Source organism: Engraulis encrasicolus, chromosome 14 (genome assembly GCF_034702125.1).
Source record: "Engraulis encrasicolus isolate BLACKSEA-1 chromosome 14, IST_EnEncr_1.0, whole genome shotgun sequence".
NCBI lineage: Eukaryota > Metazoa > Chordata > Actinopteri > Clupeiformes > Engraulidae > Engraulis > Engraulis encrasicolus.
This window is the reverse complement of record NC_085870.1, coordinates 31598720-31670250: the sequence shown is the minus strand read 5'-3', so window position 1 is coordinate 31670250 and position 71531 is coordinate 31598720. Positions and strand designations below refer to the sequence as shown.

The 71531-nt window shown below is 42.2% G+C and overlaps 4 protein-coding genes across 6 annotated transcripts; 2 read left to right on the top strand and 2 right to left on the bottom strand.

The window, feature by feature from the left end:
• The first annotated feature begins 29204 nt into the window (after positions 1-29204).
• tcta (T cell leukemia translocation altered) lies at positions 29205-31228 on the top strand. The gene is made up of 3 exons (XM_063216468.1): positions 29205-29596; positions 29935-29989; positions 30462-31228. Exons 1-3 carry the CDS (start codon positions 29386-29388, stop codon positions 30502-30504), a joined length of 309 nt encoding a protein of 102 aa, XP_063072538.1. The 5' UTR covers positions 29205-29385; the 3' UTR covers positions 30505-31228.
• A 766-nt stretch (positions 31229-31994) lies between these two features.
• glyctk (glycerate kinase) lies at positions 31995-46998 on the bottom strand. 3 transcript variants are annotated; one of them, XM_063215426.1, is made up of 5 exons: positions 46977-46998; positions 45677-46085; positions 34921-35072; positions 33685-33860; positions 31995-33400 (listed from the first exon to the last, which is right to left on the bottom strand). In XM_063215426.1, the coding sequence occupies exons 2-5, from the start codon at positions 46024-46026 to the stop codon at positions 32468-32470; spliced, it is 1611 nt and encodes a 536-aa protein (XP_063071496.1). In that variant the 5' UTR covers positions 46027-46085; positions 46977-46998; the 3' UTR covers positions 31995-32467. The 3 variants fall into 3 exon arrangements, with proteins under 3 accessions (XP_063071496.1, XP_063071495.1, XP_063071494.1); XM_063215425.1 differs by lacking the exon at positions 46977-46998 and adding an exon at positions 46832-46956; XM_063215424.1 differs by lacking the exon at positions 46977-46998 and adding an exon at positions 46458-46560.
• Positions 46999-47127: 129 nt separating this feature from the next.
• LOC134463254 (heat shock protein beta-7-like) lies at positions 47128-48900 on the top strand. The gene is made up of 3 exons (XM_063216467.1): positions 47128-47986; positions 48311-48427; positions 48541-48900. The coding sequence occupies exons 1-3, from the start codon at positions 47951-47953 to the stop codon at positions 48682-48684; spliced, it is 297 nt and encodes a 98-aa protein (XP_063072537.1). The 5' UTR covers positions 47128-47950; the 3' UTR covers positions 48685-48900.
• Positions 48901-50589: 1689 nt separating this feature from the next.
• On the bottom strand, positions 50590-53512 carry cplane2 (ciliogenesis and planar polarity effector 2). The gene is made up of 5 exons (XM_063216466.1): positions 53179-53512; positions 52738-52890; positions 52480-52604; positions 51730-51866; positions 50590-51464 (listed from the first exon to the last, which is right to left on the bottom strand). The coding sequence occupies exons 1-5, from the start codon at positions 53321-53323 to the stop codon at positions 51260-51262; spliced, it is 765 nt and encodes a 254-aa protein (XP_063072536.1). The 5' UTR covers positions 53324-53512; the 3' UTR covers positions 50590-51259.
• Between the last annotated feature and the right edge of the window lie 18019 nt (positions 53513-71531).

Here is a 71531-nt window from a genome sequence, read left to right as displayed (position 1 = left end):
ATGACATTTATCAATTGACTTCCAGTAGTAAGGTCAACCTACAAGAAGAGAAATAAAGTAGCATTAACAAATGAACACAGCTGTTAAGACAATTTTGTGTGCGTGTGTGTGTCATGCAGCATATGGACAACTTGAATTAGGCTTCTGTATTTTATGATCATTCATTTCATACTGTTATAGATTAAACTCATAGGCCTATTCCTCTATTTTGCATTCAAGTTAAATCATAATTGGCAAACACTTGCTGCTCAGGTGTTTCTAACTGATGGTGTTTACTCTACTAGTAGAGGTATAAATATTATGAGCAATGCTATGCTTTAGCCAGCTGGGCTACCTGGACTGCGTATGGTGCCTTCACGGTACAGCCGTCCTCTCTCCTCCTGACTTTACAGCAGTTGTGACAAAAACAACACACATTAGTGATTCTGACAATGAGAACATACAATCTAACACTGATTCTTGAGAAAGTGGCTAAAACAGGTTGTAATGTTGACAGAAAAAAACAAAGTGAATTACAAAATTATATGGTATATCCTCGTAGACTAAGATCTTGGCTTTTCAGAAATGCACAAGGCCAATCTCCCCATTATGTATTTTTTTCAGAAATCAGGCTTTTCTCCGATCATACCTTGTTTTTTGTCAACACCGTCAGACACAATTAAAAGTTATTAAAATTGTATTGATTTGGTTGCATATGTATCTGTAGTTTTTAACTGATTATGTGTATTTTTTGGTTCACACATATGCCTTTAAATGTTGAAAATTCACTTTTGTTCTATTTTAATACTGTTTCATGTGTTCTAATTTTAAAATATGTACCGTCATACGATGCTTACTTAACGCCTAAATACAACAAACATTTTTTTGTAATTTCACAAATATTCGTGTAGGCTTAAATTGGCTATTACTTTGATATTTCAACAACTCCTAAGGAAAATGTTGTAAGCACATTCCTTTAAAATGTCCAAAACTCCTTCTTACGGTGGTGACTTAAGAACTGACAGTGGTGACAGTAATCTGAGTGGTGAAAGTGGCCTAATTAGTACCTGCATTTAGCAAAATAAATAGCCCTCTCAAGTCAATGGCATCTTGCATAAACACTTTATTTTTGTGTGTGCACAGTATGAGCATGTGTTTTTACTTCATTAGTTAGATTATCTAGGAAGTAAGCCACTGATTGTTGAAAATGTGGTAAAAACAGCTTTTAAGTTGTTCAAATCCAAAATATAGAGGTGTATTATCATAGATGTAGGTCTTGGCTGTGCAGTGAATGCATTGGCCAAGCTCCCCATGTTTAACATTTTTCATAAAATGGGCTCTTTCTTGTTTTGTCAACAGCGGCAGACAGAATTAGAAGTAAAAACACATGTTTACTGTATTAAAGTGAATTACTTTAACAATTCAACATAACTGTAGATACTTATTGTATGCATATTCTTAAAACAAACGTAAAACATGTGTTTTTTGGTGAACTCCATCAGATGTCACCACTGTCAGGTTTTCTGACAAAAAAACCTCCAAATGCACCTCAGTGGTGGCTAGAGTATCATTTTGGATCACAATTATTACTAACATGCCTAGTAATGTTTCATTAACCAGCACAATTTAGTAAAATATGGAACAACATGATGAGCAGAACAAAATCTGACGGTGGTGACATCTGACGGTGTGAGACAAAAAAGCACTCTTTTAAATATTATGCATTGTTTGTTCACATTAGCCATTTCATTTTTGCTCTGTTTCTTGGGTGCTTCATACCTTTTCTGAAAAAAATTATATTTATTAACATTAATGTAATACAATACTATTAAAACCCCCGACGGTGTTGACAGTTTATGGTTGGGACAGTACCAGTGTCCAAACAAATTAACAAATTGAGGACAAAATAATAAACTTACAGGAGCTTTAGTGATGGTGAAGTAGGCAGTAGAGCTAAAGGTTTGAAAAGGGGTCCTCAGTAATGAAAATTACCTTGTGCATACCTGATTTTATTGTCTTTTAGAAAAAATCTGACGGTGGTGACCAATATGCTGGACACATTTTGAGCAATCAGTAAATAATAGTAAATATTGTTTTACATCCACTATGTGCACATCTGTAGAACCACTTTAATATGGTCTTCCACATCATGGTGATATTGTTCAATTCTGTTAGTGATTTTTGTATTTTAAGTCAATTGAAATGATGATGCCAGTCCTTGGGACAGGCGTTTTACAGGGTGTGGACAGGTTTATAGCCATGAAAAGTAATAAAATTACACTTAAATATTTCAAACAACTGTGTATTCGTGTGACAGACCCCTTGGCCATTACCTGGGTTCATTTTGTTTGTGAAAATTTAGTTGATTTTCAACAGAATTAATATTTTACTGCAGGGACATGTTTTTGCCAAACTTTCAAGAATCAGTGCTAACTGACTTTGCTTTTAGGTAGCACCATAACTACAATGGTGATGCTGCGCTAGCAGGCTAGCAAACGAAATGGATAGTTCTCCTTAACTTTGATTTCGTGGATATACCCCTCCATAAAATTGCTGTAACCCCTCTTCTGAACTTTTTGAGGGATAGCGTTGCCTTCACTCGCACTCAATAAAACCAGCTGTTATAGGTGGGAGGAGACGGAGATTTTCCGTCCATGCCATTTCTCGTTCATAAATACAATCAGCTGACAGACAGTTGTTTACAGTTGCCATAGAGAACGTTGGTAACCCACCCAAGCACCGTTTAGAACGCAAGATGGCGCTCAGGTGAAAAAGGCGATTAGCAGCACCTGTTCTGATTCTCTGTATGGCAGGTAATGTGTGTACCCCCAAGCCTTTTGATTGTGCCATGAGTACCCCCTAAGTCAAGTTCTATATCGCTTTCTCCATCCCAATGTAACTAAGCTCCATATATTTGTTAAAATTTAATTTTTTCAAGTACCCCCTGCAGTATGCTCGTGTACCCCTAGTGGTACACGTACCCCTGGTTGGGAAACACTGCTCTAAGGCAGAGGGCAGAATCACAACAGTTTCTAGTTTTTAGCTTGCCGTTGTTAAAAATGTAAAAAGAATTGGCACATGTCCTTTTCACAGATTGGAGTCATACCCGTGATTTTTCTAACAGTTTATAGCAGGGCTATTCAAATGGCGGCCCTGGGGCCAGATGCGGCCCTTGGACAGCAAGGTTCTGGCCCCCCACAAGCCCCTTCAAATACGGAATCGTTTTTTGGAATTTAGAGATAAAAGTATGGTCTCCGTTATCATGCTGAAATGGGACACAGGACGTTAAAATGCAGGAAATTACATCTAAGAAATGCAACATTTTCTGGGGGAGGACCCCCAGACCGTCCACTTCAATGAAGTCTCCCATATTTTTTTCGACATACGTATTCGGCCCTTTTACTGGGAGGAATTTGAAAAAATGTCCCTCATTGAAATATAATTGAATACCCCTGGTTTATAGGTTAAGCGGTTCAGTCACAAATGGACCTTTTGTGGCAGATGCGCTGAGCTCTTCAGAGAAGCACTTGAAAAATGAATACGAAACAGCCATTTTTATACACCTGCCATTTAAAATGTAATGGGAGTTGGGACATGATCTTTTCACCATTTGAAGTCATCTTCCAGAGCTCACTAACAACGCTTCAACTAAACTTCTAGGTGAAAGTGTTGATGTTTTATGAACAAAAAAGCTTCCTAAACTCTGATCCCTAGAGTAGCGGAACCTTCATTCATGAGCATTCTACCATTGTTTTCTATGGGGACCCAAACTTGCACAAAATCGCAGAAAACGAAAAAACGACAAGAGACACGGACACGCTATAGCAGAACAAATGATCTCCAAGTCGAGCCGGTCATTTTAGTGTTCGAATGGTGTCTCTATCTCGAAAGGCCTAGGAGGAGATCCATTTTCTATTTTTACTGACCTGCACAAGAGAAGCAAGCAAGCATAAACTGTACTTAGAGATTACTATAAGCATGGCAAGCCCGCTTAATAAATCACTTTTGGCTTTTCCACCAGCTTGCTGGAGTGGTATAAATACCACCAGCAAAAAAGATTAATATTGTATATCATAGTTCCCCCATCAAAATAGTCTGTTTGTTTGACTTCCTAAAATAAAATAGTTGTATAATGCAATTTACACTCTCGGAGCATACATAATTGCATCATTGCTGGTAATATTATTAGCTTGTTGTACAGTTAAAGGGACAAATTGCCACTATATTTGTCTGCAATCAATCCATTTCCAAAGTATATATCTGTACGAGAGCAAGTTGGATCTCATAGCTTTGTGATTGTACAGCCTCTAAAGTGCACTTAATAAAAGTAGCCACAAATACAATTTCACATTTGCCTGTTCCGCTGTCTTGCTGGAGTGGTTTAAATATAACAATTAATAAAGGTAAATATTATATTTCATAGTTTATGCGGAAATATACTTCTGTATGATGGCAAGTTTGATCTCATAGCTTTGTGATTTTGCAGCCTCAAAGAGCACTTAATAAAAGTCGCCAAAAATACAATTTCACCTAAACCACCTACGGACTGTTACGCCAACTTGTTTGAGTGGATTAGTGATCAGGTTTACTCTTAAATAATTAATTTATTTCATATCTCTACCATGGAAATTGTCACTCCAAACAATTACTCCAACTCAAATAGTACGGCAATGGAGACCATTTTTAAAGCAAGTCAACAACAAAAGCAGCCTCATCAAGTTCCTTGTGCAGGAATGGCCAGGGCCGTATTACCGACTGGGCGAGTGGGGCTGGCGCCCCGGGGCCCATGGATCCAGGGGGCCCAGGGGGGCCCAACAACAATCCAGATACCGATGTCGATGCTGATTGCGATAGAGCCCTCTATTCTAGGAACTTCTTTAGTTGTACTTCTTTAGTCTATAAGGGTTAACTGAAATGGGCTGGGGGGAGTGACAGCAGTCAGAGGGCCCTCGGCCACAGGACATAGGAACCAGAGGGCCCCTGGGCCATGTCGTACAGCAACCAGAGGGCCCCTAGGCCACGGAGGACGGCAATCAGAGGACCCCTGGGCCACGGGGGATGGCAAAGGGCCCCTGAACCACGGGATATGGCAACCAAAGGGCCCCTGGGCCACGGGGGACGGCAATCAGAGGGCCCCTGGGCCACGAGGGACAGCTATCAAAGGGCCCCTGAGCCACGGGCAACCATAGAGAATTGATTCTGATCTTATGAAACAAATTGATGCAGAAAGGCAATACTGGCGGGACGTTTTGAGAAGAGTTGTTGCTGTAATTCAGTTTTTGGGAGAGAGGGGCCTTGCGTTCAGGGGAGATGACGAGCAGTTTGACCTCACAATGGTTATTTCTTAGGCATTATCGAACTGTTGGCCAAATTTGACCCTTTTCTAGCCGACCATCTCCAAAGGTTTGGAGGCAAGGGCAAAGGCTCTGTGTCCTATCTCTCATCCACAATCTGTGGGGAATTTATCCACTTAATGGGAGAAAGAACAAAGGAAGCGATTATCAGTGAGATAAAAGAGGCCAAATACTTTTCTGTTATCGTTGACTCCACTCCCGATCTTGCACATGTGGACCAACTCACTTTTATTTTCAGATTTGTTGAAGCTGGGGGAGACGTTGTTGAGCGGTTTCTGGGTTTTGAGCCTATTGAGAATCATAGCGGGAGCAATTTGGCTGAGTGTGTTGTTGCAATGGTGGAGAACCTGGGCCTAGACATAAGTAACTGTCGTGGCCAGTCTTACGACAATGCAAGTAATATGTCAGGAAAGTACAATGGAGTTCAAGCTCATCTGAAACGCATAAACCCATTGATTTGTTATGTCCCCTGTGCTGCGCATTCATTGAATTTAGTTGGTGTCAATGCTGTTGACAGTAGCCCAGAAGCTGGGCGTTTCTTTGACTTCCTGCAATCTTTGTACACATTTTGTGCCTCTTCAACACACAGGTGGGGAAAGGTTTTCAGAAATACAAATGTGAAACTCACACTGAAGTCCTTGTCAGGCACTCGCTGGAGTGCAAGAGCTGAATCAACAAATGCTCTGTGGAAATATTATGCACAACTGAGAGATTCACTGAACAATATTTCCAAAGATCCACAGGAGAAACGTGACATTAGAAGTGAGGCCTCTGCACTTTGTGGCAAGCTGGACACCCTAGAGATAGCAGTCATGGCATACTTTTGGGATACAATACTGCAGCGGTTCCAAGCCACAAGCCTGCAGTTACAGAAGCCTAACATCAAAATACGGCAGCACAGCTTCTCAGTTCTCTTCGTGATTTTGTGGCAACACAGAGAGACAATGTTGCCCATTTTGAAAGATCAGCCTTAGGTGTTACTGATTCAGGTCTCCCAAGACTACAGACATGATCTCCAGCGCACAAAGAAGCGCAAACATATGGCTGATGAAAGTGCAGAGCCAGATGTTAAATTAGGTGGAAAAGAAAAGTTTGGTATGGGCTCGGAGCGGGGGGGGGGGGGGGGTGGGTGCTTGCAATCTCCTTGCCCCGGGGCTCAGACCCACCTTAATCCGGGCCTGGGAATGGCAGAAGACAAAGTACACAGACAAGCTACAAGGAAAATAACTCCTTGTTACTCATCTTCAAAACTGCTGGAAGATTAGAGGTGGACATTGTGAAGAAGTACCAGATCTGGTGAGCCAACATGAGGAAGCAGATGGACGATTACTAATCCATGCAGCTCATGCTGCAGAATCAGGGTACTCTGCAGTAGTAATATGTTCAGAGGACACTGATGTTTTTGTCATGTGTTTGGCCTTTCACAAAGAAATTAGTGTCCGATTATATCAAAAATGTGGAACAAAGACCTGCACTCACCTCATTGACATAGGCAAAATATGTTCTGGACTTGGCTCTGAAATTTGCAAGGCTTTCATTGGACTTCACACATACACTGGATGTGATTCTGTGAGTGCTTTTGCGGGAAAAGGGAAGGTACAAGCACTAGAGATCATTAAGAAAAACAGACCAATGTGAGAAGCTTTGACGCAAATGGGAGACAACTGGATTTCAACTGAGTGACAAAGCAGCTTAGAGGAACTTGTTTGCCTGCTATATGCATCGAAGCCAGCCACCACCAATGTCAATGAGCTGATATACACACTTTTCTGCTCAAACAAAGGTGATGTTGAATCACATCAACTGCAAAGACTCACTTGCAAAACATTTACAAAGAGCAAATTTCCAAGCAGCAATATGGAAAAGATGCCTCCAAACACATCCTCAGACTAGTCCAGTTGGTAAAGGTTGGAAGCTTGAAGATGGTAGACTGGTGATTGATTGGATGGATGGACTTCCTGCTCCTCAAGTCGTGCTGGATTTGTGGTCTTGCAAATGTAGCCGATCTTGCAAATTGCCATCTTGTGAGTGTCTGATGCAGGGGTGGGCAATTATTTCGGTCCGAGGGCCGCATTGGATTTTAAAAAATCGAACGCGTGTATCCTCGCCCTGACGGAAACTTGGTTGGGGGGAAATGACACAGACGGCGACCTGGCAATCGATGGCTTTGGGTTGCCATTACGCACGGACCGAGATGCCACTACTACCGGCAAGACGCGTGGAGGCGGTGTCTGTCTGTACATAAATGAAAACTGGTGCAAAACAACACTAGTGAGAGAACAGCTGTGTACAAAAGACGTTGAACTACTCTCCGTCTCCATGCGCCCCTTCTACCTGCCCCGGGAATTTCCCCAGATATTCGTGACTGTTGTGTACATCCACCCGAAAGCCAATGAAAGCTCCGCGTTGGACCAAATCCAGCAGTCCGTGAACAAACTGCAGGCTCTCTCCCCCGACGCCCCCAACCTGATTTTGGGAGACTTCAACCACTGCGCGTTGGAAAAGGTTCTGAAGTGTTTTTATAAATATGTACGCTGCACTACAAGAAAAGACAAGATATTGGACCAATGTTATGGTTCTATCAAAGGTGCTTATGACTCTATTCCTCTCCCACCCCTTGGCTCTGCCGATCACAACGCTGTGCACCTCATCCCATCTTATCGCACATGCCTGCAGAGGGGGAAGGTGATCACCAAGACTGTGAAAGTGTGGACAGAAGAGGCCAAACTGACACTACAAGGGTGTCTGGACTGCACTGTGTGGGAGGAGTTTACGCAGTCTTGTCAAAACATAAACGAGCTCACCGATGTAGTCAGCTCATGGGTGACCTACTGTGAGGACACTGTTATCCCCACCAAAGTCATCAAAACTTACCCCAATAATAAGCCCTGGGTCACCAAACACCTTAAAACACTCTTAAATAGGAAAAAGAAGGCATTTAAACTAAATAACACAGTAGAACTACACAACATCCAAAAAGACATCAAACGTGAAATTAGAAGAGCTAAGCAGGAATACAAATGTAACCGGTGGTTATCCTGAACCTTTATTCTGACGGGGTAACGACGCTCCCCTTTCCTTCCGGTGTGTAGCATATATCATTGCGGTGGTAACTAGCTAGCAAAGACGCTATGTTTTTGATGCTGCAGAGTGTAGCGTGGGTGCACCGCTCTCTCTGTCCCTCCGTTTGTGGTTGAGCCATCATACAGGAAAGGTAGGCATCCTTCTCGGTTGGTTTATTGCTCTTTTTGGTGCATTGTAATGTACTTAGTTGTTGGTTACTGACACCATTTAACTTAATCGTAGCCCTGTCCATCGGCGGCTGGCGTGGGGTCGGCTGCTGTTCTGGGATGGTGTGCCGAGCTGGGGAAACTCAAGTGTCGCTGGTGGCGTGTCTCCACTTTGTGTCCTTTGTGGTTGACTGCTTGCGTGCCGCTTCGAGAGAACCAGAGGTAATGCCGGCATTTTCTGTAAGAGTTTCGACGCTTAGCACTTGACTTGTGTAGGGAGTTGTGCATTTCCACAATACACAACTCCTGTTTAATCGATTTATAAATGCCGTGCCTAATGGTAACTTTCTCGTTAAATGTACATAGGAGGAGTTGGTGCCTTCGACTACACTGATGTAGTGTCACTAGAGAAGGGGGGCATCACTGTTCTTTTCCCAACCTTTTTTTGTTTTGTCCTATTGTGTGAGTGATTCATCCCGTGCAACCTTTTCACTTTGTAACGTCCGAGACGAAGGGGCTCGTGTAAGTTTCACTCTAACATCCAAGACGAAGGGGCTTGTGTAAGTTTCACTCTAACATCCGAGACGAAGGGGCTCGTGTAAGTGTCTACTTAGTAACCGCCAAGACGGAGCTTGTGTATATGATTGGGGTATGAACACTGAAGTATTACTGGGAGACGTATCTTAATTCTCAGACTCCTTTTGGAACCTATACTTACTGTAGGGGGAGACCAAAGACGTGTGTCTAACAGGCTTGTGTGTGTGTGTGGTGGCCATTACCAATTTTGCCCTTTTGGCAGTTTGTTTTCTTTTGTATAATTTGATTTACTAACTTTGTTTGCCGTGCAATTTGTTATTTGGTCTACCCCTCGTGCAATTGCCAATTGCCATAAGCACTTTTGCATAACTAGCACATTTGCACATTTCTGTATCTTGAGATGACGTGCCTATAGATACTGTAAAAGTTCATATTCTATATTTTTATATTTGACTGAGCCCGTGAGGCATACTTTATGTACAGAGACTCATTACGATAAGAGAGAAGAGATTCATTACGAAAAGAAAGAAAATAAAAAGAACTCTGAATTGTATGACAGTTGTATCTCTTGTTATTCACTAACCTGTTGCGGGGAAAGTCAAATCAAGTGTTTGATGGTTGGGTTCTCTCACCCTAACAAATGAGAGTGGCGTAGTCACTAAACATCTTAAAAATATTACAAATATTACGGTAAAGAGATAACGCAGGCCACACAAACACAAAGTAGAGATGCAACTGAGCACCAATAGCCTCTGCTCAGCATGGGACTCTGTAAAGACAATGGTTGGGCTAAACGATGAAACTCCTAAGAAACTGGCTCTGGTGGTCTACCCAACAGACTCCACCCTTGCACAGGAGTTAAACACATTTTATTCACGGTTTGATAGTAAATACGATTTTAGAAACGAAATTTTAGACCTTAAACAGGATCTGCTATCTACCACCCAGCCAGCAGCCTGTTTCTCCCTACCCAGTGTGGTTAAGACTTTTAAATAGAGATGGACCGGATCCTGATTTTTAGGATCCTGCCGGATACCGGATCCACTGCTTAAGATCCTGCCGCAACCGGAACCGGATACCGGATCCTACGAAAGGGTTGAAACACACAGCCTACTCGCACACGTGGGGCCTTTTTATTACGTTGGCTCAAACTATTTTTTAGACTCATTGGCTCACTGCCACACTGCCAGCACCGACTGCTGCCAAAGGGCTTTCACTCCATGCAGCAATTGGGGTTGTGAAAGACTGACTGTAAAACCTAGGCTAGATATGCACCAGATCCTGATTTTTAGGTAACTGCCGGATACTGGATCCACTGCTTAAGATCCTGCCGGATCCGGATCCAGTGAAAAACCTTATCCTGCCGGAACCGGAACCGGATCTTGGATCCTGTGAATCTCTACTTTTAAATACTGCAAAGTCAAAACAAGCCCAGGACCAGACAATATTTCTGGTCGTCTGCTCTCCTGTTGTGCAGAGCAACTTGGCCCTATTTTTATACACATTTTTAATTTGTCTCTTAACCGCCAGACTGTCCCTAACCTATGGAAACAATCTGTGATAGTTCCCATAGTTAAAAACAAGCACCCCAAGACCCTAAATGACTTCAGGCCCATAGTACTTACCTCTCTCCTTATGAAGTCATTTGAAAGATTGGTTAAAAAGAATATAATTTTAAAGACAAACCACCTGCTTGACCCCCTTCAGTTCCCATGTAGAGCCATAACCCTCTTGAACCTCATTCTTAAACAACTTGAGGGCTCATGTTTGTGGATTTTTCATCGGCCTTTAACACTATCCAGCCCCATCTTCTTGTGCTGAAGCTAACCCACCGCTTTCAACTGGACCCCTGCATCTCTGGCTGGGTTCTTGATTTCCTTACCAACCGTTCTCAGCGAGTGAGGGTAAATGGTCATCTTTCTGGATTATCCTTCACATCAACAGGCACCCCTCAAGGCTGCGTTTTATCCCCTCTACTGTACATCATGTACACTAATGACTGTCGCTCCAACATTGACAGTCGCCACATCCTCAAGTTTGCGGATGATACTGTTATCATAAGCCTGCTGGAGGAAAAAGAAACCACTCATGGCCCCATTATAGATTATTTTGTATATTGGTGCCAGGAAGCAATGTTGGAATTAAATGTGGCAAAAACCAAGGATATGTGCATTGATTTTAGACACAAGGCCTGCACACCCTCCTTAACCAACATAAATGGACAGGACATTATTCCATGACAAATTGTCTTTTAACAGTATTGTAACACGGACATGTTGTGCAAGAAAGGGCAGCAACGTTTATATTGTCTCAGGAAGCTGGCAAGGTTTCAAGTTGATAAGTCCCTAATGACTGTTTTATAGATCATTCATAGAATCCATACCCACCTTTTCTGCCATCTGCTGGTATTCCCTTGTCAATGTGAAAAACAAAAATGCCATAGCTAAGATTTTTAATATAAGCAGTAAGATGGCTGGTGTGCAACAAAAAATCTTGACTGTTTTGTATGAAGAGCAGGCAACCAGGAAGGCTGAAGCCATTTTGGACAACTACACCCATCCCCTGCAGAGTGAATTTCAGCTTTTACCCTCTGGTTCAGGGACGTGCACAGGAATCTCAAAGGGCAGTTGCTCTAACCTGAAGAAAGGGCAAACCCCCACACCCCCCCCCCCCAAAAAAAAACCCATCAACAATGAGCGGCCTTCAGAATTTTTAGGAAACTGCACCATGGGTATTATTATTTTTAGTAGTAGTAGTAGAAGTAGTATATTATTGTTATAATTATTAATATTATTTTATTGTATCTTGAATATGCGTACCATATGATATAACATGCTAGTTTTTAAACATGTAGGCCTACCTATTAATCATATCAGAGATGATCAGCCTTATGCCCACCTGCCATAAATGTCTCCTGATCCACATTTCCTCATGTGTGGTATGTGGCTGCCCCTAAATTAAATGAAATTATAAGAAAAAGCCTTGATAGTTTTTCAACCTGTATCAGTCACAGAGATGATCAGTCTTATGCCTACCTGCCCTATGTGCAGAGGTCTGTGGCTCTGAGTCATCCTCATCTTAAATGAAATGAAATGATGAGTAAATTAATAGGCTAAATATGAGGATGCTTAATCAATTAACCCACTGTCATCTTTATAATCCTTGTAGCAGCCAAAGTAGACTTTAAGTTATAATAAATAGAAATAGTTTAAAAATGGTTAAAAAGATAATTTAATTTGATTTTGAAATTTCATTAATAGGCATATTCCATGATTAAAATTATGAATATTATATAGGAAAGCTAAAACAATAAGAATTCACAGGTTTAGGTCATTTGTTGGGTCTTTTGTAGCCTATATTAAAAATGTGTACTGTCGCTTTAAGAATTGACGAGTCGGCTTTCATTTCAGATCGCAAAGAACCGTGGCGTGGGAGCGACCAGTTCTTATCTGTTGCTCTGAAGCTCCGAGCTTCTCGCAGACTTTATAACCTTTTATTTTCATTACAGATATTTTAGTTAGTTCATGCACATTTTGTAGGCCTATGTCTTGAGAAGAACAGTAAACTTCAGTTATCATGTGGAGTGGATTTATTTCAATTACATGGACATTGACAGTGGAAACAGTATCTTTGGGTCGGAGAATATATCAGCGTAAGAAAAAGCACTTTCCTAGCGGTCTCACCAAGATCAAACCTCTACAATCCTGAAAAAGATTCTCTGCCTCACATGCACCTGTTCATTTTTCTAGCAGCCAACTCTGCAGAGATGTGCTTCCTTTAGCTAGCCTACCCCCTTAAGTTCTCTCTTGCTTGATAAAACGACATGTCATCTGCATGTTTCTTAGTTGGGTTAGCCTTCCACAAAACAACCTGAGCCATGTAAACGGTGACTGCAAGCTAGCTGGTTGTCGTTTTTCCCCACTATCTGAACGTGGCACACCGGCTGTCAGATTATGGTCACTAAACGTCCTAAACTCGAGATCGGCTTTAAGAGACATTAATTGTGATCAAGTAGTTTAATACTGTGTGTAGTCTGCTATGTTTCCAGCTCACCTCAGACCGTCAGGGCAGTCGCTCTACTCCCACGACATCTTCGACATATTTTGCGTCTCTGCCCTGGTCGCATGCTCCCCCCTCCCTCCCATGTAGAGCTGCGCGTGCCCCCCGCAACGCACATGCTGCCCCTCCCTTTGCCTATCTCTCGAGGTGCAGGTGAATCTGAATTTGAAAACTTAATTTAGGAAGCTTCAATCAAAAATACGAATTGCAAAGCAAATCAGTTGAAACATGAAATCTTAGCCTTTTTTTCCGAGGCATATCTACAGCTGGCTGTCGTTTTTTTTTTTTTGCTACCTATCCGTGGCGCTGGCTGGCTGTCAGATGTATGATAACTAAAAGTTCTAAACTCAACATTGTATTAGAGAGGTTGATTGTGAGCATATTTTGTACCCTAATATGTAGACTGTGTGTAGGGCTCTAGCCGACACCCAGGCATCTTCAAAATCTTTCGTGTCTCTTATAGGCGCTCAAGCGCCTGTCGCGTGCCTTCTCCCTCCCCACCGGAGTTGTTGCGTAGGCGTTCTACCTCACATCGCTCGTGCCCATTCTCGACGGGTCTTATGAATTTGTATGACTGACTTAAGTCGTTATTGTACAAAACTTCAATCAAAATTATGAATTATAAAGAAATCAAATGATATTGAAATATGAAATTATAATTGCCATATTATTTTCCCCTCCCTTGGAAGGGCAATATCAGCCAATGTGGGCAAAAGGGCCGTTGCTCGGGCACCGTGGGCAACTATGCTGTGCACGTGCCTGCTCTGGTTCCCGTTTTAAATATCCACCAGCCCGGACTAACAGATACAAGAACTCTTTTATACCCTCTGCCATCCAGCTGCTTAATTCCACTAAGAAGCACAGATAGCCTTAGGTCAGGTGTGTATTTATATGTGTATTTATCTTTTAGGCAGGTCTTTTAGGTTTTGTGGCGCTATTCCGACATGTCGCTATTCCGACGTTAATGTCTTGTCGGAATACCGACACGTTTTCCACCGTCCGCCGCTATTCCTACATGCCGCTATTCCGACATCCCTAACCCTAACCCCTAAAAAGTGTTGGAATAGCGGCATGTCGGAATAGCAATTGCCCCCCGGTCTTTTATACTGTGAATCTCACTCCTCCATAGCACTTCTATCCTTTTAAATCTTACTCTGTGCAACTCCTAAGATAAAATGTGTTTATTCATGCACTATTTATTATTTTTAATCCCTTATCCTTTACCTATTATGTGTTCTTAAAATGTATTATGGAAATGTATGTGTGTGTGTGTGTGTCTGTGTGCTACTACTGCTGCAAAACAATTGCCCAACTGGGACAAATAAAATCTACTTGAACTTGAACAAATTTTAAATGAATCTCTGGCACCGCATCTCACTTGCTTTGCTGAATCTGACCAGCGCACTGCGCGAGAGGCGCGGCGCCGATGAGCAGAGAAGATTAGAATCGCCAAGTCAATGGAGTTCCAACCAAGAACCGCTTGCCGAATGAACAGAGAGAAATGCGTGTCGTTCTTTCAGAAAAATATTTTCAAACTCGTGCACCAACTCGTAGGCTATGCTTCAAAAACATGGCATTTACATTGCGCCACTATGAAGAAAAGTTTTGAAACGCATCACACAAGCAGCCAGATAGGATAATAACTAACAGCCAAATCGTGTGTCAGTTGACTGACACTAAACTGGATGAAGGAGAATCTCCGCCAGCAAACAAACGTTTCTTAAACCGTGGGGTTTGAGGCGAGAGTCAATTACAGTGTTTTCGCATATTAGGATAGTTGGGAACTTGGGAATTGCTACCTAGCTTTCATTAGGTATGAGTCTCATCTGCGCACCATCTCCGCTTCCCTTTCCCGTGCGCGCGCGTGTGTGACTTGGTTAGGGAGAAAGATGGAAAGTCTTCCAATAGTGACAATAGTAGCTATTATGGCTAATAAACAGCCCCATTATTTCGTTTGGCCAATCCAATAACTTCAGGAGTCACTGTGAAGGTGCCTGTGACCTTCTTCCACTATTGGCTAAATTACTCGAATGAGCACTGCATTCCAAGGGAATAACAATTTGGACATTATAGGCTAGGCCTACAGTAGCCTATTCTATTTCGACAATTTAGGCATCGCCTAAAGGCTATAGCCTACTATAACATTCGGCATCATTTCAAAGGTCCTGACCGACCGCAACCGACCCGAATATCATTAAAAATATTATTTCATAACCCGTGCCTGCGGTCGACCGCGGTTAACTGCAAGCGCCGGCTGACTTCGGGTCAGCCCGCGCATCACTGATGGAGACCTAGCACTTGCTAGCTAACTAGCAGACTAGCTAGTTTAACAAATCCCAGACGGGCTGTTTACAAATTTACTCCGATATCACATAAAAACACATTATGAAACTCGCATAGAATGTCCATTAACATATCAAGATTAGAAATTCATCCATAATAGTGCAAAACCGAGTCAAATAGCACATGCGTAACATAAATCGCGTCGTCAGAGATTTATCCAGTCTCTCTGACTTCATCTCCGCTTCCAGGGAAACAAAACGCCATCTTTAGACAAGTAACCCCACACTTAAAGTAGGCTACCTTCAAATTGGTAGAAGCTGGAACATACCGTTTTCACTCATGGAAAGCTGAGGTTCTCAGATTTTAAAATAATATGTCTTGAGGTCTAATTCAAAATATTCTGTATTTGGTCGAAAAAAAATATTTTTGAATGCAAATTTGCGCGCTCCTGTGATGGGGGGTGCTGACGTAACTGCAACCCAAGAATTGTGTTTTAAACTAGAGATCAAAGAAGTAGAATAATTTCTTCTTTGAAACAAGGTTAAATGATCACATACAGTATCCACACACTCACTCTGCTCAAACACCACACACTGCTCACACACCATCCACAGTTTGAGTTCTCTTGTGATTACAACTGTAATTTTTTTTAAACAAGCCAGATCAACGTTTTAGGCCCCGCCCCCATAAAATAACGCAATTAACTTGATATCAAGTCTTTGGCACTGTGCCATACATTCTGAAAAGGCGCGTTTTCAAGTTCATGGCATTCAATGAGATAAGCACCACGAGCATGGACAGCTACCCACAAGTGTCGGAATGGTGATATTAAAATGTCGGAATGGTGGTACAAAACTGGCAGAATGGCGTCATGTCTGAATGACGGTATGTCGGAATGACGATTGCCCACCACACTGGTCATAGCAAATTACCTACATGGCAATGTTCACAATGCAAAAAGGCAGTGCTAGCTACTTTTTAGAGATCAGAGCTAACAAGCTCAATCGTGGGAAACATATCTGATGATGGCTCAGAGTTGCAATTATGAAGAAAAACAATGATTTTGTCACTAATAAGATGAATTGGTAAAAGTCACCAGATTCACCAAAATGTTGCTGAAGTCGCCATATTAGTTTTTTGTCGCCAGAAACGTCCTAAAGTTGCTAAATCTGCAACAATGCGGACAAAAAGAACTGTGCGATGGGACTCTTTTCTGAGATGCGGTTCTTTTGGTTCTCCGATCGGCTCCGTATTTCTCCCTTAGCTTCTGGTCTGCTCCTGTTGTGTTTCTGCTCCTAGACTACTGTCTGTAACCCCTGCCTATGCCTATTAGGCAGGGGTTACATTGGCCAATTATTTGCTGATTTCACACAAACAAATTCCCGTACCGGCAAGTGAAAATTAATCATCAGCTACTTGGAAATTGCAGAGCATATGCGCAACAAGAGGGAGGGGGACAGACATTGAGGCACCAGACGACCGAATCGGAGCCGGTTCCCGTTGTTCACTTCAAAGAGACAGCTCTTAGAACGGGCTCGTTCATGACCGACGCATCGTTCGCGACCGACACAGCACTAATAGACTACAATCATGTAACTAATTCAAGTCATTTGTTAAGTGTCTTCCTTCATCTTGTATTTAGTCTTGTCCAACTTCGCCAGCATTTATTGGCCCTATCCCAACTGTTTTGAGATTTGTTGCGTGTGTGAAGTGTTATATGAGTAAATGTTTTCCTTAAAGGGACACTGTGCAGGGAATGGTCAAAAAAAGGTACTGCAACTATGGTGCTCATTGAAACTGGGCTGCCTATTGCCAAATTTGATGTTTACATGAAAGTTTACTAAGTAATAAACAAATATTTTCAAGTATGGTCCAAGCACAGTCATTTTTGCAGCTAAAAATGGCTATTTTTGGACATTCAAAATGGCGGACGATGGAGAAGATCCCCCTTTTCATGTATGAAAAGTGCAATTTTTCCAGTCATAATGAATACTTAGAATTTGATGCTGGTGGTAAGTATTCATGAAAAAGGTAACATTAGTGAATGGGCAGCATGAATTCTGGAAATAAACAACTAAAAATCTCACTCAGTGTTCCTTTAAAACCACAATTGTCTTTGCACAATACTCTGTCTTATTAATGGATTGAATGTTTTAAAAATGACAGCATTTTGTTTTTATTCACAAAATAACAAGTGTCCCAACTTTTTTGAAATCCGGTTTGTAAATTAAAGACACAGTTAAAGACACAGCATCTCTATTTAATTTATCAGAGTTGCAAATTCTATGGGAGAATACATAGGTTCCGGCTGTTTGTACACAGTTGAATGCGTACGCAGCCAGGTGGCTAGGTGTTTATCATCAGCAGTCCCATTGGAGCCCTGCACAGTGTATGACAAGAGCCTGTTGTCTCGTCGGCTTGCGGTTTTATGCACTTACTCGCACACTGTATTGTCGGTGACACCCAAAGAAGAACATACTATTATGTCGCTCGGAATTCTTTGCCATGTTCCCTAAAAAATGCTATATTGTGTTGCGAAGCGTTAGCCACTGCTGACAAGGCGGGGTTTATTTCGCGATCGGAGGCAGCCTCGATTGTTTGGAAACTGCCGTCACTCAAGCGTGTCCTCACGTGTGATTGGAGTGAAACGATATAACTTAATTTACAAAGCATATGAATCAATTCCAGAGGTGGAAAGAGTACTAAAATATTGTACTCAAGTACAAGTACTGTTACTCTGTTGAAGTACTCAAGTACGAGTAAATTTACCAGTCAAAAAATCTACTTAAGTAAAAAGTAAATAATTTGAAATGTACTTTGAGTAAAAGTAAAAAGTTACTTTTTTAACAATCAGCGTCTTCTGCCTCTAGATGTGCAAATGGTGCACTGGGTTAGAGGAAGAACAGCTATGTTGATCTCCTCTGAGTTAAGTGAATCTCCATCGTCAGCCTCCATGTCAGCCATCAGCGTTTGAGTGAGAGGTCACACGCGCCAACTCTACAAAGCAGCTTTTAACCACTCACCACACTGGTCCAATGCAACTTCCAATGTTAAACACCTAGCCACTTAGCATTTTGGGATCCCTGGCTGCTCGCGCATTCTGTATCAAAGCACACAAACCAATGTATATGTGAGAATTTTTTTCAACGCACGTTTGAGACTTTGACAATTGTCGGAAGAACTTTGCAGGCCACCCTGCTGTTATTAAAAGCAACGCCAGTCAGCATCACCTCACTGACTTTGTGTTATTCCTTTAGCCTACAACTGTCATGTTCCAAGTTTTGCCCCTTCTGCATTATCTTTCCTTATTGTCATGAAGAGGAAGTGAGGTGCAGTGAATCACAGACACAAGTTTTTTTTCTAATGAGGTTTCGGCACTTTGGCATGCCGACTGGCACCTCATGAACATCTCATTTCAGGTCGCCAGCCCCTCTTTAGGCTATTTGTTGTGCGTGCAGGTGACAAATAGGCCTATTCCCGTTTGTCAAGTAAACCATAGGTCTACACAAATTATGAGTGGCGTACTAGCGCACGATCACCTCAGTTACACAAGGCGGAACCAAATTCAGTGTTGCCAGATTCTGCGGTTTCCCGACCAATTGGGCTGCTTTGGATGGCCGTGTGTCCGAATAAATGGATTTTGGAGAAAAAAACGCCCAATTTTTGGCGATAGAAATAAATAGAATTGGGCGGGATTTAGTGCTTCCAGGCGGGTTTTGAGAATTTTTTGGGCTGGAAATCATCAGCCTCATCTGAAAATGTTATTCTAGAGAAAATGTGAAGCATGAGAAATGAAAAATGTGAGCATGTAATGGAAATAGGTATACATGAGAGATGGACAAAATGGTGTGTTTAAAAGCTCCTTATATGGCATGGAGGTGCCGTGTCAAATAATGTGATGATGTCAGGGATGTTCTTTGTCATTGATTCATTTGAAAATTGAACAATAGGTGGCACAGAAAAGATAGTGTATCCACAACCCTTATAACAGGAGGGTCAAAACATGAAGTATCGTACTTCAGATTTGCATTTCTATGGAATGCAGATGACTCAAATAAATCATAAGTGGTTGAGGACAGTTTCTTTGAAAGACTGAAAGCAAACTGGAAAAAAAAGAAGCCAAAAACGGTTTCCCGAAAGGACTCGGGTGCACTGCATACACCACAAACTTCCTGTCTTTCTGCAAGTACAGGTCTAAGGTAGACTTCTGAGAGACGAGAATAACTGAATGTCCTGACGGCTTACAGCAAAGTTTTTTTTCTTCGCAGAGTTAATCAGCTAGATGTAGGCCTAGTTATTTCAAGCACTTGTTATTCAAGTAAGTTATTTCAAGAGCACAGCCGCAACAAAAAAGGCACAATTTAACTTGACGCTGGTGTCCACCATATGACATAACAGTGTCATAACAGTGTAATAATGCAATGTTAATGTCATAAACATTTTCGTTTATGGTAAAGACAGCCCTAACCAGGAAAACTTTTCATGACCATAAAACATTTATCACATTGACATTATGTTTATGACCAGTCCACGGCTGTGTCATTACAATGTTTTAACACTATTATGACACAGTTATGCCATATGTATGACGCCAGCGTGAAGTATAAAGTGTGACTAAAAATAGTGTATGTGAAGAGAATATCACAATTGATGTATACAAACATTGAAATACTCATTTCAATACCAAGGGTGGCATTGTTAGGCTTCTGATGAGGTCAAGCGGGCATTTGTTCAAAAAAGGTTCAGAACCACTGACTTAGTATGACCTAGCACTTCCATAGAATACAATCTATAAGCACTCAGTGCAAATATATGACCTATAGGGCCGTCCCGTTAATTAAAAGTGTATTGCATGTTCCCTGTATAGGACATGACTATGGTATGACTATGACATGACTACTGTAAAATACCAGTATAGTTATTCACATAAAGTGTTGGCTCACATATAGAAAATGAACTATTCACCTGCCTCTCTTAATATGACTACTTAATTATTTTGAACCTCACATGGGTAGTTGCTTCTACTACTCACAACCAGGCATTTGCAGGGTAAAGCCAGATCATGTCTGTACATTGCACCATTAAGATTTAATATAATAACATGGAGAGAATGACAAAAAAGAGCTTCCTTGCTATGAACTGGTGGAAGCATAACCTTGGTTACCCCGATTTCATTTCGGGTAAATGGAAAAGTGTTGTGAGTTGGCTCCACTTTCAGGTAGCAGCTATTGCTCACTTCAGTCCCAGTTGCACTACCTCATGCTCGAGTCTTCTCTTCCAGGAAGTGATCTTGTCTGAGAGCAGCACAAACCTTTGAGAAATGAAGAGTATGCAGGGCAATTCTCAGATAAAAGCAGAAAGTTATAGAATGCGCAACTAACTGAGAATAGATTGAACTGGAGGTAGGCCCTACTGTTTAGGAAGGAGGGTCAGCAATGGCCTGTAAATGGTGAGTAGGTGTTATGTAGTCTTGACTGTGGCTCAAAATCAGTCTCATAAAATGTTTAGCAAAATTGCTGCTCATCAATTCCTAATGAGTACATTTATTTCTACAACATGTAAAAGTAGCAAGACAGAGGTTATGATTTACTTTATAATCATCAGTATCCAAAGTGATAAAACAATCCTAACTTACAGTATAGTTCTAAATATAGGCTACTGCATATCCAAGCACTAGATCTCCCCAAATTAATACAATGAGAAACAATATTCACATTTCATGGTTTCAATCTGCGTTCAACACTGACAACCAATGACAATAATACTGTATATGTCATCACTCCAGTGAAAGAATATCACATTCATCAGGGGAAATGATGAAACAGATATAAGAGTTTAAGTCAACAACAGTGTCATCTTTTTCTGTTAATTCTGACAGTTCTTTTGTTCTGAGGTGGTAATATGCTTAAAGACAAAGAAGAGAGAGACAGAGACAGAGAACGTTGTGTCGTGGTTGTTTCCGGAGGGAGGGGAAAACCCCTTTATTAAACCATTGTTGAGAAATGCTCCTCTCTCTCTCTCTCTCTCTCTCTCTCTCTCTCTCTCTCTCTCTCTCTCTCTCTCTCTCCTTTCAGCTGCTCAATGCTGCACCCACACATGGGACACAATGAAGGCGTATTTTTGTGTTCAAGATAAGTCCATGATCTTTATCATAGAGCGCTTGTATTCAAATATGTGCAGATAACATCAATAGGATCATACAGAACATGACAATCAAAATATAAAGTATATCTTATTTACTGCAATCATAGATACATACTTGTATTATAGTTTTTACCCTCTTTATAAAAGAGACGATTGTACAATTATATGTATCTGTTTAACCCCTTAAGACGCGGCTTTATACATTTGTTGTTACCAGTATGGTAATGACCAAGTTGTGGTGCATTACCAAAGGGCCTGTGTTGTGTCATAGTATTGTAGTGCTATGGTAGTTACATTTCAGTGACTATTACAGCGTGCTACTGGAGGTACGGCGCGCATTAAGGGGTTAAGAGGCTTTTGAACATTCAAAAAAAATGTATATTGTCACAGTCTAAAATACCAGATCAAACAATAAAATCATCTCAGGGTTTTGTCAAAAAGGGAAAGGGTTATTGCAGTATTCACATGCAGTCAGCATAAAAAGTCAATGAATGAAATTGTGTGACGAGGAAAGAAAAAAAGTGAAACTGAGACCACAGCTGTGAAATGATACTTGGTGGTCTCCCATGCGAAATAATACAATGCAAGATCAGAAAACAAACAAATTCAGTGGGTGGAAGGGCTTTTGCCATTTGTTTTGTATCTTCTTTTGGTCGTGTGACACACACAAAGTATGAAAAGAGATGCATATTTGGCTTGGTCACAAAATGTGGTAGTGGAGGAATCCCGTTGTCAAGAGATTCTATATAGTAATACGACCAATTGAAATGAATGGAAAAGAAGCAATGTCCATTAACCCATTTAAGCCTGAAGCTGCCATACGCGGCATTGACCGAGGAGCCTGAAGTGACTTTTCAGTGAGATTTCAGTTCTTTTATTAAAAGTATGGGCATGTTTGAGCTGAATGAAGCCATCCTAATGCATGATGAGGATCCCTTTTAAATGCAAATATTTCACGTTTTTATGTGTTTTGGAGGCTGAGACAATTAGGTTCTTAAAGGCTGATGTTACCTTTTCTCAAAATAGGCTTAGGCATTCAGCAGGCGGCTTTTTGCAGGTGGCTTAAATGGGTTAAATAGGCTATAGAATCTAATGGCATTAGGTTGAAATATTCACCACATCCTTTCGGGCAATATGCCACTTACTGTCCAAAAAAGAACTAACTAAATAGTTACTGGGATCATACTGTACATATTGTGCTGTTTCTGCTACTACACATCCTCAAGAGTCTGCGAGTCCGACTCGGTGGAGCTGACCAGAGAAGAGCTGCTCTTGTCACCGCTCTCCTCCACTGGTTTCCTACACAGGGAGTCTGAGAGGAAGAGAGATGGAGCCAAAAGAGGGATTAGTGAGGGGACTACGCAGGAAAAGCGTCAGATGCAGAAACTAAATGCTTGAACTACTGCTCCCATTGTAGGTGCATGTCAATGTGATCAATTATAGTCACAATGCCAGTCTAAATTTCCCCATATCGTCACATTTACTCAAATGTTTTAGCAGTTGAGCAGACAGTAGAAGATGGAAGATCAGGAAGGGTAAGACTCCCAAGACTGCCAAGATCCACGTACATTGACAAATAGATAAAATGGGGGAACACAGCAGATACTGTTTGAGCATGTATACATACCTTTTTGGACTATCTGCTTCTTAAATCGTTTTAGGCACAAGTCAAAAGACAGCTTGAAAATCAAGACTAAACAGGCTATCAGCACGAGCGAAAATGCAGTGCCGAGACCAGCCAGACCTGCCAGACCTGCAAATAAAAGCATGAATGGATTAATTTTCAATGCTGCCGAAGTCAAAATCATGCACTTGGGGTACTGAGGCATGTTCACTCACCACTGTGTGGATTAGGTGCTGAGGACTTTGGTGGGGCAGTTTCTGGGCAGTTTCTGATGGGGGACTGGGTAGGGCTCGATTTGGTAGTGATGGAATGGTTTAATGAAGCAGCTGTTACGGTGGTAGCGACGGGTATGCGCTGGGTATTCAGATCCATAAGAGCAGGTGGAGCGGCATTGCAAATGACATCAGATGTGGCGTTCCCTTTCCTCCTCACACCAAGTAACTCACAACTGGTTGGGAAACGATAAGAAATAGTTGTCAGTCAAATAAATCTTTATCCTCTTTAAACAATTCGGGGGAAAAAAGATAAAAAGTCAACATACTCTGTCCATTTGTGACACGGTGATGTTCCATCTTCGTCCTTGTTGAAGTAGCCATCCTGACATTTCACACATTTTATCTCCGTCGGGACTTTTGAGGAAATTGCAAAATAGAAATGTTTCTCAATTAGATTACTGGTAGTGCCTCTCATTTAGCATTACAATCAACACAAGTAAATTGGAAATCAACCATGGGAGTTTGGTTCAAAAATGTTGCTATAAATGAAACATGTCTTTGTTTTTCCCTAATCATCAGATATACGTACACAGAGCTCCAACATGTTATCTACCTCAACAAGACATCATTGACTTACCTGTTGCATCGACTCCATATCCAATGCCACAGTCACATCTACTTTCCCGTGTATTACGAGGAGTGAATCCTTCAAGGCACTGGCATTTTATATTTTGGTGCCTTTCACACGGAGATACTTCTTTGGAACCTAAAATTTTACAGGATTGATTTTAATTATGGAAAGTCAGATGGAAGGAATTACATAGAATGCAACATTTTCTCAGAAGAACCATAGCTGGGTCTTCTCCATTTCCTCTGCCTATCATCACATTCATTACACAAACCTAAAGTATGTCAATGAATATCATGACTAAATTAAATATTTGCAAAAAAAAAAATGTTGCCTAATATACAAGGGCCTTACCTTCAAAGCATTGATTGCAAACTGTACAATGTCCTGGTCCTTCATCAGTTTTGTATTCTCCATCTGGACAGGGTTGACATCCATTTGAGAGTGTGCGATACTGGCCTGGACATACATTTTCAACTCAGCATCATTCCATCTGTTTGAATTCAATTGCTGTTCTACCAAAGCTAATGAAACATGGTGACACTTAAGAATAGGATTCACACTTAAGCCATTAATACATGCCTAATTACGGCCTGTGTACAAGTGACTTATAAGACGTGCAAAATCAAGGGCCTAATAGGGTCCTCATTATGATTTTATCAATAATAAATATCGTATTGGTAACAAAAAAGAAATGTGTTAATAAATGCCTAATAAATTATTGATTTTGCTTAACACGTGTCCTATACGTCACTTACAATGTACAGTGGATTTACAATGCATGTATTTAGCATGTATAACTAACATGTGAACATTATTCATAAGTGTTACCTAAAACTTAAACTTAAAAAGTTTATCCAATATTCATACTTCACCTGCACCACATTTAGATATTACAGAGTGTGTGTTCATCATTAATATCCATAAGAGCAGACAGAGAAACCGGGGTCCCCCACTCCACGTCATTGCAGCAAACACTGAGAACACTCTGATGAGACAGAGGAAGTCGTGTCTGTCATGAAGCTTTTCTGTCATGTAGCTTTCCCACCTACTGTACCTGTCATGGAAACATTTTTTCCTTCAATAACTTATTTTTCTGGCTGAAAACGTTGATTGTATCATGGGATTTCTGTAGATTTGTACTGGTACAAATAACCCTTAACTTATTATTACCCTTATTCGCATCATTAATGTAATACCACAACTGAAGTATGTTTAGTAATAGAAAACAACAGTACTTAAACCATTATCACACACATTAATAAATGTGTTAGAATTATGCAGAACCGATGTGTAAAAAGGACATTTGTGAACATAGATTAAGCCTGACCGGAATGTTAACAATTAAAAAAAAAAGGATCTGCAGAATCCTTCTATGGTATACCGTAACACCTTTTTTAAGGTCTACATGAAAAGAACCCTAAATCCCTTTACAAAACACTACTGTATGGTATAACTTGATCCCCTGAACGACACACATCACTTCAAACTAAACTCATCAAAGGGATTTCTACAGCACAAGAGGTTCTACAAACTTGAAGGGATGAGTTGACATACTGAAATACTATGAATCACTCCCATGCCAGACAGACTAAACAATTAGTCAATACACATATTAAACCAAAAAAATATACTAGAGCGACCATGAAGTAGATGAATTTGTGAGCCAGTTTCATAATTTAGCGCAACGTTTAAAGAGCTATTTTGCCGAACTTCCCTGAAAAAACCTTGACATGTACATGACATTTTGTCAATAGACTTTAGATTGAGGCTTGAGGCTTGAGGCTTAGTTATTCTTGTTTGGTAACAATAATAGGGGTTTGGCTCAAAGACATGAATTAGCTTATTTCATTGTCTCAAAGGAAATAATGATACCCACTGTATGTCCATCAGTAGCCTACAATATGAGTATATTTTAGGATGTAAATAGATGTAAATGTACAGAGTCGACCCCTGACAACTTGTGGATGTGTTCTCAGTTTGACCTTGCAGGTCATCTAAAGGTCATCAACAGTTCTATGCATGGGTGTCGTGTCAAAATGAGCTTCCAAATACATTGAGCATCATGGCAAATGTGTGCAATGCAGCACATGAACGAGACCTATTTCTTCTTCTCCAACAGAATTAGTTGATAGATGGCTTTTCCTCCAACAATATGGCTGCAAGTGTTTGCACATCTTCAGTGCTGTATTAATATGTATGAGCTGTCATGGCTCCAACAGTATCAACAAAGACCTGCACCGCCTGCACTAGGAACTATGCGTTGGCGAATTGAGAAAGATGCTCTTTTGCCATTTCCCACTTCCCTTCCTTTTGTGCCTCAAACTATTATCATTCAATGTTGTTGCATGCCGTTGTACCACAGCGTAAAAGGTTATTGTTTGGTGGAAAGAACTGCAACTTCAAAAAACTGCAGTGCACTGTCGCATGTCGTTGCCAGATGTCTGATGATGTTTTCTGAAAGGAAGCAGAGGAAGCGCACCTGTAACATATTGTCATGGTGGCCCCTTACAGGAAAAAGTGAAATGCATATGGACCGGCAGCTCATTTTTGGTTTGTCTTGTTTGGTCCTGTCTATTTGTTTCGTGTAGTTACATGCATGTCTAGGCTAATGGAACTAGCAGAGTTTGGCGGAAGAATGTTAGCATACAAGATACAAGATATTTTATTTGTCATGTGTATATATATGAAACATATATATACAATGAAAAGCTTCCCTGCTCTGGGAGTCCCAAAAAAGCATCAGTTCATATTCCATTTTGGACGATGAAATAAAATATTTGAAAGAAAGAAAAAACAACCATAACAAAAACAAACCCACAATTCATTTCATTCATTCAAGTTTCATGTTTCACCTTGAAGGTATCAGAGGTCAAAGGTCATGGCCCTATTTTTTGTTGTGAGGAAAAATGAATTCAACATCCCAATATTTACAAATGGGGGCCTTCCCCAGACCATGTTATTACAGTGTTTTACTGTTATTACTTAGTTCAGCCTACGAAGCTCAGAAAGGGTTCTGCTGGGACACTGAAAGGAACAGGCCACCTCATTTTAGGAAATTGCTCATATGTAGTTAAGCCCTGGTGTTTCCATTGCCTAGTTTATAGGTATAGCCATTGTAAGTGTAGCAATGGAAGTCTGGACCAAACAAAACATCATCAAATGTACTTGTAAAACTCTTTAAAATCCATGTAAAATTCACCATAGTGCGAAACGGCTATAATTCCGTCCAGTGATCAATTAAGTGCTTAATGCTAATGGTCTATCCACTTCCAGTGATTAAGCTATTCTAGCACTTACTAAAGTACTGAACACACTGAGAAGAAAAATCCAAAACAGGGTGGACTGTTCCTTTAAGCCCCAAAGTTCAATGACCTCTTAAGATCACTAGAGGTCAGGAAAAAGTTTGACGTATTGCAGACATGGGGTGCATCCCAATATGTGACCTTGCCTCCTCCACTTGTGCTTGTCTCCTCGTCCCGCCTCCTGGCCCCTCCTCCGTGAAGAAAACGATAAAGTTTCCCAGCTGTCAGCCTCGCCACAACAACTTTTGAGGGACTGTTTTTCATTCACCATCCCAATTGCAAATGAGAAAAAGACTTTACAATTGAGCTTTTGCAAGATATTGAAATATAATGCTGTTGTCAGTGATGTCATCATGACGAGAAGCAAGTGGAGGAGGCAAGTGGAGGAGGCAAGGTCTCATATTAAAATGCACTCATGGGGTAGCCTAGTAAACTAGCCCGACTCCTTAAACTGGCAGACCAATCACAATGCAGGAGATTAGTTTTGATTTGTTTTGAATCTTTGGATGCAAAGCATAGGCCTATGGGGTTTTGAGGGAGAGACGACAAAGCATTGGCGAAGAGGCACAGACACATTTTGAAAAACAACGGGTTGTTCCAATCAACAATCTTCCGATGTCTCATTGATCGGGGCCAGACTAAATATTCACATTTAATCTCACATTTAGTCTGGTTTGCCAGGCTAGACATGGGGATATTTCCAATATGCGGACTCCCATCCTTGGTCTGTGCTTGTCAAAGACAATATAGGGGAGTAACGTTGTGCTTGTGGATTCGGGTTTATGACACCCCGCCTCTGGATAAAACAATAAAGTTTCTCCACTGTCAGCTTAGCCACAATATTTTTTGAGGGACTATTCTCCATTCACTATCCTGATTGCAAATGAGAAAATTACATTAGAATTGCGCTTTTGCGAGATATTGAAATACACTTCTGTCGTCAGGGACATCATCACAAGGCCACAAGCAGGCAAGTGAAGGAGCAGGAGTCCGCGGCCGAATTCCAATAAGCGGACTCTCGTCCCTTGCTCACTGCTTGTTACCTCGTGATGACATCACTGACGACAGAAAATGAATTGTTAACTAATGTCAAACGCATAAAGATCTCGACCCATACCGCCTAAACAAGACTGGTTGCCAAATTACAATAAATACCGGTAGGCCTACATAAATATGCACAATTGAGCTCGGCAATTCGTGGCCACGTGACGATATGCGTGCGATACAGTTGCTCCCATTAGTATGCCGAGCTGTGCATAAACCAGTGGTGGGGAACCCTTTTCATTCGAGGGGCCACAAATTCCTCCAAGGGCCATAAAAGTCCTCTGAGGGCCGTAGGCCTATAACACACACACCAGGATTTCCCCCTGCACTTTCGGCCTATCTATTTAAGGCAGCTAGCCACCTTTAAAACAGGCCCCTTCTCTAGGTCCCCTGAATATAGGCTAACATATATTGCAAATGTAATTTATAAGAATTCTTTACAAAATCATAGGCCTATTTCATGTGAACCTGCATAACATCAAAATTATATCGGGGGGCGCATAAAACGGCCACAAGGCAAGGGCCAGAAACGGCCCTCGAGACAGGTTCCCCACCCCTGTAACCAAGCATAGAAGAAAAAGCAGCTGCTGGCCAAACTAGAAACAATTCAGAAAATAATGCATACAATTTAGAAATGCGTAATATTGTCTGTTTTATTATTATTATTATTATTATTATGTGTGTAACGCAGTGTGGATAATTTTGACGGTCTTAAGTAGCATTCACCTCGAACTCGAGTAAATCTTGAAAGTAGTTTTGGTGAAATATTAGCGAATCTGTTTACGAGAAATACAGACATCTACACGCTCGTTGTTGACATGAAGGAAGGAGACAGCAGCTAGCTAATCACTCAGCTGCAAAGGAGAGCAGCAGCAATGGTGAAACATGTTATGTTGTCAGTTGCGTTTGTTTGACACCTTCAGCCCAGCGATTTCAAGTTCAACCTAGTAGTGTTTACTGTCATAAGGAAATCATCTTTTAGAATGGACGAGCCTTGGGATTTTGAGTTTTTATCTCGAATAGTCGAGGGGTTCGTGTCGTTTCTGTCGGAGTTTGTGGATGACTGGATGGCAAATGATATGAGGGTGGCAGTGTTTAAAATATTGTTCAGTTGGCTCATTTTAAGTCTCATCGCTATCCATTTCGCTTGGAAGGTGTATGGAAATACTGTTAACGACATGTATTATCGACAAGGTAAGAACAGCAAATCCAACCCACTGTAGCAAGCTAACGCTAGTTAGCTAAATTGTAGCCTATGTCACTGTCAGAGACAGGGTAAAGCTTGTGGCCCACTACTAGTGATACTAAATACATCGATATGGCAGATTTTTACCTGGAGCGCATCTTGATCACATGGATTTGTCTAATATCAAACAATACGTTAAAGAAACGTGAAATTGTTTTGCAAAACTGTCTGTGGTGGTTACAGATGAACAAATGTGTCTTCCTATGTCTTGTTTTGAATTTGGGCACGGTGACAAGGTGTTCATTCTGTGCGTTTTAATTAACCAGTAGGTTTTTGACCTCCTTAGGCACGGGTGGGCAGAATGGGGGCACACCTGACACTGCACCTCGTTTAAGTGGATGGTAAGTGACGCGTCATGCTTCTGTCTGACATGTACTGCAACTGTACGTGTGCTGCTAAACAAACAGTGGGGAACCTAGGTCTCGAGGGCCATTTACGGCTTTTCCGGCCCCGATATAATTTTAATGTTTGGCAGTTTCACATGAAATGTGACATGACAAACCTTAAGCCATCAGCAGGGGTGTCTGTCAATCCACACATCTCCACAGAAAGTAACCATTCTGTGATGTGTTCACTGCCTTTCCATCTGTAATGTGAATTCTCTTATCAACTGATGAATGTACCTCTGGTCTTTTTGTGCTTTTTACCAGCTGGAAAGTGGTTTGCCTTTCACACAAGGCAGGGGTTTAACTTTCTCAGTCAAGTCAGGATTGACATTTCTCAATGTCATACCGTTACTACACTTTGTAAATGCTGTGCAAGGCTATTTATAGATGACTTTTTGCTTGCCATGTCATGTGTGTGTCGGTTTAGGGAGAGCGCATCAGGAGACGCTTTCAAGAGTCATAGGGAGTAAGGGAGGCCCAGCCAGCACTTTCCTGACCCGGACCTGAGTGTGCATCATCCTGCCTGTCTTTGAGGAGGATGCAACTTTGCCTGGCTACAGGTGGATCCGGACAGCAGCAGGTTGCAGAAGAACTGGCTTCTAAACGAGCTGTGCAATTTACACTAGACTCTCAGCTTCAATACTGCTCACTGTGGACATGAGTTGGGGGGCGGGCAGTGTGAAAGATGTTCAAGCTAGTGTCTCCGAGCCTGAATGGGAAAGCAGGGTTGGGCAGATTTCCTCATGCCTCTTTTTTCTTGGAAACATGAGCCCAAGAGTTCCAGATGTTATTGTGGTGCGGTCGGTTGCAATGAGGAAGCCGAGTTACAGAGGAGGAGGACCAGTGAAACGGACAATGAAGCTGCCAGGTCATGCCCATCCCTGTCATGTCTACAGTAACTTTAAAATTTTTACAGAAATGAAAAGAAAAATTAATGAATAGGTATGGCACAGGGATCCTTTTATTTGAAGGGTACCTGCATCTTTTAAAAAATATTTTATATTAGGCTAATGAAGAACACTGCCGAGGTGATTTTATTAAACACAAACATGGTGGATCAACCAACCCAAATATTATATTTGACTTGGTTAGATCATTGGAAGACGAGCTGTAACTGATTAGTGAGTTTAGATGTAATGGTATGCTTGCCTTGGTGCAGTCTGCTGGAAAGACAAATAAAGCATTTTGTTTTAAGTTGGTCTTCATGTGTAGTGTGTGGCATGAGCCATAATGCATGTCCAGTACCAGTACGCAGTCTTAACATGAAAGAACTGTAATTTCTGGCCTATAGGCAACTCTCACTCAAATTAAGAAGAAAAAAATGAATTGTATTGTCAATTGTCCCTCAATGGTGGAATAAGCTACCAGTTGGTACAAGAGCAGGGGCATCCCTCTCAACCTTCAAGAAGCTAGTGAAGACTCATCTCTTCTGAGTTTTCCTGCCTTACAAAACTACCTCTCCTCATCAATAACCCCCCCCTGTGCACTTTCTTTGTACTGCTTACACACTCAGTGGGTCCTCCACAATTTACATATTGCTGCACTTTGTTCTACATTGATTACAGGTATATACTGTTGTACTCTGTATTCACCCCTCACCCTGTACTTGCTTGGATGCCCTCTTTGTAAGTCAGTTTGGATAAAAATGTCTACTAAATGTAATGTATAGGCCGCCGCTCTGTATAAACCGCAGGTATCCTATGAGGTTTTCACTTTGTGCTTGTCGCACATAATATTCTATACATCAGCCACATCGTGGTGCGAGCCGCAAGATTTAAACTTCAAAGCATGGGGGGGGAAAGTAAGGGCTTATAGGCCGGAAAATAAGGGTATATAACAAGGCCAAGTAGAGCAGGCAATGTTTTAAATATTATCACAATGTGGTCATGGAATATTTTTATTTCTTTGGTCTTTGGTAAAACGCACCATGTTCAACAAGATACAGGACTCCAGGACCAGATAAAGTAAAACTGCATTTTAATCAATTATTTGCTTAGCAAAGTGGTTAATTAAATACATAAAAATGGGATTAGTAATTCAAGTTTGGCAATGCAAGTATCAGGGTTATTTCAACCGTTGTATTTCAATCTAAGACGTCTTGACATTGTAAGTAAAGGAACATTGGCAGTTCGTCTTCCCTGACTTATAGTGTAAACAAAAGCATGACTGATCAGAAAAGTGGACATTGAGGTGGTAATTAGTTGAAATCATTATAAATTCAATATCAGTTTAAAAAGAGCAATTTGAAATATTTATGTTTGCTGAATTGTGGACTATCTCTCCAGAGCAGGTGCAACAGTGAGTAACTCCTCTGGTGATTTTACACTGCTGTTGGACAGAGTACTGATCAAGCTCCACAGTGTTTTGGTCCACAAGTGGTTCGTCTATGTGCAGACGCGTGTACGTGCATGTGCTTGTGTGAATCAGTCTGCCTCAGTCCGTGAGTGCGGGTGGTGGGGGCAGAAGCATGATGTGCACGTCCATGACGTTGGTGCCGGTGAGCCCTGGCATCAATATCCGCTGGCCCTGTCGCAGCTGGGAGAAGAAGGTGAAGGAGTCGTTATTGACCAGGAAGTCGTCGGTCTCCAGGCCCTGCCCTCGCGCCTCCTCCGCCAATGCGCCGTCCGTCACCGCGCCCGCCGCCTCAGTGGGCCCGTCCTGCCCATCCGTGCCCCCGCTGAGAAACACGGGCCCCTTGTCTCCCCCGACATTGGTGCCAAGTCCGTCCCCGAGCTCCAGCCCCACGCGCAGGGCCAGCTCCTGGTTGCGGCCTCCGCGGCCCTTCCCGGTCAGCTGCACGGTTGGCTCTCCCCCGGCCAGCAGGCAGGTGGCGCCCCAGGTCTCGTCTCGGCTGTCCTCCAGGACCTTCATGGTGCGCATCAGGTCCCAGCTCTCGATGCCCACCTCCGGGCCTAGCTGGAGCAACTTGTCGGCCAGCTGGGACAGATGCTTGGCTTGGCTGGAGGTGGCGGGGAGTGGGCCCGAGGCGTAGCGCGCCAACAGTCCATAGAGTCGAGCCACCGACCTCACGTCCCCGGACACGGACGGGGAGAGCACCAGCGGCCGCAAGCCCAGCTCTCGTGCACGTCGGCCCGCACACTCCAGCGCAATACTGTTGGAGCCTATGATGGCGTTCGTGATTCGGGAGTTGTCACCAGAAGAGCTGTCGGCACTCAATTTGGCCGTCTTATGGCCTGCATTTTCTAGGACCTCGGTCACAGATGCGGGCAGCGAGGAGGCGGGCAGGCCATAGTGGTTAAGTATCGCCCACACCTGCTCGGGCCAGATCTCGCACTCTACCGTCGGGCCACTCGCAATCAGATCCAGAGGGTCCCCAATCACGTCAGACAAAATCAGGGCCACTACCTGTAAAAAACAGAAATGATAAATATGTTTCAAAAATAAAGAATATTTCAATTAGTTTGTATATAAATAAGTTGAATGACTTGAAATATAGGACTGAAAGACTGTCTTTGAACATTTGTTAGTATGCACAGGTTCTATGTGCTTTTTTGTTGTTTTTATTTATTTTCAAAATATTTCATATAGAAAACGCCTTCAGTCTGTAGATTGAGTCAAAAAAAAAAATCTAACAATGGTCCTACAAATCACAGTCTTCCTGTCCTTCCCACATTATTTGTGCTGTTTACCTGTGCGTTCTTTGCACAGGCTGCAAGGCCTCCTCCTTTGAGCAGGGAGAGCGAGCGTCTGACAGTGTTGAGCTCCTGGATGGTGGCCCCGGCGGCGGCCAGACTGCGAGTCACGTCCTGCTTCTCCTGTAGAGAGATGGGCGGCACTGGGGCCGGAAGCAAGGCAGAGCCCCCACCTGCACACATGGCATGGAAACGTCTGTACAGGGAGGGGCGTGCAAATCACACTGGCTCTGCAGTAATTGTTAGTTCCCTCAACCACACATGGAGTATGTCCCCTGCACAACCCAAGCAGGTAATGCTTTTGTGTGGTCGAATATGACAACATTTGCTTTGGGCACCCCTCGATAGTCCGAGCTTTCCAGATTGTTAGGTCAGTGGAGAATTATTGAGGCTATTGTCTTCCTGTTCTCTTTGAGAGAACTGACAAGCGTTAATTGGCCATTTTCATTCTTGGTTCCACCCGTTTTTGCAACTGAAGTTGTACAGACATACAGCAACTCCCATGTAAATCCTATTCATGTTGCTGTGATCTTGATTATTTTGTCATAATTATTGTGAAATAACCTTTCTTGTTGAACTTTGCTAGACTTGGCGTTTGATCAACCATATTGTCATGAAATTCCCTGTTTATACTGAAAAGATCAGAACACAGTCTAAACCTACTTCAAGCTGGAATAATTATCTAAATTCCAATTCTTGGTTTTTGAGGTCAATGAGGGCCAGGATTGCAGTCATGCATAGACCAGGGGTGTCAAACTCATTTTGGTCCGGGGGCCGCATACAACCCATGTGGACCTCAAGCGGGCCGCATTAGTAACATCATCGCAAAAAAATTACCCTTAAAGCAGAGGATTAGTTTTCAGTACTATCGCGTTATCTTTTCAGCATGTTTTAAAAGTGTTATGAATATGTAGAAAGCAAAGCAATATTGATAATCCTATGCAACATTTTGTTGAGTTCATTAATTCATTGCCCACCGCCAATGACTGAAATACGGGACAGTTCTTTTTTGCGGGGGTTCTGGGGCTCTTCCCCCAGAAAATGTTGTATTTCTTAGATGTTATTTCCTGCATTTTAATGCACTTTAACATCCCGTTTCCCGTTTGAGCTCAATACTAACCAATACAAATACAAATATATTTATTATTTAATTATAACCAATACCAATACAATACGAATAAGAAGTATTAACATTTGATCTCTATATATAAGTAGACAGTGTAACATATATACCTGATATGAGCACCAGGAGCAGGTCCGTGTCTGTCAGACTGCTGGCCAGCTGCCGTATGCTGTCAGCTGCCTGCTGGGCATCAGCGTCCGGCAGGTTGTGCTTGGCACCCTCCATTACTGTAATGCGACTCCCACTCGACAGCAGCATCTGCCTATAGACATGGGGAAGTAATGCAGTCATGTTATTGTGGTCTCGAGTTATTGTGAAGTGCCATGTCTGTCTGATGCTGCTGCTGCTTTATGCTTCATATACACTGCATGTGCATGTATGTGATGCCGCCGATATGTATATACAGTATATCCTGTCTTTGCCCTGTTTGCACAGAGATTTACTGTAAATATAATTTCAGCGTTAACTGACAAGAAAGGGTATTGTATCGGTATTGTATTCCTTATGTTGAGCTGAACGAAAAGATAGCAGGCATGGAAACGGGTCAGGGGTGAAAAAGGTGAGAAAGGTGCGGCGTGGCGCGGTGGCACGGAGTGGCGCGTGTGCTGCAGCGGTGCGCGCACATGTGTGGTGTGCAGTGGCGTTTTTGGGGGATAGTGTTGTATAAGAGTCTTACTAGGGGGGTCTGGGGGCATGGTGTCCCATGGAAGAACATTTGTTGAGAAAAATGAGATTATCCACAAGAAAACAGGCCACAATAGGCCGGGCGAAACTGCGAAAATAGAAAAGATGTTTTGTTTTGTTTTTTTGCTTTCTTATTATTTCAATTCTGGCATATTAACATGTTGTATCTTGATATAGCTTACAAATGTTCAATATCCATTGCCCCTATCTAATGAAATAAAACATTACATAGAACACAATACCTGTCAAATATTCTGCTCGACTGCTGCCACAGCACACAGCAGCAAATTGTGTTAGATCACAACAATGGTCCAATATACAATCAAGACTTCCCAGGGCTTCCCAGACTTCATCATGGCAAGTCCCCTCTATACTTTAGTAGCCAATATCTCAGACTTTTTGTTTGAGCAGTAGGCCTAACATCTGAATGGGTGAGGTTGCCAACCTCAAAATGTTCTCTTTGATGTGTAGGCTACTGAAACAAAAATAATATGCATAGTGACATAATCTAATACAAAGTGAATGGGGAAACAAATGCAGATAGCGCATGCATGTGACACTGGACGCATCAGAATTTAGATGGCCATATGTTAGGTTGTGGAAAAATGTATATACCTGTACTTTAAGTTTCAGAGCCAAAAAGAGATTTATTGACCATTCAGTGAAGATATATAGTAGGAGGAAAACGCTGCAACGTTTGCAATTTAAGTCTCTATGTTTATTTTACAACCATGCCCAATGCAAAGACATGGCAATGCCAGTGAACAAAAGCACCACCAATCAAGGTCAATGGCCTATTAACATGAAAACCATGTATTGGTCAGCGCACAAAAAGAGAACCTCAAACCACAGTGAGCGCGAGGGCAACATATTGCTGGCCTAGTTGATCTTTAAAAAGACCAAAGACCAGACCACACAGATAGGCCAAACTGCACGCTGCATTTCACATTAAGTTGAAATTAAAGTTAGGCCTATAATGCACTCGTGTTTATTTAAATAGGCTATGTTATTTTGAATATAAGCTAATTAAATAAAATTGCACCAGGGTTCATTAATTTAGTTTAAAACTTCCAACTGGTTGAAGGTAAAGTTTACCAAATTATAAGGCCTTTATCTGAACAGGTTCTGAATAAAATTTCCACTTCAGGAAAAATCTGATTGTCTGGCTAATTTGTCTTTTAGTCTAGGGTCTGTGCTTAATTTGACAGTGGAAAGCACTGCAATTAGCCAACCCTAAATGTGCCTGTTCAAATTCTTCCAATATAGGCTTTCATCAATAATTATAATTGTACAACTATATTCACAGTGCAAAGACATGGCAATGCCAGTGAACAAAAGCACCACCAATCAAGGTCAATATAGCCTATAAACATTAGAAAACCATGTATTGGTCAGCACACCAAAATATACAGAGAACCCCAAACCACAGTGAGAGGAGGGCAACATATTGCTGGCCTAGTTGATCTTTAAAAAGGCAGAAGACCAAACCACAACTAGGCCAAACTGCACACTGCATAAAATTTCAGTTACAATGCACTCATGCCTCCCAATGGCCCCTCAACCTCATAATAAGCCTATCAAGAGCCCCTGTTGAGAAAGTCTAATCTAAATGTTCAAAGTTGTATGTTATACTTTCACAGTATTTCTATGCATGTGATAGGCCATGTGAATAAATATTCCCATACCAGTGTATGCCGTCTGCTTCGTACACATCCACTCAAAAGATAGACCACCTTAAAAGTGCTGGTGTTGTGTAAGTTAATGTACGTAGGCCTACCTAAGGTGAAGATATCTGAGTGATAAGTTAGCATTATGATCAATTTAATGTTTCCTAAAAAACACTTTGGTTTATATATTTCTAGAATGTCTCATTAAAATCATTTCATATAGTGTGTAAGCTTACACATAATGAAGAACATATATTTGACACAGAAAACTATGTATATGGATGAGGATGTTAATTACGTATATTTAAATTAAGACTACTGCTTGACACCTATTGTGTACATGTAGGAAAGCCAAAGTTGTACATAGTCATGTTCATTGAATGTATTACTGAAACTTTTTGTGCATTAGTGTGGCTGTAGCTGTTGTAAATCCAAAGGTATCTTTCTATCATTGGAATTATAATCACACGTGATTAATAATAGGACAACCTTTCATTATTTTTATATACTACAATAGGCCTAAATAATTTTGCCTTGTAGTGAAACTTTTTCTGTGTGTGGTCAGAGAAATGTTATTGTTGGTGAATGGGCAGAGAGATAACATGATATTATCAACACATTTGGTTCTTGAGTGGTCAATCACTCAAAGGTCTACCAAAAGGGTCACAAGGGCTAACGATCTAATCAAAAGACAAGTTCTATTTTGTCGGCGCCGCCCATTGACTATCAATGCTATGTTCGTGTGAAATTGGGTTTGGGGGTCCGAATTAGAGGTGCTCCGATTGCTCGGCAGCCGATCATGATCGGCCGATAATGGCCAAAAATAGCCTGATCGGTGATCGGAAAAACATGCCGATCAAAAAACCGATCCAGAGATATTAAATTCCTCACGCAACCATTTTGCCTTTACACCTGGCGCTGCCTGCATGTAGCCTAGGCGCTGGCTCTGCAGAGCTGCTGCACCAAAAGAAGGCATCTTTGCTTGTCTATAACTTTTTGGCATTCCCTTCTTCATTTTCACCATAACATTGTTGATGCAGATATGATTATAAATGGTGTCACCATTTATAATCATATCTGCATCAACAATGATCTGATTTTCCGATCCATGCGCCGTTTACATGACGCTTGTAATTTGCGAATGACGTGTCAGTCTCGCCATGTTCGCTATTTTGAGTTACAGCCTGTCAGCACGCAACAACTAAACGTTTCCAAAACAATCATCAACGGACCGGTATTGTTTTTAAAGTTGTAGCCTAATGGACAGCCAGGTCATTAGTTTGTAGTCGCTGCAACACCAAACAGTAGCAGAGGGAGAGTGGACGGTGAAACTCAATGAGTCTGTGCAGGGAATTCTACAATCTATGACAGTGTTACAGAGAAAGAGCTTTCCTCGCAGACACGCTGTGTTGTGCGTGTTGCCTGTTCTTTCAAGTGAAGTTTTTTTCTTGTTTTGTGTATGTGTATGTAGAATCTCAAGTGTTTCAGTCACAATGTAATTTGCGATAGACTACTTCTCGCCAGTTAGCCATTTTACGTTATAACCTGTGTAGCGACAAGTTCACGTTGTCCGCACAAGCATGCCAACGTTATTGTTTTCAAAGTTGTAATTGACAGTCAGTCGATTAGTTTGATTGTCGCTGAAACGCCAAACAGCGACAGGTGAGGGAGAGGGAGAGAGCTCAGAACGGCCGCGGAGCACTGCTGTGGACAATGAGTGACAGAGAGGGGAGGGGCTCTCCTCACGAGGCTGCTCATTTAAAGCGACAGGGTTTTTTCTCGTATGCAGAAGACGAGAGACTGAGATCCAGGTGTCTGAGCTTCAATTCAATCTTAAATAGTTTAGTAATTATATGCAATAACTTATAAATTGATGTAATGTTTCAGTTTCAATTCAATCTTAAATAGTTAAGTAATTATATGCAATAACTTATAAATTGATTAATACTGTAGACTTACTTGTAGGTTATATTACCAACACTGAAAGAGCTGAAAGATAATAATAATAATAAAAATAATAATAAATAATAATGATAATAATAATAATAGCCTAATAATAGGCCTACATTGTGAAAGCGACATGTGCAAATTAAGATTGATTGGTTTATGGGCAGAAATGGTATTCAATAAGGATAATTAATAGGCTATTAAAAAAATAGGAAATCATTTCTCTGATCGGCAATGATCGGTGATCGGCAGATAAAGATTTTTGGTGATCAGTATCGGTGATCGGGCCAAAAAATGGTGATCGGAGCACCTCTAGTCCGAATTATGTCGGTAGCGAAAGTGCGCCGCAATGCTGTCGGAGCCAATGTGCGGCCGGCAGGGCCGTCGTTAGGCCTATTTTAGGGGGGCTTTAGCCCCCCCTACATTAGTATTAGCCCCCCCCTTTAAAGATTTTGAAAAAAAAAATAATAATAATTTTAAATTTTTCGAAAAACAAATGCAGTAAAGCACTGAATACGAACCACAAAGAAGGCAAGTTAATCTGAATACAAGTTCCTGTTTGCTTATTTATTGTTTAATGCCTCTTATATCCTACTGCACAGCAATAAAAGCAGGGTGCACAGCAATATGTTATGCGGGGGGGAAACAGGTAGAGGATTGTGCTTTGTGACAAGCACCTCGAAAAAAGTGTAATTACTTACATGGATGAAATCTTCAGACCCAAAGTAATTTTCACTCACAATACCCGTGTAATAAATCCATTTGACATTGTCTTGAAATTATAGTTGAGCTTTAATATTTGTCTTAACAGTTTGAAAACACACATGAACTGAATAAAATAGCTACTAATGGAGTAAAAATGACCTAATATTTGCCGGGGATGCATAGTTTTCCAAGTAAGGAACCTGTTTGAATTAATAGCTTCCTGACATCTGCTTGTTCTGGAGACGCGCAGTTAGTAACTCCTTAAAGTTCCTAGTCCTTGTGTAAATTATGCTCTCTGCATTTATCTAATCATTTCATCATATTCATCAGTTGAAACATTTTGAAATGTTTTGGTTAGCTTACATATAAGGAATGTTCATTAAAATCTGAATTTAAAAAAAAAATCACTGTAACTTGTGTTTAAAAATCAGTATGGTGCTCTTAAAATAATTGTTCAAGAAGACGCTTTTGCACACCTCTGTAGGTGGGCAGGTGCGTAGGATATTATCCAGTCCCACCAGGAAATCGCGGGCATTTTCTCAAAAATTCGCGATCTGAATTGCCAGATGGTGCACGAGGATTTCCAGAAAATCGCGCTAAAAGTTGCGGAGCTTCTTACTGTGTTGTTGCGATTTTGTTGCGGCATGAAGTGAAAGGTGCGATTTTTGTTGCGATTTTTAATAGCCTATGTTTCCCCACGCTTGAAAGTAAAGGACACTGCCACATTCCAGTCCTCTGGTGTTTTAATATTATTTTCAGTGGTCATTTTGGTATTTTTGAGGTAGCCTTGGTAGCCTAGGTTTCTTATAATCAGAGATGTTCTAGAACTATAAAGAAAGATATTTGATACAACCACGCCAGCCCCGCAGACCAAAGCGGCACCTGTTTAAAATTGCGCTTTCAAAAAGAAGTATGAAAGGTGGGACTTAGATTGAGCTTGTTCACGTTATTGGCTGTGCCGACAGCAACAAATGCTGTGATTGGTCAAACGTCATTGTCAGTTGTGGAATCTCTCCTGAAATGGTATGAAGTTTTCTTTTCTCATAGACATAGATTAACCTAAACTGGCAATGGGCAGCTCAAGGCACTAGCAGCATTTCGGATTGACTGGGCGCAGACATCTTTGCGATTTTCACGCCCCATCGGCTCCTCCCACAGACATAGCTCCTCCTAGTGAAGACTATCAGAGCTGTGAGCCATAGGAATGCATACGATTTCAAACGGTGACTACAACGTTATCAAAGTGGGAAAAAATGTTTCCATGACAGGTACAGTAGGTGGGAAAGCTACATGACAGAAAAGCTTCATGACAGACACGACTTCCTCTGTCTCATCAGAGTGTTCTCAGTGTTTGCTGCAATGACGTGGAGTGGGGTGGATATTAATGATGAACACACACTCTGTGATATCTAAATGTGGTGCAGGTGAAGTATGAATATTGGATCAACTTTTTAAGTTTGTGTTTTAGGTAATACTTATGAATAAGGTTCACATGTTAGTTATACATGCTAAATACATGCATTGTAAATCCACTGTACATTGTAAGTGACGTATAAGACATGTGTTAAGCAAAATCAATCATTTATTAGGCATTTATTAACACATTTCTTGTTTGTTACCAATACAGTATTTATTATTGATAAATCATAATGAGGACCCTATTAGGCCCTTGATTTTGCACGTCTTATAAGTCACTTATAAGTACACAGACCGTAATTAGGCATGTATTAATGGCTAACGTGTGAATCCTATTCTTAAGTGTCACCATGTTTCATTGCCTTTGGTAGAAGAGTTGAATTCAAACAGATGGAATGATGCTGAGTTGAAAATGTATGTCCAGGCTATCGCACACTCTCAAATGGATGTCAACCCTGTCCAGATGGAGAATACAAAACTGATGAAGGACCAGGACATTGTACACCTTGCAATCAATGTTTTGAAGGTAAGGCCCTTGTATATTAGGCAACATTTTTTTGCAAATATTTAATTTAGTCATGATATTCATTGACATACTTTAGGTTTGTGTAATGAATGTGATGATAGGCAGAGAAAATGGAGAAGACCCAGCTATGGTTCCTCTGAGAAAATGTTGCATTCTATGTATTTCCTTCCATCTGACTTTCCTTAATTAAAATCAATCCTGTATAATATTAGGTTCCAAAGAAGTATCTCCGTGTGAAAGGCACCAAAATAGAAAATGCCAGTGCCTTGAAGGATTCACTCCTCGTAATAAACGGGAAAGTAGATGTGACTGTGGCATTGGATATGGAGTCGATGCAACAGGTAAGTCAATGATGTCTTGTTGAGGTAGATAACATGTTGGAGCTCTGTGTACGTATATCTGATGATTAGGGAAAAACAAAGACATGTTTCATTTATAGCAACATTTTTGTACCAAATTTCCATGGTTGATTTCCAATTTACTTGTGTTGATTGTAATGCTAAATGTGAGGCACTACCAGTAATCTAATTGAAAAACATTTCTATTTTGCAATTTCCTCAAAAGTCCCGACAGAGATAAAATGTGTGAAATGTCAGGATGGCTACTTCAACAAGGACGAAGATGACACATCACCGTGTCACAAATGGACAGAGTATGTTGCCTTTTTATCTTTTTTCCCCGAATTGTTTAAAGAGGATAAAGATTTATTTGACTGACAACTATTTCTTATCGTTTCCCAACCAGTTGTGAGCCACATGGTGTGAGGAGGAAAGGGAACACCACATCTGATGTCATTTGCAATGCCGCTCCACCTGCCCTTATGGATCTGAACACCCAGCGTATCCCAGTCGTTACCACCGCAACAGCTGCTTCATTAAACCATTCCATCACTACCAAATCGAGCCCTACCCAGTCCCCCATCAGAAACTCTGCCCCACCAAAGTCTACCTCAGCACCTAATCCACACAGTGGTGAGTGAACATGCCTCAGTACCCCAAGTGCATGATTTTGACTTCGGCGGCATTGAAAATTAATCCATTTGTGCTTTTATTTGCGGTCTGGCAGGTCTGGCTGGTCTCGCCACTGCATTTTCGCTCGTGCTGATAGCCTGTTTAGTCTTTTGACTTATGCCTAAAACGATTTAAGAAGCAGATTGTCCAAAAAGGTATGTAAAGATGCTCAAACAGTATCTGCTGTGTTTCCCCATTTTATCTATTTGTCAATGTATGTGGATCTTGGCAGTTCTTGGGAGTCTTGCCCTTCCTGATCTTCCATCTTCTACTGTCTACTGGCTAAAACATTTGAGTAAATGTGACGACATGGAAAAATGTAGACTGGCATTGTGACTATAATTGATCACATTGACATGCACCTACAATGGGAGCAGTAGTTCAAGCATTTAGTTTCTGCATCTGACGCGTTTCCTGCATAGTCCCCTCACTAATCCCTCTTTTGGCTCCATCTCTCTTCCTCTCAGACTCCCTGTGTAGGAAACCAGTGGAGGAGAGCGGAGACAAGAGCAGCTCTTCTCTGGTCAGCTCCACCGAGTCGGACTCGCAGACTCTTGAGGATGTCTAGTAGCAGAAACAGCACAATATGTAGTATGATCCCAGTAACTATGTTGGTTAGTTCTTTTTTGGACAGTAAGTGGCATATTGCCCGAAAGGGTGTAGTGAATATTTCAACCTAATGCCATTAGATTCTATAGCCTATTTAACCCATTTAAGCCACCTGCAAAAAGCCGCCTGCTGAATGCCTAAGCCTATTTTGAGAAAAGGTAACATCCGCCTATAAAAACCTAATTGGTTAATCTATGTCTATGAGTTTTCTGCGGTAGAGCGCTACACAATGATACAGTAAGTTGGCGCTACACTTTTCTCCTTGCTCGACACCACCCCCCCCCTCCTCGGATCTACACGATTCACAGAAATGACCCATTTTGATTTCAAAACGGCCAATTTCTCCGAAAGGTGAGGGATTTTCATGCCTGCAGATAGACATCATGCCCCATTTTATTGCTATTAGCTACCAAAAGTCTATGTGTACTATAAAGTACTATGTCGCCTTGCGCAACAGGGCCATGTGCTGTTGTTCTGCTGTCCTCTTGAGGATAAATCATACCACAGTGATTTAGAGCTAAAAAAATAAAGTTCTGTCAAAATCTATATAATCCATCTATAATAGTGTTTTTCAACATTGGTTTCACCTGAAATGTCTAGGTGAGAAAAAAATACTGATAAATAATACTAATTACATGCCTAATTATAACATAATAACTAGTTAATATGCTGGATCAAACTACACATACAATTTCTTTAATATATGCTGATGATTTATACATGTTGGTGATGATGAGTGGTTATACAGCAGACAATGAAATGTACCCTCGGCCTGTAACCCTTCACACACGATGGACAACAGGCAGCCATGAGAGAGGCCCTTAGTCAGCAGCGAGTGGGGACAGTGCCATGCTTAGGGCTCAGGCAGTTGGTGGATTTGAACTTCTGACCGTCCTTTCATGGGCCAGTTACTTTGAACGGCGGATTCTGACCTATGACCTTTTCTGCCCACCAGCCACTTTAATAACAACCGGTCCACCACTCGTTTACACCAACACCACTGTAACTGTCTGCATTTACATAGAACATCAAAGTTCCAATTAGGGCTGGGCGGTTTACGGTTAAAAAACCGTGATCTCGGTTTCACCTACACAAGGTTCTCTTTTTGATGAGAGACGGTTTTGTTGTTGTTGTTCATACTAGGCTACGTGCGTGAACTTCATACTTCGTGTCACACTTCATTTCAACTCCAAGTCCACTGTTGCTTTTCTACTAGGAAATGTCATCACAATTTACGATGTTGATTGAAGCAATACAAATTATTGGTTAATCGCGCTAAAGAAGCTGGTGAGAGTGAAGCAGCCTAATGAAGAACCCACATGGCATGGATGAATCATGATGAACATTTAAATCAACTTAGCTTACATTTGATCTCACAAAGTTAAATAAAAGGCTATTCTAATAGGCTACAACAGTTCTCAGATCCTTAACTGTATTTCATTACCATCCCAACTGCGTGTGCAGGACTGCTGTTAAGGCTGCGTATGAGTTTTGCCATTGAGGCTAATTTAGCTTAGCTTGCAAAATGCAATGGGCAGACAAGATACATTGCTACATTGCTGTTTGAAATTATTTGGGAGCAAAATAGGAGCGAAATACATCGCCATATGACACAAACTACCTGACAAAATACATTCTACGTTATATTTGGCCTTTAATTCAAAGAAAATATTCACACAATGTCAAGTAAATCCGTTTGTTTTCGTGTCTCTTCAGTCTGTTCCGTTTCTGTCCCACTGTGTTTAGGCCTACTCGCTAGTCATGCGCTGCGCAAGGCAACATGCGGTCGTAGTGATCAATGTTGCCAGGTGTACAACGATAACTAAGCAAGTAGTGTTGCCAGGTGTTGAACAAATATGCAGTTTTGGGCTGTCTTGGGGAAAAAAGCCAAAAACAGCTGCTTATAATAATTTATTAACCCTTTTTACTTGAAAGGGAACTTAAAGTCTTGGGCAGGGAAATATAAACTATAAAATTTAAAAATATTGAAATGAAAAAGTGATAAAATAGAAATGGAGATTAATTTAAATTCATGATTGTATCTCATTTTTACATTTAATTTCAGTTTTTTTTTTCGTCCGAAAGATTAAGATTTGGGGGGAAATCGCCGCTTATCAAAAAACCGTGCAGAAAACCGTGATGTCAATTTTCATCAAGAAAACCGTGATGCTCATTTTTTCCAAAACCGCCCAGCCCTAGTTACAATCATTACTGAATGGAGAGTGCTTACAATTGCTACTGATAATGATTGATTTGGCGCTTGCACGCGATACAAAGTACAATGTTTGAGAGCACGACTCACTCTTTGCCATGCTGCCTCAGGGTCTCCTGGATCCCGTTGGGGACACTGATCACCCCCTTGACCAGGTGCTCCCCTACGATCTTCTCAGCCTCGGCCGCCATGCCCAGCACGGCCTTGCCGAAGCCCACCAGGTGCACGTTGTGCTGGAGCTTGAAGCTGCGGCCGGCCACCTCCAGCTGGTCACCGCGCCTCTCCAGGCTCCGGCGCACCACCCGGTCCGGTTGGACGCTCTCCACCGCGGCGGAGAACACCTCCCTGGCCCGCTGGTCCAGAGACATGCTGCGCACAGCCAGCCTCAAGGGCTGCTGCGGCGCCCTCACAAGCCTACACAAGGACAGCACCCGAGCCATAGGCCAGACAGAGGAGGGGGTGGAGGACAGCGGATGGAGGTGGTTTGCTGGTTATTGTCCTAATGGAGAGAAACGTGTGATGTGAAACATGGGCTACACACATCAGTGTCAAAATTCATCTCACATACAATAGAACACAATGAAGTTGATTTCACACACTTTTTGTTAACTCAGATATTCACATTTAGGCCCTATCTGAACTTCAGAATTAAGTTAATGAGATGCTAAGGGGTCCTCAGCCACAGCTATTTCAGCAATGCAAAACGCAAAAAATTTAATTGCATGCAAAAAATCAGGACAACCAAACACATTTTCTTCTTGAGCCACATTTAAGGTACCACAGATGTCCCAAATTTTAAATTACCAAGGGTTAGGCCTATGGTCTCCCTTCAACTAGGCCTATAGACTGCTAGAATAGTCCACTGACTTACCTGTGGTCCCAAACTGAGACTGTCCCTTTGGTTGTCTTTTTTAGAAAGAGCTGGTACAGCAGGGCTCGGGGAGCAAAATGCTCATCTATTTGTGTGTATTCACTGAGTAATAATTTACTAATTTGTACCACAGGGCACATGAACCAGTCAGTGCACACAGTCCTGGGATCATGATAGGCCAGAAAGAAGGTGTGCAGTGCAGACCAGGCAGAGGTTAAAGACAGCAGTTATTTTAATCTGACAGTGCAGTGCAGTCTATGTAAACTGAAGCCGTCAAAGATTCTATCCTATCTGTCAAGTTGTAAGGTCAAAACAAAAACATAGGCTACGTCAAGTACTGTACACTACTGCATTTGTCATTGCAATTCACTTACCTTCATCGCAAATTTATTTTTATTTCGGCACGAGGCTGGCAAGCAAATGCAATAGCAGGGGGAGAAGTTAGAAAGCTTATGCAAGCGTAATCACGGATTTATGACTTTGTCAAGGGTATTTGTTTACTACTTCCAGTGTACTTACAGCTGCTTCGTCTTTTAGCCTCTTTGCATTTCGCTCTTGCCAGTTTCCTAGTAAATACTGCCGCCGTGTGGACAGGAGTATAACGAAATTTCATGGGAGCTCGTGGACAAACATTTAGATAATCTCTTGTGCTCTTTAAGCACTAAATGGGCTCTCGTGGAGCCTATAAACTAGTGAGAACATACTGTCGCATACATCTAACAGAACAATATCCTAACTATATTCACTGCGATAGTTTTGGATGTCTTTATACACTATATCCACAGATGGAGGACCTCGATGCTGAAGTCTGACATTTCACATCTCCACTCCATTTCACCATATTCATAGACACATGCTAGTCTGCATTGTTTGGTGACAGCCTCACCACGAACAATATTCCCAGATGAAGCCTCTATCAGTCAGTGGACCAGGAGGTGATCTGAGTCAAGTGGAACAGGTAGGCTATTTCAGAGGGTTACCGGACGGTGAATATTTTGAGTCATGGTGTTCAATGAGGTACTGGACAGTGAATAGGGCACTCAGAGGGATCTGAACTCTTGCCCTATTCTCACGCCACTCTCCTGTCAGGGAGAGAGAACCTGGTAAGGGACGAAGATAAATTAGATTCGACAAGAGAGGTTAGATCAAGCCAATGCTATTGGCCTCGAGGGGCGCAGGCCATCTTCTCCTCTCTGGCTTGTGATAAATACTACACATAGTCATCATTGGGCAGAGCACTCTCCAGTCTCAGCATTAAAACTGGACAGCGGTATAAAAGCCCCTGTAGAGCTGCTCAGTGCTGCTCTGTAGGCTAGCCTAAGGAAATCACCACTCTACACAGACCATAAGGCCCACCATACATGTTCTAAAGACTGGATTTATAGACTGGCTTCCCTTCTGTCCATTTCTTTCTCGATAACACACTTGGACAACTCTGTGCTGGCTTCAGCGTTCGTGGTCTTTTCAAGAGGATTTATTAAAAAAATACTAACATGGAAATCAACGACTTGCCTGCAGACTTCAGTTGGGTAAGCACTTCATTTTATGTGGATATTCTTCCTGTACAGGATATATTAACAAGACCACTTTTAAATGCATCCTGCTGGGGCAAACAAGTATCCATATCATGGGGTGGGGGTGGGGGGATTCCACACAGCATTAAGTCAATGGACCATCATATGGAGAAGGGTCAAGTAAGCTGTATTTCATTCAAGTGAGTGGGACACATGGAATTTAACCACATAGCCAATAAACAGCTGCTCTTTGGAATTATCTAAGATGTTACAGTTTGGATGTTGAGGAAATGAAGCATCTAATATGTCCTGTATATACCAATTTGTGATGTCCACCAGGGTAAGGTGTTGACCGTGGGAAACATGTACCTGTTCACCGTGGACCTCAGCGAATACTCTCCCATAGAAGTTATAATCACCTCCTCCAATAACCGGATAGAAGTCCAGGCTGAGAAGGCAAGCAACAACAACTTTTGGTCGAAGAAGTCGGTTACGTTTTATGGCACACCTCTGTGTCATTCTAATATATTTTTATGATACTATCTGTGATCTATGTGATATTTTAACAGGTAGGGGAAGATGGCAGGATCCTGCATAATTTCAGCCACAAGTGCACACTACCCTCAGACGTGGACCCCCTGTCTGTGACGAGCTCGCTAGCAGACTGTGGTGCGCTGACCGTGAAGGCCCGCAGGCGACCGTCTGTTCTCTGATCAGCCTCTGATTCAAGCCATCAAGACCTTGAAATGAAGTGCTCGCTTTATAAAAGAAATCACTACAAAAGCCATTTGAATGCAATTTTAACTATTTTTAAATGTGATTGTAAGGTAGGATTTGAGGCAGTTGGAACTAGATTGATGTCATATATATTTTTTTCAACCAAATAAAAAAAACAACAGCTGATCCTGCATCATAAGGAACAATAAAACGTGTCATTTTTGAATATTTTTGAAAACTGACATACTTTTATTGGAAAAGTTTTGGAAAAGCGCTCTTCAGATGTTAATTGACCACTGGGTCACTTAATGAGCTAGACTGTGCTGATGTTCATAAGCAGTTGCCCTTTCTTCAATCCAGAATATTTTTAAAAACCTTTTCCACACTAACACACACACACACACACATGTACACGCACACTTCTGAATTCTGTACTATACATAATTTGACTTCACAATGGCTGTACAGCTTGACGTGTTTGTCAATCAACTGCTAAAAGATATTTTATTCATATCTTACACGCTATTTAATTAAGTTGTGTCTGTATAATCTGGAAATATTAAGTTGTTTGTCAACTGATTTGTTATGTGATCGGAAACATATTTGAGCATATTTAGAAACCCTTCGTGGATCTATTCTTATTGACTTATCTAAGGCATGATATTTCACACAAAGTCTTGACCTTTTTCACATAAGTATGAGTGGAATGGCAACATACAAAAGCATGGAGTCATGTATATAATTAACTTTCTCATGTTAGGTCAGCCGCCTGCCTCGCAGTCTCGTGTGGTGGACCACATTCTATCTGCTGTGTGGCGATTCAAAAGTTAATCCATTGTTTATCCATTGTTTACTGTCCCTAGAGCAATGCTGGTTTAGGTGCTTTATTCAAGGGCATCTTAGCTGGAAGAGTCAGAGGGAGAGGGTAAGGGTGCGATTTAAACCTGAAAATCTGATTAAAAAAAAAAAAAAAAACACCTCCCTAACCATTAGCCCAGGGGTTCCAAATCTTTTCCATCTTCGGGCCCACTTGAAATTTTCATAAAATGTTCGGGCCCCATCTCTCACCCAATAAACGATAAAACTCGAACAGTCAAGAGTAACAAATACTTTTTAGATTTTTAGAAAATGAGTTCACGGCCCACTTGAAATACCTTCGCTGCCCACCACTGTGTCCCCGGCCCACAGTTTGAGAGTCACTGAATCAGCCCATGGCTGCCCAATAGTCATCACAGTGTCAGTAGTACCTGTACCAAAAATACTGGATAAGAGAAAGATAACACAAACCACGCCCACTCAATGCAAAAGCGTGGGCTCAAGTTGGGTCTCCTAAGGGGGCGTTGTCCCCTCCTTCTTCTTCTATTTTTGAGGTGTTTGCTCAAGACGTGCGCTACCGCCATCTACAGCGCTAAGGGGGCTTGATTTATTCTCAACCTCAGGACTCCGAAGGTCTCCTAACCGAAGGTCTCCTAAGGGGGCGTTCACCCGACATAAAGTGGATACCGGAAAAGAAACAAAATGACGCTTCTTCTTAGATCCACTTTCTTTGCCTGTACACAGAGTACACATAAGTCTCAAGTGGTGTGACTTAAATACCCTATGCAATTACTGTATTAATATGAACGGTACAAAATATATTTAACAGCCATTTTGATAGCAAAGTACACCAACTTTACTCGTTTCAGAAATCACATACATTTACATCCTGCACTAATAAATTAATTATGAAATAAAAGAAAACAAAATGAATCAGTCTGGAACCTCTAGAGATTTGTTCTTCTGTACACAGAGGCATACACGCCATGTTCAGAAAGTAAACAAAATAAAAGTCCTGCCAAGTTCTGTGTTCCAGGCATTGCAGTTCAAGAGCTGATCCCATTCACCACCACTGTACTGCCAGGTAAGTTTAGATGATCTAATTAGTGATGTTTAATGACCTGTCTAAACAGCACAGACAGTTGGGAATATATCAGGCACCTTCACTATCTCAAGCCAATTGGCCCACCTCTGGCCATACAGGAGGAGCAGAGGATGACTGCGTATCCGCCAGGTGGTCCTCTTCTCAGGCAATGTCCAAATCGATCACTCATTCAATTCAATGGGAATTAGAAAGTTGTGCTTCCTAAGTTCTTAGTGAAATACTGAACGTTTCAGACTCAGCCATCCGTCCGAGCCTCATGCTACATTCACTACGTTTACGTGATGCGTTTAATTCCGAATTAATAATTCAGAATCAAATAGATCTGTTGAGTTTGCTTTGGTCTTTCCTTTAATTCCGAATTAATACAATTACATGGCGTTTTCAAAACAGAATTTAACTTTATTTAGAATCAGTTAATCCCGAATTAAATGTCTCATGTAAACGTAGCAACAGTCAAATAGTGCACACGTCAGATTCAGCCTCAGGTGTCCTTCCCAGTCCCACGCTACACCGTGAACAAGTGACCGCTTCAGATTCAGTCTTTTCATTCCTTTTGCACTGATGAAGGTCTGAGGACCGAAATGTTTGCAATGCCTCCCCACAAGTTATCTTCCTCATCCAGGCCCTATCTTTAGCCATGCGTCCCAGTCTCAGACCTGAGAGGAGGAAGGGCCACAGCCGGCGGTGACACAGTCCTGGTGCCAGAGGTGCTCGGCCAGAGCGTTGAGGAGGGGCGCCACCTCGCCCAGCCCAGCGTTAGCGTCTCCCCCCACGCGGAACACCGGCAGGCCAGAGGAATCCTGGAAGGTCTTGATCTCCCTCTCCGTTATGTCCGTGTGCATGAACAAATCAAACCTGCTATGTTAAGGCAAATCTCCCCTTGCACCTATACGGCTAGTGTTTTGGCACTGCTATGGGCAAAATGTGTACCATGTATACAGTTATTTTTGGCATCTCTGATATATAAAAGAATATACACACACATACATTTATATGTGTGCTATGGTACATAGCAAACAGTTGTCAGATGGAAGAGCGCGACACTACCCTTGTAAAACTGTGGCACACGACAACAATGATATGAATTGAATACATTCGAGCATGGTGTGAGAAAGGATACTTGGTACCTACCACCATTTTAACAGTCCTTTGAGAGGGGTCAGATATTCTGGATATTTGATTTGGCAAGTCTTCAAAGGAGCCGTGGTCAGTAAAAGAGAATAAAAACAAGACCGCATCCATCTGCTCCTTACAGGACTGCAAGAGAAGAAGACACATGACATCAATCAATACTGTAAATGCAAGACAAAACCATGTGCTTTAAACTACAACATGGCATATAACAGCGGGCTATTATTTTTCAGTCCCCTCTTCCTTTTATGATGCTGCTAATGCACTTTTACTAATGTACTTGTTTTTAACAGAAATATCTCTATTTTCTATAACATCTCTATTTTTATCTATCTTATATACTTTTTAACCTCCTGGTCCTGTGTCTGTATATGCCGTCTGCTTTTTGCACAATCTGTAGTACATTACTGCTGCAACAAATGAATTTCCCCACTGTGGGATAATAAAGGGCCTAGCCTACTACTTACTTACTAATGATACGACAAAACATGAGTCTGGGCACTCTAGTCTAGGAATTTGTTTTTTTGGAATAAAATCAGATGAACCTAGAGCTGCATTTCCTCTGTTTACTTATTTCTTCCCAACATAAAAGCAGTCCTGACTGGGCTGAGATAAGAGAAAACATGGCTCCAAAGGATTTGAACAAGGTAGCTCCGCTTTCCCATAACTGTCTAAAAACTGGCACCATCACTATGTCGAGGGTGCCACATACATCAGTTGACAAAATAATTGTTTTTACCGGTAATAAGTGGTCAAATCTGCGAAGTGCATTCTCCCCGCAATCCCAAAAGTGGAACTTGAAGAGGATAACTTGACCGTTTTCTCTCAGTTTCACTGGCCAGAACACTGCAGTGGTCTCAATACCTGCCAATCAGAGATATCCATGAGAGGCTCTCCTCAAATTTCATGCTCCAGTTGAGTGACAGAGAAAGAAATATTTTACTTGTCATACAATCATTTATACAATTGCTTCAGAGCAGAGTTAATATAGAATCACCTGTAGTTTCATAGTGCATAGCAGGGATGTCGGATCCCCCGAGGCGTGCAGCGAGGGAAGTCTTCCCCACACCACTTTTACCAGCCAGGAATACTTTATATCGAACTGTGTTGACATGTATTTGAGGTGGTATGGCAGGAGCTTCAAGAAGACCTAAACAAAACACAAAAACAAGCAGGCCTCACAGTAAACGTTGCAGTAATAACACGTTGAGAGGCAACCAATAACATTCTGTTAATGTTACAATTGACTGTCTATGTGTTGAATGACATCATTTTTTGTAGAGGATTAAGAGAAGATTTCATAGAAGATTTAACAATCTGTTGTAGGCCTATTTTGGTAGCTTCACTGCGCCATTTGTGAACAATAACAAAAGTTTCATAATGTGCAGCTGTCTGAAGTATTCCAACAGTAGATTTAACAGGCGGGCAGGGCTCTTACCAAAAGTTTTTCGTCTTTTCTTCTGAAATAGTTTGCTGAAATACTCTTTACTGTCGGGACCACGGTGCCAGTCTGCAACAAATATCGACCCGTGACGTATTCGCAGCACAGGAGCGCCTGATCCATCACTCCGCTCGTGTTCCATTGTCGCAGTTGAAAATGCACACTCTTGCTACGTTGAACGACTTGTTACACTTTAAACAAGGCAATATGAAAAGCCCACCTCCACCTCCCCAAACACATGAACACGAACAGATGCTTCCATGGATACCTCTTGTTGACAAGAAGGATGCACTGCGTGCAGACACCAGACAGCGCACGCAAAAAGAGAAACTTCCGGTGTAAACTCATAAGCGGAAACGTGTTTTCAGAAGAATCTCTGGGACGAAGGGGGCGCTGAAGGCATCCTATAAAGGTTGAAAAGGCATGTTCTCAAAATATTTTAATGCCAAGAATTCACGCACAGATGAAAGGACGTCTGAGCAATAATTTCCCATAATAAAATTCTAAAGTAGAAAAAAGTAATTTTGCAACGAAACTAGCTCTCCATAATATTGCATAGGCCCTACAGTCAGTGAAGACGGGGGGGGGGGGGGGGGGGGGGGGGGGGGGCGGCAAAGGGGTCACTTGTCCCGGGCCCAGGGAGAGAGGGGGACATAATTGGATAGGCCTACTCATTACGTTGTATTGATTGGGTTTGGGGCCCTTTCAGATGTTTTTGTCCCGGGCCCAGCCAAAGCTGTCAGCGGCGCTGCATACAGTAGGCCTAGGCCTGTTTTTATGACTCCATGGGACCCTGGGCCAGACAACATGAAAGTTTGCTCGTTTACAAGATTTGGGGTTTTAGACCAGATGAGACCATTTGTTGTTGGGGGTTCAGGGGTCCCCCAAGACATTTTAACACAATATGAGCATGGAAATAGAGCTTTGGGCCTCAGGGACCCTTTGCCTCTTAGGAGGCCTGTGCAGTAATCCGTCTTTCACTGCAGCAGTTTTTCTTTTCGAACTGTAGTCTAGTCTTCAACATTTGAAGTGCTTCTCAGCAGCTGTAATGGTACAGGATTTAGCTTTAACAGGGCTTTTTCCAGGATTTTTTAGTATGAGGGAGCAAGGGGGGGGGGTTAAGGGGGGGTCCTCCCCCCCTTCTCCGGTGCGCGATTTTTAAAAAAACGAAGGTAAAATGGGGCTTTTTGAGACTATCTGAGAGGGACATTTTTTACTTTTGAGGACATCCTAAAAGTACAATGTTTAGGGGCCTATGAAATCCGTTTTAATTTTTCTCAAATTCCGTTTTTTCGGATTTATTTTTTGCCAAATCGGATTTTTTACATTTTTGAACTTATTTTCCCCTTTCACCCCCCCAACAAAATTTCTTAGTTATTTAGTTCAAACTGGTGGGTGGACAGAATGGTAGGTAGAGAAAAGAAAAGTAAAATTACCTACTAGCTTTTTGTAATATCAGCCCTCAAAATATTCCAGGTAATAAGGTAGCTGAAATGTACATGCGCATATATTCTATTAAATGCACGTGACGCACCCAACTAGAAGGCGAATTCACTTCTGGTGCATTGAAGTTGGACTCGGGCGAAGTTGGACTCGGGCTGCATCAGGTTTTCTCGAATAAGTTTGGCTATATTGCAACGTGCAGCTACATTAGAGACATTTTTGGTCACGTTATATGTAGGCATTAAATAAATAGCCTCGCAAAGTCCCTACCGTCTACCGTTTCACACAAAGACATGTTTTACAAGACGGCCGTTTTCTTCTGATGATGACTTGACCCTTTTTCAAAGTTGCTGCTAACTTTTAGTCACTATGCTCCGTGGCCAACAAAGTCAACAAGACATGATCAAAGCATTGCCTGAACAGTTTTTATTTTACAGCGGTCACGTCTGTTGTAACAAACTCCAAACTCGTGCCTCGTGTCGGATGATTCCATTGTTTATTAAAGTGCCGTGGAGAGCCGCCCGTCTTTTCTGTGTCGCATCGCATTGTCTTGGTAACAGACGGTCAGGACAACGCGTTTATGCCTGACCTCCTCACCAGTTCTACTAGGCAAAATTTGAGTGCTGTTGAGTATTAAGATTTCTTCAATGCTCTGAAGGCCAGTGTTAGGACGCGGGAGACAATTGGAAACGCCGCTTGGGAGAGAGATGCGTTCACTGTTTACATGCGCTGACATGGATCATGGATAGAACTTTTGCGCATCACCTCGCGTGGGCCAGATATGATATCGTGGCCATATTTTGTGTTTGAAATGTCTTTTAGACTGATAAATGATGACGAAAATAATGGATTTTTTATTTTACCATAAGAAATGAGCAAATTCCGTGCAATTCCGCGTTTGTAACCAAATTCCGTTTTAATGTAGGTTCTACTAAAAAAAAAAAAAAAAAACATGAGGGCGCATCCACGGAGTATGAGGGCGTGGCGCCCTTATTTCCCCGTTCAGAAAAAGCCCTGGTTAAGATTAATCAATGGCCACTTCAGATATCTCCAGTGTCGTCCTCAGTCATTTCTGAGTCAACCACATCTGAAGTGAAGGCTCAATGTAGCTGGAAGCCTAAGATCAATATGAGTCCCTGACCCCGGTCACTACCCTGCCATAGAGAATTCTTAGTAGTCATCACATTTCATAAAACCATTGTCATATTCTTCAGACATCATGTAGGCTACCAATAAAAGCAAAGCAACCTCAAAACATCTGTGAATCTTTAGTTTGCCACAGGCAAGATTATTTTGAGAGCTGCATTTTAGGCCTACTTTGAAAAGAAGCCCCTATGACACTCACTACAGTATCAGTAGGCTATACAGAATACATAGCACATTACCTAATATAGCATGTAGGCCTATATTACCTGTTAATCCTTTTAATGATCATTTTGTGTTTTGTGAAATAATATTTTGGCTGAGAGGTGATATTGCTCATTCCTGTTCAAAGCATTTGGTGTAAATGGCTACCAAATCTATCCAAATTATATTCAGGTGTTATTTCAAAGTAGTAAATTGTCATATACATGTATTTGTTCATGAACAATGTTTTATGTGAAGGCAGTTTGTGAGGCAGTTTCCTTGGTTGCCAGATGTGTCTCATAATGGTGCTGCCAGTGATAACTGAACATCACATACAGCATAAGCCCATCTCCTCTGCTTGCTGCTCTGGATGGAGCACCACAATCTTACTGAGGAAATGGTACCTGCTGAAGGAGATGTATGCCAGAGGCAGCTTTTAAATGTAAGTATTTGAAACAGCATACCAAAAAAAGAAAGACAAGCAATAAGCGCAACAACCGAATTGAAATCCTTCTTCCTGCTTAGTGATTCAGTGAGTTCATAGACTGTATGACATGTAGAACAAGGAAGTCATATAAACTAATCTAAAAGTCTGGGCAATCTGTTTTAAATGACTGATTGAACCATTGAAAATACCAGTTGTAATACCCAGTATGTCCTGGGGAAGGATGTGTCCCACCACTCTTGTCCTTGTCATGAGTTCAACATAAACTACAGTACAGTTCATGGAGCTTTAAGAAGAAGGCCAAAGCCTGAGAAGTCACAGACATTTAGAGAGGGCTCGAAAGAAATGTCACACGCCACCAGCTAAAGGAAATAAGAATACAGGGACCCAAAAAAAGGGAGCCCAGGCAATAAAGGAATGGTTATTCCATGAAGAAACCCACATGTTGACAGATCAGCCCACTGACTTTACCGCTCCCTGAGCTCAGTGAGTCATATATGTAACCATGTTGGACTTACTGCATTAATGCATTGCACATTACAGTAAGGAAAGATTCAGGAAAATCTGAATTGGGACCTTTTTATTTAAGGCCTACTTTGTTTTTGTGTGCACAGTGTCTTTGCAAGAAATGAACTGCAACAGTCATTCTTAAAATTGAGAGGATGCCATCATTATTTCTCTAAGGTTTAGTCGTGTCCAATCACTATGGTCATTGTTATGCTATGTATTGTATTGTATTGGGCATCTCTGTCTAATGTGTGCACTTCTATACACTCGTGCATTGTGTGCTTTTCAGAGATCTTTCGCCACAAACCACATTCCTTCGTGTGCTGTGCTGTCATATCCTTTCGCTGTACATAATCTTTATTGTGTGTGATGGAAGTGCTCCATAATGTATGAGGAGCAATACAGAGGGACGTGAACCTCAGAGATGAAATGCAATATCATGGGCAGTTAAGTCTGGTGGCTTGGGTGCTTTGGTTTTATTTTCTAAGAACTTCACTGCATGAGAAATGTTAAGATGCAGACAAAAATCAAAAGAAAAAAGTCTTTCTCACAATAGAGGTTTTGTTATCAAGGCATCTTTTAGTTTAGCCCAAGGCCAAAATGTACTACATTTACACTAGGACACTGCTTTTATTACCTTTTATGTACCTAAACTGCTTATAAAACTTTTTTATGTATCTTATTTTATGCTGCATCTTCTTTTACCATGTGTTGGACAATGCTGCCAGTGTTGCAGCTGTACACTGTGCCTGTTTATTATCCAAACTGTACTACTAATACTGCTGTACTCTGCGCTCACTCCTTACTCTAGCGGCTAGCCTACTTGTAGTAGGCCTATGTCATGGGGCCCTTATGACTGAGTCCCACTTCACCCCCTATTTCTACGAACCTGATGTCATGAACTCAGTGTTTGCAGCTAACAAAATCTGTCATGGACTGAGCTTTGGTGCAGGGGTGAAAGATCAGAGTTCCTTTAGCTCAGTTGTTTTTTCCCTGTGCATTTTGTCTTGAGAGGTTTTTTTTTTCCAAATCCAAACATCAGTGGCTGTGGGTGTATATATGTGGCATTTGCAGTTCAGAAGACGCAAAGCTTGACTGTTGATGTGAACATCATGAAGCAAGTTTGTTCATATTGTGCTTTCCATGAGGTCTGTCCAGTTGTTTTCGATGAAAGAGGCATGTATGCCACAAGGGGGCACCATTTACAAATACGTATAAAAAGTCTCATGTTGTGTTCAGCGTGCTTTAAAGGAACAGTCCTCTTCATTTCAAGAAATTGCTCATATGTAGACCAGTAAAATATGAGAATACATAGGATTTTTCGTATATATGATTGCTTTGCCAAGTTCAACAGTATAGCCAAATTCAGTGTAGCAATGCAGGAACAAACAAAACATCAAATGTTAACCACTTTAAAAAAATTAATGTGACAGCTATTTAATCATCATGTCCTGTGTCACTTGTGGCTTGATGCTATGCATTTACTTCCAGTGTTTATGCTTAGCTATCCTAATAATTCTGATACCAATAATGTATTGAAAACACTGAGAAGAAAAATTTGCACATTCATGAATAATGCCTGGAAATACAGCAAATATGTAAGGGTTAACGTTCGGCGAGAAGGTCGCTACCGTGGAATAGCAGCACGACAGAGAGAATCTTTAGACCCCGACGCGGAGCGGAGGGGTCTTGTTCTCTCTGAAGTGCTGCTATTCCACAAAGCGACCGACTCGCCGAAAGTTAACCCGCTTATTATATGGATATACTAAAATGATTCACACATGCGGGGACATTTCTTTAGACCTATTTAATGTTAAGATTGTTGCTGCGCAAAACAAAACAGTGCCGTTGTGGAACACCGCTAGGCAACAGCTAGGTAGGCTAGCCAGGACAACAGGTGTTGTCTATCACAGCAGCTGATTAGAGTGACAAAAGACCGGACCCCTGCGGAGTGATATGAAACATTCGCTTTAGCCACTGACTTGTATACAAGCCAGTGGCTTTAGCAGTGAACGTCTTGTTGCCATTGACAGCGGTAGCCAGGACAACGGGTGCTGTCTATCACAGCAGCTGATTAGAGTCTTGTTGAAAAGTCGCTTTAGCAGTGAAAAGTCTTGTTGCCATTGACAGCGGTCTGTTATAGACCAACCCGTCCGTTATCGAAAAATAACAGACGTCCGAACGTTTGGGAGCCCCGTTGAAATGAATGGAGCATTCGACAGATGACGTCACAACCATATAATAAGTGAAAATAAAAAAGGGTGGACTTTTCCTTTAAAGCTGCACAATTTTCGCAAAGTTTCAAAATTTCTCTTTTTTATGATGGCAGAGTATAAAGCACATTTGTCCCCATAATAATTCATCAATTAGTCATACTGTGGTCTACGTGTGTTATTACGTCCAGTCAAGTCAAGTGTCATGACATTTTCGGCCGTTTGTTCTTTGAGAGATTTTAAAATGTGTTAAATTATTGTCTTGCATACAAGCTAGTGCCTCTATGTGGGGGGAGCCCGTGTGTGTGTGTGTGTGCATGCGCGCGAGCGAGCGCGTGTGTATTTCTGTTTGTGTGCGGCTGTGTTTTATTAGACTTCACACACTCTGAGAAGTTTTGCTGTGCTGAGAGGGACAATGATGGATCACTGTTACAAAACATCTTTCAACCTCCCTCAAGTTCAACCCTCAGTTCATAATATCCCTTCAACTACATCACAAAAGTCTGTCAACTAAGCAGAGACAAGGAGCCCGCTCAAGAGCCATGTAATTGGTGTGCTTTATGTGAACAAACATGAAAGAATTCATTAATTCACTGGCCCTCTTAATCAAGGGTCGGGTTTCAACCAATGTAAATGTCAGGGATGAATGGTTTGATTGTGCAATTACATTTGCAGCGGTTTTCCATAAAGACACAAGTTCCACAGTTACACTCAGAGATTTCTCCTCAAAGAGACTCTGTCGTCATAAGACACATTCATGGCTACACCAGAGCCTGCCAAGGTTGTTGTGGTGAGGGTCATGCTTGAGGCCATGGACAAACACACACACACGCACACACAGACTGACAGAGAAGACTCTCAGTCACACGCACGCATGTACGAAGGCACGCGCACACACAAACACATACAGTACACACACACACATACTGTAGCTCTACATTGCTTTGTGTGTAAGTCTGTTTGTGTTCGGGCTCTGTGAAAGAGTGATAGAGCATTTCTCTGTAGTGAGAGTGGAGCTGACTGCCTCATCACTGAACATATGGTTCTGATAGTGCAGACTCTCTGAAACACACACAGAGAGAAGAAGAAAAAAGGAGAGAAGGGAAGGTGTGTGTGTGTGTGTGTGTGTGTGTGTGTGTGTGTGTGTGTGTGTGTGTGTGTGTGTGTGTGTGTGTGTGTGTGTGTGTGTGTGTGTGTGTGTGTGTGCGCGTGTGCACGTGTGTGCACGTGTGCATGGGTTTGATAAAGATAGATAGAATGAGAGAAAGAAAGAGAGAGAGAAAGAGGGGGAGAGACAGAAATGCATAAAAACAATAGAGTAAAAAAAAATAAGGGGTACGAGTTAAGACAAGTAAAAACATGCATCTCAAATCTAAATTGAGTCTGAGAAACAAAATCAGTTTCTGCACTAAGAGGTTTGCAGGTACTTCTTTTTTGGGGGGAGGGCAGGTACTGTGTAGTGCACACACCTGGCCTGCTGTTGTATAGTTGTCATCCTGATGAGTCAGATTGCTACTTAGGGTGGTGAGTCACGAAGGGGGGACTACGCCTCAAGCACAAGGCTCTCTGTGTCCTCTAAAGACCTGTTGTCAGCCACCAGACTCTCCAAGTGTCAAAAAAGGGGAGGTTTTCTTCAGAGAAAAAAAAAAGACTGGAGGCTAGCCCCCCGTTTTTTCCTATGACTTCATAGGTTTGTGCATCTGCGTCATGTTTGTACTTGTGTATAGTGCAGTGAGGGACAATATTTGGAGTGGGTGCGGATGGTGAAGGGGCTTTCTGGCCCCCAGAGAAACATGAATAGGCTTGAAGAGCAAACGGTGTAACTTTTTCATTGTAGTACCTTCACAGTAAACAGTAAAGACTTCAGCAAGTGGATCATTATTTCTCTACTTTTACACATTTATCCTCATTTTATTCTTTAATTCTCATTTCATCTGTCGTGCTTTTGTTCATGTTCTTTTATTTTGGTGAAGCACATGGATGTGCCTCTGTGAATTAAATGCGTTACAAATAAACTTGCCTTGCCTTGCTGTCGCTTTAAAAATGTTTGTGCAGTTAGTGTAAACAGACTCCATCTGAATCTGATTCAGAATGGAAAAGGGCATCTCTTCTCACACACACACACACACACACACACACACACACACACACACACACACACACACACACACACACACACACACACACACACACACACACACACACACACACACACACACACACACACACACAGGCTCTAAATAGAAATGCACCGCATTCAATTCAACAGTTTTCCTGCACGAACATTTTACCTTTCTGCAGTGTTTGCAAACATGTGCAAGACGTTATCCCATTTGAATGGGTGTTTCAATCTGGCTAGATGCTTGTTTTCAGCAGAAAAGCACAGATGCAAGCGGAATGCATTAAATCATGCCAGTTTGACAACACTTTGTTCTACTTCAACTAGGGGCCCCAGTTCCAACTCATTCCCAACTCATTAAAATTTCTTAATGTTAATCAGTGATGGTTTCTAATGATTGGTTTCTCCTTTTGCCGCAATATTTTATCTACTGTATATTTTATACCGTGTTTTGGTCAGTTAAAACACTGGTAAATGTGGTTCATGTAATTGATGGTGTTTTTTTACCAGCTCTGTGCTGGCATGAATGGACTAAGACCTCTTTTTTCACCCCCTGAAGTTGAACCAAACATGTTCCCATCCTCTTCAACCTTTGTGCTGCTGTCTCTTCTGCCCTCTCCCACTTCCCAGAGAAGGGGATAGCTATCTATTTTGTGTGGTGTACAGTATATGGCTGTTATTAAACTCCAACATGTGTTCAAGTATTGACTACTTGCCAAGGTAGCGCTGTACAACCACTGCACTTGACAGCTGTAACCAGTGTTTTTCTCCTCCTCCTTCTCTCTCTCTCTCTCTCTCTCTCTCTCTCTCTCTCTGCCTCCCTCCTCTCTCCCTCTCTTGTTTCTTACGTCTTTCTCAGTCCCTCCTCTAAACCAGACTTGTGTTGGCCTCCCTAGCAACCCAGAACACCAGTGTGTTTTCCCTTCCTCGTGTTCCCAGCAGCTTCTCTCTGGATATTCCATATTCCTTGCTTGTCTACGACGCAGTGGGAGAAGTGAGGAGATGCAGGGCTGAACTGGGGGAGCAAAAGGGCCAGGCACTTTTGGCTTAAAGGGTCCCCTCATAATTAGCGGGGCAGAAGTGACTCACCGGTGGGCCTCGCACACTCGTGGGCCCCCATTTTCAGAAATGTTAAAACATTTTTTTATTTTTTTTACATTTCTGAAAATAGCGGCCCACGAGGGTGTGGGCCCACCAGGACATGTCCACTATGCCAGATGGCAAGTCCAGTCCTGTGGAGATGGACATGGATGGGGAGGGGTGGAGGTTTGGCGGCAGCCATTTGTTCCTCCCGTCGGTTGTGTGTTTCGTAGTGGTGGCGTCAATGGAGGAAACTCCTCTGTGACACCCACACAGCTCCAGTGGTCAAGCAGCACTCCATCAGCCCCATCTAGCCTGTAGGCTGACATAGCCTGGCGCTGCCAAACTCGCTAATGACATCCAGACTCATGGAAACAGGCAGAACCCAGCCTTCTCAAATTGGAGCGAGAGAGCGAGAGAGAGAGAGAGAGAGAGAGAGAGAGAGAGAGAGAGAGAGAGAGAGAGAGAGAGAGAGAGAGAGCGAGAGAGTCAGTCTGGGAAAATGCTCAGGAATTGTGTAATTCTTGTGATGCCCCTGGCTCGATGTTGAAATAAATCCCTGAATTTTGCTGATTCCAGGAAATAAAATGTGAGTGATTAACTTTTGCCATTTCTGAACATTTCAGTGTGCTGTGGGTCAGGGGAGGAAACAAAGAGGACGTTGTGACCGTATATCATCATGCACTGTGACAGAACACAGCTTGCACTGCAGTGTGTGTGTGTGTGTGTGTGTGTTACCAAATTACCATAGCCATGCGGATGATACCCAGCTCTACTTATCTATGTCCCCCAATGACTACACCCCCCTTGAATCACTCTATCATTGCATGGACCAAATTAACAAATGGATGTCTCACAATTTCCTCCAGCTGAACACAGAAAAAACTGAAGTAATTATATTTGGGAAAAGAGAGGAGAGACAAAAGATTGCTGCTATCCTTGAAACGAAGGGACTGAAACCAAGGGAAACAGTTAAAAATCTTGGGGTCCTCATTGACAGTGACCTAAATTTCAACAGTCACATGAAAGCTATTACTAAGTCTGCATTTTATCACATAAAAAACGTCTCTAAATTTAGGGGCCTGATGTCTAAACATGATCTGGAGAAGCTAATACATGCCTTCATTTCTAGTAAAGTCGATTACTGTAACAGTCTGTTTACTGGCCTCCCAAATAAGACCATTAAACAGCTTTAACTGGTACAAAATGCAGCTGCAAGGGTTCTTACAAAGACAAGGAAGTTTGACCACATTACTCCAATTTTAAGATCGCTGCATTGGCTCCCAGTAAGCTACAGAATTGATTTTAAGGCAATGCTACTTGTATTTAAATCATTAAATGGAATGGGACCCACATATCTACTGGATATGTTTCAGCTGTATGCACCGACCAGGTCACTAAGGTCAACGGAGAAGAATTTGCTGGTGATTCCAAAAGTCAAAACAAAGTGTGGAGAGGCAGCCTTTAGCTTCTATGCTTCAAAGCTTTGGAACCAGCTTCCAGATGACGTAAAAAATGCACCCACTATTGATAGCTTTAAATCTAGACTCAAGACAAAGCTGTTCTCAGATGCTTTCTTAAATTATTGAATGAAAAGATGGTAAAATAAGAGAAGACAAAACCCTGACAATTCTAGACCCTATCAGGTAAACGGAAAAAAGGAGGCCAGACTCCTCTGTCATCGAACAGTTAAAATCTGAAGACTGCGTATGTTTTTTCAAGGTTTTATGTTTATTTATGTTTTATTTTATTATTATTTTTACCTTATGTTTTATCTTAATGTTTTAAATGTTTTTTTTTACTCTAATTCATTTCCCTGTTTTCCTTTCATTTACATTTGTTAACTTTGTGAAGCACATTGAGTTGCACCTGTGTATGAAATGCGCTATATAAATAAACTTGCCTTGCCTTGCCTTGCCTTGTGTGTGTGTGTGTGTGTGTGTGTGTGTGTGTGTGTGTGTGTGTGTGTGTGTGTGTCTGTGTGTGTTTGTGTGTGTGTGTGTGTGTGTGTGTGTTTGTGCGTGCGCGTGCGGTTAACTAGGTCCATATTTACACCCACCACCACCCACACCAGGAAGTCAACCCTTGACTTTGTTAGCGCCACCGCATGTTCTGTTGTCTTTCTCCACATGTGAGATTTCTCATGAGATATTTTTCAGGAGATATTTAACCATTGGTGGTGATCTTTACAGATGGGCATGCATGTGCTCTATGCATGGCCGCATGCGCTGACAGCTTTTGCTGGGCCCGGGACAAAACCATCTGAAAAGACCCCCACCTCAATACCTACCATGTAATGGGGTCCCAATTCAGCGCCCCTTCGCTCTCTGGGCCCGGGACCACTGATCCGCCTGCCCCCCCCCTGTCAGTGGGCCTGGCTGTATGTACAGCTATAGCTGACTATAATTGTGGGATGTTGCCAGGTTGAAGAATTACACGGTAAGTTGCCGCCGGTGAAGACAAGAGCTGGATGAATAATTTGTTGTCATTTTTACTGGACATATTGTGTGTGTGTGTGTGTGTGTGTGTGTGTGTGTGTGTGTGTGTGTGTGTGTGTGTGTGTGTGTGTGTGTGTGTGTGTGTGTGTGTGTGTGTGTGTGTGTGTGTGTGTGTGTGTGTGTGTGCCTGTGTGTGCGTGCGTGTAGTGTTTGTTTAGAACAGAAGCTCCTTAGGGGACATTATACTCCAAGCATCATTACTCCAAGCATCCCATGTCTGGGAAGGAGGTGTTTTCATCATCATCACTCACACACACACAGTTTTAAATTACAGTATTGCACACACGCACACACACACAGGGGTGCCAAAGGGTGGACAGAGGGGACAGTTGTCCCAGGCCCAGGGAGAGAGGGGGCCCAGAATTGGGTCCTCACTACGTTGTATGTATTGGGCTGGGGGAACAAAGCTGGGCCAGGGTCGAAACTGCCAGCAGCCCTGCAAAAAAAACACAGACACACACACTACCATTAATCACCATCCTGTCCATCCAAGCAAAGTGGCAGAGCTAGATCTGACTGAAGAAGCTTTTCCCTCAGAACAGTACAGGTGTGTTATGGGCCTTTCCCAATACTAATCTCCACCCCTACCCCTACTCCTTCCTCTTGCCCCTCGTTGCTTGAAATGCAACCCCTATGAATTGGGATGCCCCTTCAACAATCATGGAATGACACTCACAGCTGTCACTAATTCCATGCATGAGGTTGACCATAGCGATTTTTTTCACGTGCGTTTCACAGAGAAAAGGGCCATCACACATTAGGACAATGTTAAACTTAGTACAATGGAATAATTATTACCACTTTAAAACTGTCAATTGCGGTGAAAATACTTAATCTCGTGTGCTGTTGTGAATGCCGCGGCTTGCCGCCCATTTTAAATGTATTCGCAATGCATTCAGAGAAATCTGTCGTAGCTCTCCGTCCGTGGAGTGAGGTGTCTGAAAATCTCTGCGCGGAGGGGTGGAAAGCCCTTTACCGTACCCCTACCTCCTGTCTGAATGTGAATCAAGACGCCACTACCCCTAAACGTGGACGCGCAAAACGGAGGTGGAGGGGAACGGCGTAGGTCTAAGGGATGTAATGGGATTCACCGTATGGCAACCTGAATTGGAAGGGGTACAAAGAGGGCAGCTTGGAACTTAACATAGGACCCTTTTTTCAAAAAAGGGTTCAATGTTCCCCACTGCTTCAAACTAGACTGCTGCCACATGGCAAAGTGCTGGTTGCTGTTGCAACTGTGGCAGGTTAGGTTTAGGGATAGTTTTGGTCAGGGCACAAATTGAAAACTCAGAAACATTGCATTACAACAGGTTAGGTTTAGGGATGGTTTTGGGAAGGGCACAATTTGAAAACTCGGAAACATACAATGCGGGGAACTTAGGACCCTTTTTTCAAAAAAGGGTTCTATGTTCCCCGCTGCTTCCAAGTACACTGCTACCGCATGGCAAAGCGCAAGTTGTCGTTGCACCTCTGACAGGTTAGGTTTAGGGATAGTTTTTGGAAGGGCACAAATTTACAACTCAGAAACATTGCATTTCTGACAGGTTCGGTTTAGGGATGGCTTTGGGAAGGGCACAATTTGAAAACTTGGAAACATACAATGCGGGGGAACATAGAACCCTTTTTTAGAAAAAGACAGTGGAACATAGGACCTGGGGAACATAGGACCCGGGGAACATAGGTACGCTCCCGGGCACTGCAGGGCCTCTGGGTGTTTGTGTTGTGTTTTTGCACACCCCTACGGTAATTAGCTTTAATTTTGCATCATCACTTGATGAATACTCATATTTTGCTCTGAGGAACATCTGAACGCTTGGGCCTTTAAAAGTGTAAAAGGATCTACGGTAAGTGTTCAGACATTTTGTGTTAAAATACCGGTAGTTTGTCATGTCTGGCAACTTTTAATCACGAGTGTGGTGTAATTCGTACCGCTTGTCTGCTGCTCAGTCTTGGAGCCAGGCGGGTGTAACAGGCTTGTGTGTGCCAGGTCTCTGTGCTCCAGTCAGGGAGGCTCTGTGCTGGGCACAGTCCTCCAGGTGATGATCCGCTCTTTTCCACTACCTCCAGCCAGGAGTCTGCACAAGAGACCTCCACGCACTCAGAGTTTAAAAAAAAAAAAAAAAGTTCAAAGTACTTTATTTGCCATTTGTGCATAAACTAGTAGTCCAAGCACATAGGAACTCTTGTGCAGGCCCTCTGAGTCAATAAATAGAAAAATAAGAAGACAAAATACATTAAAAAGTGATACAAATCAAAGAGATCAAAAGAATAATAAAAAAAAAGGTGGAACAAATGTTCTTTTTGCCATCAGCCTCACTGTTGCTGGGAAGAAACAGTTGAAAAACCTTGCTTTTCTGGTAGGAATGCTGTCAGCTCTACTGTGTCTCAGTTTGTATGTGCAGTTCTTGTGTTTGAGCAGAGTTAGCTGGATGGAGTGGGTCTTTAATGATTCTCTCTGCTCTCCTATGGCTGCATATGGAGTCCATGGAGGGAAGTGCGGTGCCTATAATCCTCTCCGCAGTCTTGATTATTCGTTGCAAAGACTTCCTTTCAGCCTGAGTGATGTTGCCATACTCGCTCACTGTTTCTCTTTTCCAATGACAGTCTCTGGGTCTCTGGGGCTAGGATGTGTGTGTGTGCACTACATGATTGGCTATGGAGATTCCCCCCAATACCTGATGGACTAGCCCCTGTGTGTGTGTGTGTGTGTGTGTGTGTGTGTGTGTGTGTGTGTGTGTGTGTGTGTGTGTGTGTGTGTGTGTGTGTGTGTGTGTGTGTGTGTGTGTGTGTGGCAAAGTGGAGTAGAGTTGCCCAGCCGGGACTCGACCCCGGACCTTCTGGGGTAGTAAACTGGGGCTCTGACCGATACACCAAAGAGCCAGTCTCGTTGGAGTGACAGTCAGAACACACCCACAACCCTAGTGATGGTCACTCCATCACAGTGTGCGTGCATGCGTCTGTGTGTGTGTGCGTCTGCGCGCGCGTGTGTGCGTGCGTGTGTCCGTGTGTGTGTGCTTGTCCATCTCTGTCCTGTGTTGAGCCAGTCCGCCTGATCTCCTGAGACAGCAGGCAGCACTCATCCATCCATCATAATTCCTTCCCAGTCATCTTGCATCAGCAGAGACCCGCACAGACACAGACAGACAGACAGACAGACACACAACCAAACATGCTCTCACACACACACGCGCGCGCGCAGGCAGGCAGACAGACACTGTCAGACACACACACACACACACAAAGCCCACACACACTCCTGCTTGACTCAGACCAGCATCCCCTCCTGGCATCCCACTCACTTGGCGCCGGTGACAGAGCTGCCCCTTTGTGCCGGCCGGATGCAGGCTCTGCAGACATAACCCAATCAGACCCTAATGAGCTAATGGAGAGTTCCTGGGTGCATCATCATAATTTAACCAGTGTTAACCTCTCCCCCATCCTCCTCCATGACTGAGGTACCCTGAGCATGGTACCGTCCTGCTGCACTGCTCCCTTGGGGTGTCATTGGGGGGTTCCCCCTTGCATGGGTGAGGCATAAAATGTAATTTCGTTGTGTGCAGTGTGCAGTGAACACCTGTGTGCTGTGGAGTGCTGTGTCACAATGACAATGGGAGTTGGGTTTTCCCAGGAGGGCTTTATCATCATCATCATCATTATATTACATTGCATATGGCAGACGCATATGGCCAAAGCAACCAACAAATCAGGACATAATCATAGCCAGCATCACTAGCAGATACAAAGTGCACAGGAAATATACGGAACAACAAGTGCAGATGCAAAGAAGTTTTTTTAATTTATTTTTACCATCATCATCATCATCATCATCATCCTCCTCCTCATCATCCACATCGTTAGGCATCACCTGCCCTAGCGAGGCCGTGCCCTCCTAGCGCAACTCCTTCAGCGCTGCTTCTGATCAGGCCAAGAACAATACAAATATCGTGCCTGACTTCCCAAAAAAAAAAAACTCGGGAACTCCTCCTTCTTTGTCGGGAAGCAAACAACCATTTTGTAAACCAAGGGAGGCGGGTCAACCATGCCGTTTGGGAAATGTTAATTGTTATACTCCTGGTCAGACCAAGTCTCGAAGAGATTTGAAAGTCGATGAGAATCAGGCATCTCCTGCCCTGCCTACCAGTCTCCTATTAGCCTCCTCCATGAATCCATGAAGTAGATGTGTCCTGACTTCCAGGCTACTACACCAGTTTATACCAATTCCTGGAAATGCCCTCTACATTATGGTGCTTCATCATCAGGTTCTCCTACCCTTTCACAGATGGTTCATCAAAATGTCTCCTGCCCAGTCTGCAGACTTCAGTCTCCCCTAAGCCTGGTCTTGACCATCCCATAATGCTACCATTTCATTTCGTATTCATGGTCTGGGGGTTGTTTGATCTGACGCGATGGCAGGAAGTTTGCACTCAGTTCTGATTTGAAATGATTGGACAGCACTCACCCGATCGCCGACAATTACTCAACAACACGAACACAACTCAAAAAACCGCTTGCCAAGTGAAGTCAACAAGCACACCATTGGTTGTTATTAATTCTGAGGCACAGCATATGTGTGATCGACGGGGAAATGCAAGGTGGATCGGAAGATAGCTTTGATCAGTCCATTACAGCCCAGTCAAAGTTTTTTGCGTTCCCAGCCCCACGAGCTGCCCGGAAGGGGTGGAGACTTTGGTGCCCCATTGCTTCCAACTTCAATCATGGCAACATCAACCCCATAGCTTTCGCATCAAATTAACTTTTCTATGCAGACAATGACCAGTCTTCTTTTCACTATATCATTTCTTGCACGTTTTATCTGTGTCCTTGAATTAAGACAGCCAGGCAAGAGACAAGTCCGATAGCGTATGTTCAGGGTTTATTTCTTGGAGATTCCCAGATTAGATGGCGGCCCAATATGGTCCAGCTGCGTCTTGTCCAGCTAATACCGCTACGCCCATTCCTCCTTACTAGACCGCCCTCACAGTAACGCCCCTTTGGCTGTTCAAGTTTCTGAAGTCAGTGACATGCTGCCGAATGACAACACAAGCGCCGTGCGGGACTTTTTAAAATGACTGGCTGGATTTCACTGCAGCGATCACTCAACTGTCGGTAAGATTTCGATATGAATGCATGAATATACATAACGGTTACTTTACGAGTTGACTTTCAGTCGGAGGGCGAACATTTAACCACCTCGGCCCACCAACTAGCGGTTTTGGCTAATGTTTTTTTTAGCTTCAAGGCAAGCTAACAGGCCGCCCTTCGTAAGTTTGTTTCAGATGTTGTGTGTGTATTTGTCATAATGTACAGTACTAAGTTATGGACAGACAAAGCAACTATTATTCCTGTGTAATTACCATTCTTGTCACTACTTCACTGCATATATTAAGTAGGAAACTGCCTTTGGTTCCCAAATATGAACATCTGTTGCCCTTCATACCCCACTACAGGCTTCACTGCCTGGGGAATCTGTGCTAGTTTACTATTTCCAACCTTGTAGCTAGCTAGCCAGCCTGGTCAGAATGGACAAAGGCAGCACATCTCAGAATCTTGTTACGACAATACGAGGCAAATGTGAATGGAGTAGTATTACATTGTTGTGTGTAAGGTAAGACGTTAAAGGGCAACTCCTGCCAATTTCAATGTACTGTTGTATTGCTCACGCTACCCTTGACTTGTCAGTACCCGGTGACGCCGCAGTTTTTGGCCCAGCCCTTTCCGAGATATGAGCTATTCTAATGGGGGCAACTTTTGTTTACATTTTTTAAAAAATGAGCATAGGCCTACTCCAAATATTTTCCCAAAAGGTATTGCTGTTTGTTAGCTGTCTGCTGATGTTGCATAACCTTTTGGATGTTTTTGGGAATAAATAAAAATGTTTTTTTGAAATGTAAACAAAAGTTGCCCCCATTAGAATAGCTCCTATATCGGAAAGGGCTGAGCCAAAAAATGCGGCGTCACCGGGTAATGACAAGTCAAGGGTAGCGTGGGCAATACAACAGCACATTGAAATTGGCAGGAGTTGCCCTTTAACATGACAAGGGTGAGATGAAGGATACTAAGGGCTAGCCAGACTAGAATAAAAGTTAACTAGGCCTACTACGAAAAGTTCATTCATAAACGTTTTGACGGTCTTTCGAATGGTTATCGGATTGTGTGCTTGCTTGCTTAAATATCATAAAGTTCGCCACAAAGTGATCACGAAATGATCTCCGTATTAATAACAGTTTCGTGGTTTGTTACTCGTTTGAATAAACGTATAGTTTTGACATCCCTTTCAAATGACACGCGGATGTTTTGAATGTTTGTTGTACCACGAGCTATCAAGAAATTATGCTGTATTTACCCTTAAACAAATGAAGCACTGGGCTGCGTTGTGCACGTCTGTTTCATCATCTGAGCTATCAGTGTTTCTTTGAAGCAAAGATGTATAGAATAGCACTGAAAGTCGGAGGTGTCATATTTGTTCAACCTGGTGTTAAACGTAATTTCAATTCTTGACCAGTGCATGTAAAGAAATTGAAAATAAAACCAACTTGACTTGACTTGTCATTGGGTCTGATTTTAAATGTGCCATATAGTTCAATGTGGGAGCAGGTTCACACACTAAATAAGACACTAAGGTCAAGCACAAGCAGATTTTTATTTTATTTTTTATTTTAACAATTCTCAGAGCAGATTAGAGCAGACGTTTCAGGTTG

Bases quoted from the DNA above. Each gene is read 5' to 3' on its own strand.
- tcta (XM_063216468.1), top strand. From the start codon at position 29,386: ATGGACGAGCCTTGGGATTTTGAGTTTTTATCTCGAATAGTCGAGGGG. The intron at 29,597-29,934 runs GTAAGAACAGCA...TGACCTCCTTAG, and splicing joins CGACATGTATTATCGACAAG to GCACGGGTGGGCAGAATGGG. The intron at 29,990-30,461 runs GTAAGTGACGCG...GTGTCGGTTTAG, and splicing joins GCACCTCGTTTAAGTGGATG to GGAGAGCGCATCAGGAGACG.
- LOC134463254 (XM_063216467.1), top strand. From the start codon at position 47,951: ATGGAAATCAACGACTTGCCTGCAGACTTCAGTTGG. The intron at 47,987-48,310 runs GTAAGCACTTCA...GATGTCCACCAG, and splicing joins TGCCTGCAGACTTCAGTTGG to GGTAAGGTGTTGACCGTGGG. The intron at 48,428-48,540 runs GCAAGCAACAAC...ATATTTTAACAG, and splicing joins TAGAAGTCCAGGCTGAGAAG to GTAGGGGAAGATGGCAGGAT.
- glyctk (XM_063215426.1), bottom strand. From the start codon at position 46,026: ATGGCTCGGGTGCTGTCCTTGTGTAGGCTTGTGAGGGCGCCGCAGCAG. The intron at 35,073-45,676 runs GTGAGTCGTGCT...CCATGTCTATAG, and splicing joins CTGAGGCAGCATGGCAAAGA to GCAGATGCTGCTGTCGAGTG. The intron at 33,401-33,684 runs GTAAACAGCACA...TGTTTTTTACAG, and splicing joins CCTGTGCAAAGAACGCACAG to GTAGTGGCCCTGATTTTGTC.
- cplane2 (XM_063216466.1), bottom strand. From the start codon at position 53,323: ATGGAACACGAGCGGAGTGATGGATCAGGCGCTCCTGTGCTGCGAATA. The intron at 52,891-53,178 runs GTAAGAGCCCTG...TGTTTTGTTTAG, and splicing joins GAAAAGACGAAAAACTTTTG to GTCTTCTTGAAGCTCCTGCC. The intron at 52,605-52,737 runs GTGATTCTATAT...TCTGATTGGCAG, and splicing joins TATGCACTATGAAACTACAG to GTATTGAGACCACTGCAGTG.